The sequence below is a fragment of the Coturnix japonica genome, chromosome 2 (assembly GCF_001577835.2).
Source record: "Coturnix japonica isolate 7356 chromosome 2, Coturnix japonica 2.1, whole genome shotgun sequence".
In the NCBI taxonomy this organism is placed as follows: domain Eukaryota; kingdom Metazoa; phylum Chordata; class Aves; order Galliformes; family Phasianidae; genus Coturnix; species Coturnix japonica.
Window position 1 is genome coordinate 80465804 of NC_029517.1, and position 63820 is coordinate 80529623.

Sequence of the window (63820 nt, forward strand, 5' to 3'; positions counted from 1 at the left end):
AAGTGCAGCAGCTCCCAACATCATCCCTCACACTAATCATGTCTTTGTTTCTCAATACAGCGCTCAGAGCCATAGGAAGCCCCTTGGTAGGGTGTTTATGGATGCTAATTAAGCGAGGGTGTGATTGTTTGGGTTTTTTTTAACCTATATGGACATTATTTGGTAAATATTTGGCTCAGCTCCCCCTCCCACCAACACATCATTTTTCCATTGACCACTGATTTGCTCCTCTCAAACAAGGCTGCAGCTTTTGAACCATCCCATATTTATTGACCGTATCACTTCATTTCTGGATGCCTTCCTCAAGACTTTGCATGAATGCTGCACATCACCGCTCCGCATTCACTGATGCTAATGATGCTAACTAAGCACTGCTCTGGAAATACATCAATCAGAGAACTGCCCTAACAATAGCATTTTTAAACCTAGTTTTACCTGAAGCCAAAAACCTCTGCCTCTGTGCAACCAAAAGATCCCTCTTTATGTTGCTTTCAAAGGCAGCAGGGAAACTTCTGGTTAAGAGAAAGAAAGCAACAACTTAGCTACCAAGCCTGTCTCTACTTGAACAAACAGCCTGCATGGAAAAAGCACTACAAAGCTCTCCTCTAAGCACCTCCTGAATCCCATCCTATTGTATATCGTTCTTTACCACTAACTAGCTCTATGGCCATGCACACCAGAATATGCACACACTGATCCTAGAAGCTTCTCCTGAGAGATTTAAGAGTTGAGGCTCCTTGCTTCTCCAGTATTCTCACTCAAAAGCAAGCTAATGCTGACTCTGAATCGCTACTGCTCTGGAGTCTGGCTGTAGCACAAAGTAACTCAAGCAATTGTTCTTAGTGGGAGAAGCTGGAGGTCAGCTTCTGGCCACTAGAATAAAATGGGGCTGCTGCAAAGTGGAAGGAAAATGCTGAATCCACTGGCATCTAGGTAATAAAAGGTATTAGACAAAGAACAACAAAGCACAAACATGCTGTGACTGGAAAAATACAGTTCACCTCATTGAAAAGCCACTGCTTCAGGCAAATATTGTACTACTAAACTTTACAATTTGTGAATATTGCAGTTCATATCCTAATTGAATCCTTAATACACTCTTAAAAGGAAATAACCCAACTATTATCTGCCATCATTAGTCCTCGCTGTACCAGATCTTCCTCCTGTCTCAGTTTTTTCTATCTTCTCATGGTCAATCACCATTTCTGCACCATCAACTTCCATCCCAAGGTACTTCTTCACCATTCTTCATCTAGGAATGAGCTAGGAAGTTTCCTTGTGAGCATGCCCCAGCAAAATCCTTCAATAACCTTTGGTAAGTAGAGTCTAATCAGCATCTACTGAGCACCTGCAAACCTTATTTTCCAGAACCATCTCTCTTGATCAAAACACAGCACACTTCTAGAGGCACAGCAAAATATGCAGCCTTTCCAAAGACCACTCCACAAACAAACCACAAGTTACTGCTCCAACACCATCACTAAGTCTCAAAGAAATGACTACCAATAACCTACTGTTCACTTACAATGCCAAAAATGATTCTTATAAGAATAAATGGCTACCACTTAAACACATTATTTCCTGACTACATTCTCAGAAACAATACAAAGATTTGTTTTCCCTCTTCCCCATCCTCAAGCTACTAAAGGCAGAATCTTGCATAAAAAAAGTCATCCAAAAGATTGCCCATTTGCCAAAGTTATAGTAAAGTAACAAGCCTTTCTTCCAAGTCACTTACTCTCTTCCTTATTTATTTATTTATTTGGCATCACAGAATTGCAGTTGGAAGTTGGGTTGGAAAGAAACTCAAGAGATCATCCATTCCAACCCCCTGCTAAAGCAGGTAGCCTACAACAGGTCACACAGGTAGGAGTCCAGGCTGGTCTTGAGTATCTCCACAGGAGACTTCGCAACCTCTCTGGACAACCTGTTCCAGTGCTCGGTCACCCTTACTATAAAGAAGTTCTGCATGTCAGTACTGAACTTCCTACATTCAAGTCTTAGGCCATGACTCCTTGTCCTATCATTATACACCACTGAGAAGAGCCTGGCCTCATACAATTGCCTCCCTTTAGATGTTTATTAACATTAATACTTGTTTTAGCGAATCTCTTACCACTTTTCTTGACAAACCAATTTCTCAGTTTCCATCTACGTATATATATGTTTATTTATTTATTTTTAACCAGTAAACCAAAAGAGGTGATGTTCAAATCTGATCACATACACAGATAATTGTTACAACTGTCCCCAGCACTGCTCTGGTAGCATCAAATAGCTCTTACTTAAATAATTTCTGATGATGGTTAAAGAGTTAATACAGCAGTGTGGATACAGCCACTCCATTTCACAGAACAAGGGAGTTTAATAATATGGCCATTAGCCATTTCATGCCACAACTGCCCTGAGCACATTTATTTTATTAGTATTTTAAGCATATACAAGTATTTATCTTGATAGTGATTTTTCATGGAAGCATATTCAGTTTCATTATCACATGCAAACTAACATCAACCAAAGGCACTTAAGCATGACAAAATCCATGCGTTACCTTTCAGCGCGATTGCTGTAAAAAGAACTACATTAGCAAAAAGTGAACACTAACCTTCTCAATATTTATTTGGTGTTTTCTTAATCTTTCCAAATCTGTTGGAATCGCCACTTTAATGAACTTCTGAATGGCAGGTTCAATGCGACGGAGCTTAACTTTTTCATCATCTTCAGACATCCTAAAAGTGCCTTTTAAGGTAGGCAATACTTGCTACTTGTCCAGGATACCTTTACCAAGGTAAAACTCCCTAAAAGAGAGAGAGGGGGAAAAAAATTGCAGGCTTACAAGAATAATTTTGAATAATAACAAGATAATTTTGTAATTATAGTACTGTATAAACAGAGGTTATTCAAATGAGACTTTCTTTCTTTACATTCTTTTCTTAACAAAAAAAAAAAAAAAAGAGATTGAATTAATGGTGGACATGTATGAGAAAGTTTTGTCATGACTGTGTCAAAGAAGATGTGCTGACTTAGTTGTCTTAAATTGCTTGCACTGCAAAAGCACCTTCAGCAGAAGGCTTTCCCTGATTTTACTCTTCCAGTAACCAAATTAATTTAAAATATTTGACTTAGCATAATCCTCCTGTTCACAGATAAGGCTTAGAAGAATATAACAGGTTAAAAAAATCATTTTTCAGGCAGCCAAGCATATTAATATTATTAAAAGTATACATTATTTTTCTCATGTCTAACCATAGACAGTGGGCAGTCCCTGCCTTCATACTTACACTGGAGGGATAACACCTATAAATTCCCTTAACCTTCAAAGGAGCCAAGTGGTGTCTTCCACCAAGGCAGGGGAAAAGATAAAACAACTTCAGGTAAAGAAAAGCTGAGTTACAGAATCACAGAATGACCCGGGTTGGAAGGGACCTCAAGGATCATGTAGTTCCAACCCCCCTGCCTGGCAGGGCCACCAAACATACACATTTACTAGATCAGGTTGCCCAGGGCCCCGTCCAACCTGGCCTTGAACACCTCCAAGGACGGGGCATCCACAACCTCTCTGGGTTTCCACAGAAGAGCCTCAGACTCATCACATTTTCCCAATACAACTCCAAATAAAACAATTTTGAGGTTTTCTGGTGTTGTGGGGGGAAAATACAAGAAGACTCTCCCCATTCATATATCCCACCCAATAAGGAAGTTGAGGAGCTGAACAAGTAAAGGGAAGCCAACCTGTAAGACTTCACTGCAGAATTACCACTGGAACACCTTTTCCTGTTTCAGAACTGCAGAAGAAAACTATTTCATCAGTTAATTTTGCAAGCATTACTAAATCATCCCCACTTCAAACTGCACAGAGATATGCCACCAAAGAGCCTTACAAATCCCCTTCTAACTCCATGCATTCAATATTAATAGTTCTTTGTCCAAATCTTCAAATAAACATGCAGCGTGCAGCCTCACTTCTTTCAGGAAGAGAAAAGAACTTTAAATCCTTGCGTGTTGATTCACTGTTCCCATCATTCTAAAACCAGTGGGCCTGCTCCCTGACCTCTCTGAAAGAGCTACTTGTATCTCACGGCTGAACTCCAGCTTGAGCTTAGCCTGGATTCTTCTTGCCATGAACAAAAGATAAAAAGCATTATACCCCAAACCACAGTACTTCCACTTTGGATACACATTTAATTTCCTGGCAGCTTATAAGCTAATCCACTAGTTTATGAGCTAGAATTAATTAAAACTTGGATCCTTAAAGAAATTCAGTATCCAAGTCGTGCTTTTCTTTTATACAGAATCATGTTGAAGAAGGGATGACACAAATTCTTTGAACTTCCTGCACAGTGTGAGCTAGTGGAAAACCACAGCTCATTCTGTATCAGAACAGCTGAGACCAAGTAAAATTCATCTTGATTTGGTACCTTTATTAATCACAGAATCACAGAATTATCAAGGTTGGAAAAGACCTAGAAGATCATCCAGTCCAACCATCACCAATACTTCCCAGTTAAATCACATCCCTCAACACAACAAAATACTCTAAATACCTTTACTAAATAACTACTAAACTGGAACTAAAAGTAAAACTATCATAAAAGAATACCATTAACTTGGTGTCTGCACCTAATACGAAAATCACCTATGTCTCTTACTATTCAAGATACCCTAATGTCTTCAAAATTATTAAAGTGTACCCTATACAGAGGACTAGCCCATGGCCTCTTGCTTGAATATACTTCTCACAGAGTAATAGAGCCTGAGATGTCCCACTGATCTGATCTTTACTAAATAAATGCCTATATAAAGCACACAAAATCTTTACACAGCAACTCATTTCCTCTTTCAAACAGGAAAGGTCCAAGCATCACACACTACCTTGTCTCGCCGTTTAGATTAGATAATGTAAGGGGTAAAAAGATTTTCACGTATACAACTCTCAACAACAAAACTATCAATTTAATTCTGACAGCCACCCAGAACTTCCCCTATGGCAGTGCACAGAAATCACAGTCACACAGTTGCAGTCAATATGAAGTAAAATTCTTACAGTGTACAGTAACGTATCAAATCTTTCAGTAAATGCCGTTGCATGGAACAAACGTTAAGCTGCTGAGCGTCCTTTATTTCTCAGCAAAATGTGCAGGCCCCAGAACTTGGCTGAGATCTGCTGTTAGTGAGGAATGTGCTCCTGTGGTGGGCTACAACCACCACACGCTTTGGCTCTGAACTTCATCTTTACCTGCTACCTGTGAAAGTGACCTGAGGCTGAAACAAAGCATTGCTACTTGTCCCAAAGCACTGACAAAGTGACACAAAAGCACATAAATGCTAATGGGACTGGGTGCTGAATGCAGGAGGTCTCCTGTGGAGCCACCAGAATTGGTGGCTGTAGCCAACAGCCTGCAGATCCCAGTGGGTCACAACCCTGTGGATCACCCAGCAAAGCAAACACCATCCAGGCAGGGCAGTGGGTGTACGACTGCATTTGGGGGACCCCAGCAAAAGCTGGGCACTCTGCATGGCTGACTGGCCAGGTGCAGGAGCACCCCACAGCACACACACCTATTCATCCACGCAGAATCACAGAATTATCAAGGTTGGAAAAGACCTAGAAGATCCTGTAGTCCAACCATTACCAATACTTCCAGGCTAAATCATATTCCTCAGCTCCACATCCAAACGTTTCTTGAACACTCCCATGGTCGGTGACTCCACCACCTCCCTGGGCAGTGCATTCCAATGCCTGACTACCCTTTCCAAGAAGTAATACTTCCTAATGTCCAGCCTGAATCTCCCCTGACACAGCTTAAAACCATTCCCTCTAGTTCTATCACTGATTACACGAGAGAAGAGGCCAACCCCCAGCTCACTACAACCCCCATTCAGGAAGTTATAGAGAGCTATAAGGTCTCCCCTGAGCCTCCTCTTCTCCAGGCTGAAAGACAACACACAGACACCAAAGGCACGAGACCAACGTACAAACACGTCAGCAGTTCTGGAGCAAAGCTGAACCGGAAAAGCGAGTTCCTCGCGGTCTAACAGCTACAATACGTGACCACAACACATTGCAACTCGCAATTAGAGCCCTACTTCTGACTTGTCTCTATCCCTGGAGTACAGTTGCAACAGGTGACCACGGCCCGTGCTTCCTGCACCCTGCTTACACAGGCAGCAAGGTGGGGGAGAGAAAACTGTTTCCAAGAGAAGGATTACATCCTACATTAAGGCCGAGGGTGGACGACTCCGATTCCTTTCTCCCACGCCGTTAATAAAACCTCGGGGAAGCAGCGCTCACACACACACCGCACTGCGCCGCTCTCCCGGGGGAGGGGAAGGACGCGCCGCCCGAGCGGGACGAGCCGCGGGGCCGCGCCGAGGGACGGTGTCCGACTCGAGGCCTCCAGCCGCGGCTGGGGAGCGGAGCGGCTCACACCCCCACCCCGCCTTCTCCCAGTCCCGCGGCGGGCTCCTACCGTACGGAGGATCCGCACTCAGGCCCCGGCCCGGCCTTCCCCTCGCTTCTGAGGGGAGCGAAGCGAAACCGAAAGCAGCCGGACTGCCATCGCCGGAACCCGGCGGCCTCTCCGGCCCCCTTCCTTCCTTCCGTCCTTCCTTCCTCCCTCCCCCTCGGTGCTCCCGCCGTCCCCTCGCCGCGACCCCTCACCATGTGGCGGCTGTGCCCGCGATGCCGGTAGGCAGCCGCAGCGCCGCGCTCCCCCTCGGTAGTGCGTGGCCGGGCCCCGCCTGACGTACACACACAAACACATTCACGAGCGTGTGACCAGATTCTGGCTCCGCACAGCACCACCCAAAACTCAAACCTCGTGTCTCAGAGCGTTGTCCGGACGCTCTATGAACTCCAGCCCTTGGGGCTGTGCCCACCGCCCTGTGGTGCAGACCCTGTCCCTGACCCCCATCCGCCCCTCCCCTGGCACAGCTCCATGCCGTTCCCTCGGGCCCTGTCGGTGTCACACAGAGCAGAGCTCAGCGCTGCCCCTCCGCTCCCTGTGAGGAGCCGAGTTTAAGTTGATCTTTACGTTCTGAACAAGATTTATGTTACCTGTCCATCTGTCATTCAATATCCTTTGGACAAGTTCTGACATAGTTTAGAGAAAGTCATTCTGTTTACACTGCATGTATATTTTAAAAATGGCGAAGATCATTTGATAGCGTCACCAGTTTGGTACACAGAATCACAGAATGACCCAGGTTGGAAGGGACCTCAAGGATCATGTAGTTCCAACCCCCCTGCCTGGCAGGGCCACCAATCATACACATTTACTAGACCAGGTTGCCCAGGGCCCCATCCAACCTGGTCTTGAACACCTCCAAGGACGGGGCATCCACAACCTCCCTGGGCAGCCTGTTCCAGGGCCTAACCACTCTACTAGTGAAGANACCTCCCTGGGCAGCCTGTTCCAGGGCCTAACCACTCTACTAGTGAAGAACTTCCCCCTAACATCCAACCTAAATCTTCCCTCTTTTAACTTAAAACCATTTCCCCGTGTCCTGCTATTGTCAGCCCTTTCGAAGAGTTTACTCCTCTCCTGGGAGTAAGTTCCCTTCAGGTATTGAAAGGTACGGGTACTCCAGAAGAAACATGGTGCAGCCATTAAATGCACATAATGAAATGCTGCTGAATACACTTCGAGGGAAAATATTTGATTAAATACCTTGTATATTCGTTTAGTTCATAAAGGTAACAGTGTTGATTTCATAGATTTCATCTAAGTTAGAACAGTATGCTATTTTCATATATACAGCATAGACTACATAGTCTGTGTTGGTCATTGTAAGTGCATTAAAAACTGATTCAACTGGGAGCTTTCAAGAGAAGTGACTGTAAATGAAGTATTATCATATGGATGTCTTTTGGGGAAGCTTTTTCTTGGCAACTCTTAGCAATGACTTAGACAAAAATACAGAGTTACAAAGTTACGAGTCTGCTGCTGTAAATAGTAATAACAGTGAGTAATGCTAATGTCATTTGTAATATTTTTCTTGAGACGGTCCAGCTGAGGGCTGACATTCAAAATAAGGCCTCAGAGCCACCCTTGGAATCTGAAGGAGAGTAACTGGCATGAGGCAGCACTGACAGGAGCCTGGGCGTTATGGTACATAATGGGACATGAACTCCCAGAATAAAACCTTTGCTAATACTCCGAAACAAACCTAGAGGAACATCAAATGCAATTGGTTTTGGGTTGTTTTTTTTTTCCAAAGATACACTGTAGCTTAAGGATACAAAGTGGAAGTTCTGATGCAAAATATTTAGGCAGATATTCTGTGCAATCTGATGTGGTGATATAATGACTACAGAATTATACTCTGCCTTTCTGTCCTTAAATGCCTTGGCTCCAGAAGAAGACCAAGAAGTCTATGTACGTGTCAGCAAAAGAAGGAATAGGATATCAAGGTTGTTTCCAAAAAGAAAGATATCTTTGTTGCTTGAGTTCAGACAGGCTTTGTCTTGAAGAGCTCCTGGCACATCTCATTGTGCTCACAAGGTTCAAACCTGACTGTCCAGTTTTGCTACCGTTGTTAATGTAATCTCCCAGACAACCAAGCAGTGACTTCCAAGAATTCTGTATTTCTTCAAGGGAAAGAAATGACAATGCAAAATGCTATGGCAATCATATAAATATCATCAAAGGAACAAGAGTTCCACCTTCAGGTCTGGGAAAATACTACCTCTGATGGCAAAAGGTACCTCAGAAAAATTGTCAAATGCAGATGGAGGTGGACTTGCTGAATTACATGCAGACTCAGGCTTGTATTGCATGTCTGTGGTCAGTATTGAAGGGCCTCTTGTAGATCTGATGACTGTGTATTCTTGTTCAGTTATCAGAGAAGCTGTTCTGTATCATCAATGAAGAAAAATTATCATGAAGACTCCTAGGAGAGTAGAGAACTGCTGCACATCCAGCTGAGGAAGAGCTTCCACGAATATATTCTTAGTCCTCTAATATATGAATTGAGAGGCAGGAACCAGATAAGCTAGATTCATTTAATATGGATTATTCACTTTGTCTTCCTGCTCTCTGCTCAGCAATCTTTCCTTTATGTGCAGTCTCTGAGATAACTCTGGGGATGGCATTTCAGTGAGCATTACTCAATAAACACAGAACTTCCCAGATACTTGCATTATGTTCCCAAAGATAGATATTTTTCCAGTAGAGCATTTCAACATTCTGTTGCCTTTTTAATGCATTGTTATTACAGATACACTGTTTTCTCTATCAAAAGACTTGTGCTGGCAAGAGCTGGTAATAAAGCTTCCATTGTGTCATGGAAAACAGTCTTTACTGTGTTCCAGCCAACATTGCTCTCTCCCACAGTCTTTAAGGAACTCAACATGGTTCAAATTGAGATCTCCTTCTAACATACGTCCCTGACAAAACCAGACTTTTTCATCAATTCTTGATGTATTTTGAGGCATATGTGGCAGCATTTTCTGAAACTGTTTTCGTGATCTAAATAAAAGCTACTGTTAACAAAAGCTGTGCTATAGTTTTAGGATTGGTGGAAATGCATTTTAGTATAATTTGCTTCAAAACCAGCTCATATTTGATCAAGAATCACCTGTATGATACTACAGGAAGAAGGGCTCCCAGATGATAATGAAACAGAAGTGGTTTACTGTACATTAACATATTCATCAAAACAATTACACTGAATTGAGTGTAAAAGGAAGAGAGAAATCTATTAGCACAAAGCATGTGGAGAGAAACATTTCCTCCCAGCTCACATGGGTTATTTTTGTCTTTTCCAGATTATTGGCAAGTCTCATGGTGATTTCCATCTAGAGTTTACAGCGGCTGCCCCAGAAACAGTCACCCAGGAAAGTCTGTGGCTACAGAAACTACCCACAACACCTGGACCACAGCAGAATTTCCCTGATGACAAAAGCATTGCTTGCTGCTAAGAGGTGAGAGCTCACACCTAGGGCACTCCTGGAACACACATGTACAGTGCTTTGCCTGGGGAGCCTGAAAAGGCAGAGCTCCTCCTGTGCTTCCCAGCAGTCCACCAACTGGCGTAGCCAAAAGGGATATATTTTCCAAACAAGTACTACTCGTTTTATGTCTGGAAGCTGCCACATTGCTGCAATTTAATGAAGACTCATCTTTTTTTTTTTTTTTTTTCCCAACACATTCTCATTGCCACTGGATCTGCAGAAGTATTCTCACCCTTAAAACTATCCATCATCTTTCAGTATGTACCTTAGCAGCAATATGTCAAATATTCTCAGTTTCATATGGAAGGTCACATAAGCAGCTTTACTTGACTGCAGGAGCAGGTTGAACCAATTTGACTAAAAAGTGCTTAGCAGGACTGTGTTTTGCGCCCATTTGTCTGTTGTTATAGGGCTGACAGTACCAGCTCAAGCCAAATCCCTACAAGTCACCCTAACCTAAAAAGGAGTTTCCACACAAAGCGCTTTTAGCAAGTGAAGTAAATGTTCATTTTTTTGTTTTCATATAAGGCCTTAGAAATTCTACATTATATCTTAGTGCCTTTCAAATCAGTGGTAGAATTTAGCAGGGTGAGGATTTCATTCTTTGTCCAGATTACAACATTTCTGAATGCAAGAAGGTATAAACTGTAGTCGGCGGAAAAGAAAGAAAAAAAAGAAAGGTGGTGAATCAGCTGAGCAAATATTCATTTTTACAATTTATCCACCATACTTACTAGTAAACATTTATTCTGTAAAACTATTCAGGCTTGAGAGAGGCATTCAGAATGTCTTTTAACTGCAGACCAGAGGTGTCATATCGTGGGTTTGCATTCATAAACAGATTCAATTAAAAGGCTTTAGAAGCACTTTTAATTGTTCTTTCTTTGCTAGGAAAATAACTCTGATCCTGCTGCTTTTCTAACACATGCAGATCATGAACAATGGTCTGGTCAATAAAAATTCCAGGGTATTTTAGGAATAATTTAAAAAGTAGAAAATCCAATTTTTCACGAACTGACTTGATGTTATGACTACTTCTAATACCTCTGGAGTTGTCTCTGCCTTCTTTGCTTCATCTCCCCTTACCAGATAATCAGAAGGACAGTACATTGTTTAGCTCTGCCAAGAAGGTTGTTCCTGCCCAGAGAAGAGGTGAATAGGAGTTTAGCCCGGCTAGTTTATATTATGGGACACTTCATAGAATCATAGAATGGCCTGGGTTGAAAAGGACCACAATGATCATGTAGTTTCAACCCCCTGCTGTGTGCAGGGTCACCAACCACCAGATCAGGCTTCCCAGAGCCACATCCAGCCTGGCCTTGAATGCCTCCAGGGATGGGGCATCCACAACCTCCTTGGGCAACCTGTTCCAGCGCGTCACCACCCTATGAGTGAAAAATTTCCTCCTAATATCTAATATAAACCTCCCCTGTCTCAGTTTAAAAACATTCTCCCTTATCCTAACACTATCAACCCACATAAGCTGTCCATCCCCCTCCTGTTTATGATCATCTTAACGCCTGGCAAATTCTCTTGAACACATTTCCTGGAAATTCTTTTTTTTTCTGGAGATAAAAAGTTTATTAGATTGTTTGTTTTTTTTTTAATTTAAAATCCGTGTCAGCCTTCAAGTAGAAGCTTAAGTTAATCAGGAATTTCCCAGTCTGTATAATGACCTACTGATCTTTGTACAAGGGTCTTGTATGCCATCTAGGGTTGTATTGTCTCCAGCAGTGCTCACAAGTTCATAATGAGCAGAAAGAAAGAATAAGGCAATCATTCCTCCTTAACATTCTCTTAGTCTTTCATTTTTTATTTTTACTTTTTACATTTTGGGTATCCTGAACCAGATATGCTTTGTTTCCCCATTAACTCCAGTAGATGTTTGTTCCATGTGTTCACCCCGTCTCCCAAGCAAATGAAATAGAGTTCTTTGAGCCACAAGGCTCTTTGACAAGGATTTTCACACATTTGCTGCCCTCTGCGTTACAAGCCTGGCTCTTTCTAGCAGATGATTCCAGTCCACCCTCTCCATGCTATTCAGTATCACGTATATCTCATTTCTGGCCTTAGCTGTCATCTTGGGAGTCTGAAATGTCCTGGCTTTTTCAACCACTCCTTCTGGACACATTAGTGTACACATTTTATCATCCTTTTTGGTTTATTTCTCTGAGACTTTCCTTTTTTATTTTATTTATTTATGTTAGATGAGGGGAACAGAGCTGCACACTGTATTTATTCTGTGTGCATAAGACAGTTTTATTCTTGCAATACAATCTTGCAGCTGTATTTTTTGTTTTGTTATCTGTTGTTTTCCCAATAGTTCCTATCATTTGATACATTTCTCCTTTTTTTATTTGGTTTTTAACTGTGTCTAAAAAGTATTCCTGGAAGTCTCTGCTGTAACCCCAAGGTGTTACTTGGCCAGCTCAATGGCTGTCTACATAGCTTAAGAACTGTCCATACGGGTGCACTGAAAATGATTGAAAGCAGCATAATAAATAGTGAAATTCTACAAAGAAGTCTTTTCACTCACAAGAAAGAAGTTCACACTAGGAAGAGACAGGGTGAGTCAGAAGTGAAGAGAAGGAATGTCAAGTTAATACAACATCTCCTACTAAAGTGTAACCATCATTTCTAATATGTGGCAAGTGGCATCCAATTTTAAATGTAACTGAAACATTATCTTAATAAGTCATAAAATGTGATTTATCAAATCAGAGCCCTCTTTGGTCCTGCAATGCTTTATTTCTGTCTTGCACATCTTGTACTATCCATCAGTTTCTTTCTCTCTAGGGAACCCCATATGACCTGGATCTTTACAGTGATGCTTGCTGGTATTATCTTGAAAAGTGTAAGTTGCTCATGGCAGAAGTCAGACCCTTTTCTCTGAAAGACACAGAACGAGAAGTTAGTCACTTACAATTAATTCCATCAATGTCTTCTCCTTCTTGGTAGGTCTAAACCACAAGTTGAAATGCTGACATAATATAAATGGCCTAGCTTCAGACATCAAACGTGTTTCTTTCTACCTCCCTAGGTTGTTCTGCTGCAGAGGTGCTCATCAGCATTTCTTGAAATGAAGAATGTTTTAGTGTCAGAGGTGCAAAGGTGAAGGATATCAAATCCATTGCAAAGTTATCATTTCAGTAGCTACCTCACAGGGAGTGTCTTTTATACACTGAAACTGTGAAGTTTTCAAGTACTGCAACCATAGAGTGTAGATGCTGCACAAACAAATATACATGATCCAAAGAGACTTAGCTCCCCACTAAGGGTGTTTTGTCAGTTGTTTTTTAATTTTTCTTTAATGTTTGAATATTGCTCTATTTACTTTTAATAAAACAGCAACATTGTGAAGCCCTGAATTTCAGTCTCACTGAGACTGAACTCAGAGAAAGAAAGAAAGCCTCTAAAGCCTATTTTAGTTTGAAACGTAATTGAAAGTTTGTATTTCTTGATGAGTACTTTGGGAGACATGTTCAGCTAGCTATGTGGAGAATTAGCCATGCAAGTGCCATTACTGCTAATGCTACTACTAATTTCCTGCACATTGCACTGAATATTTACATTTTGTGTAGTATTTAGGTGCTGATTTCTTACTGTTACACTCATCTGTCAAACAACAAAAAAAACCCCAAACATAAACTTGTGGGGAAAAAAATTTTTAGTTAAAGATGTTTATTTTTAAAATATTGTTATTATAATTTGAATTGAACCCTGAAGTATGACTAAAATTGCTTCATTTCTCACCTCAGAAATAGTAATTGGATTAATGTTCTGTGTGATACTGTGAACAGAGATATTTGCTTTGTGTGCAAAAGCTTAAGAGGGGCATTAAGAGGGGCATTAGCTTAATGCTTGGTTGGTGTAGTATGGGTTATTTTAGCAATTTTAAATCCGGGTGGCAAATCTGCCCACAGGATGGATTTCAATCATTTATGAGTGGTCATCTTCTACAACAGTCACAGATGGGTGAATCACTGGGCAAAAACTCTTCAATTGGTGTGTGGCTGTGTTGGGCGACTTTGCATAGCAATAGCATCATTTAACTAATCCTATCAGATCTCATCTTCAGTGTGTCTAACTGCTTTATCTTGAGGGTCACCTCTTGAGTTGGACAGCAGTACCAAAGTGAGTAGGATGGAGGCGATGAATACAAAACAGCTCTTAGAAGCCTCAGGCCTCAAAAAAAAACCTGAGGCAATATTTCTGTGGTTCCAAGTGCAAAGTCTACAGTCCAACTTCCTTTTACAGGTAGTTTCTTAGATCTCTTAGGTATTCTTCGAAGTAGGAATTTTTAATGCAGCTGTTTTTCTTAGACTTTTATTATTAATTTTACTTCTTCATGACTAATTTCTGACTTGTCCAGTCTCTGGCTGTGTCTGCTCTTCAATAGCAATACTTGTCACAGTTCTCCTAAGTGATACAGTGAAGTGGTGGAGGAGGGAGGATCCAGTATCTCAGGGAATCACCTTCTTGTCCTTTCCAGTTCCAGTACATATGAGTCATTCTCAAAGCTCTTTACCTTTTCCACTGTCCAAATGCCCTATGTCTGTGATGCTCTCTGGCAGAACTAGAAGCCCGATAGCAGTGCTAAAAACACTCATAATAACATGTAGCAATTATATCAGTACTCTCAGGAGAAGAAGAGATGTTAAAGATGGACATTCACAGACACCAATAGCTGAAGCAAAGGACACTCAAATGATGCTGGTAACCACTGTGCCAATGTTGTATTTAAGTCACCAAAATGCTGAGGTATCACAGAATCATTAAGGTTGGAAGAGACCAGTAAGATTATCTAATCCAACCATGCTGGTGTGTGCTGCATGAAGTGCAGAAATGTGTTATACATCTAAAGCTATTGTTCTGACAGAACTTAATTCCAGTCTCTGCCATGAATGGTGTGTGGCCGTGTTGGACAACTTTGAATGGCTTAGGTTGGAGGGACCTTAAAGATGATCTAGTCCTCAGATGATCACCTCCCTACCATGGGCTGACCTCTGCCAGCTCAGCTGCCTAGGGCCCCTATCCAATGTGGCCTTGAGCACCTCCAGAGGTGGGGCACCACAGCACCACCCTCTGAGTGAAAAATTTCTTCCTCACATCTAATTTGAATTTCTCCCCTTGGTGTTTTAAAGCCATTACCTGTTGTCCTATCACTATCAGACTGTAAAAAGTCAGTCCTTCTCCTGCTTTTAAGCTCCCTTTAAGTACTGGAAGGCTGCAATGAGGTCTCTCCAGAGCCTTCTCTTCTCCAAGCTAAACAAGCCCATTTTTAGTGATGAAGAGCGGCAGTAAGAGCTCATTCAGAAAAACTGATGTGAAAATGTGCGCATATGTGACACATATGGCAATTATGAATATACCAGAGGTTACCAACCATGTGCTTTTACACCTCTGTCGTATGAGAGAAAATGGAAGCAGTGTTTGAATAAAAAGAACACTGGGATTTAATCCATTTCCTCCCACTGCACAAACATCTGTATTGGCAGTATTTAGCAAAATTACAATACGTTGTCCAAGATCCATGTTTAGCAGCAATGGCTGGAGAACCCTGCGACAGTGTGCTGATTGATATGTATTTATATTTTAAATTTAATCTTATTTTTTGACACAGGCATTGTAGCTGTGATCTGTGACCCAGCTGTATTATCTTAGAGATGGGGACGATTTTGGAAACATTGACTGAAGGGCGACTTGTGTGCATAGGAAGAAGGGGAATTTTTTATCACCTAATACTGAAATTGCCCTGACGTGCCTTGAATGGAGTATTTTTACCACAGGCTTCCGGGCTGCAAATGTAAATGGCACAGCCCAAACGTTTAGCTTAGAAGGGGAGTTTTAATGACGAATGGAGTGTGCAAGGCTGGGGAGAACTGTAGAGCCCAGAAAGTCAAGCAGACCAAAGCAAGATGATGAGGGCAATGAACACAGCAAGAAGAAGAAGAAAAAAGAAGCTAATTTCTCATATGTTCCTAAGTTGTTCTGAAAGTAATGCTTCCTATTTATTTCCATGTGAACTACCACAGATACAAAGAGCACAGTAACACCATTTAATAGTGCAAATTCTCAGCTACAAAACACTCTTCTTCTACACAGTCACTACCATTAGCTATTCATTTTCGCCTGTGATAAACAAGAACCTGTATGCTGTGGTAATAAACATCTGCACAACAGAGATGACCCGCTGCTTCACTTTCTTTGGCCACTCACTGCCTCACTGTGTTGACATCCACTGTTTGGTCTCCATAAATGTTCATCCAAGTGTCAATTAATGTCAATGGAGGAATTCAGTTCCACACTTAGGCTTCATACATGCTTCCACATCAGATGCCATTGTGTCAGACTGTCCCTCTGCTGCCATCTGTCACACAGCAATAACATGTAATGGGATATCGGTGGGAAGGTTTAACTTCTACTGCCAAACCACCAACATCCACCTCTGATGTCATGGGTCCATGTAAGAAAACAGGATGCACTGTTTTCAGACCAGCCCTAGTACAAGTTGATGCCAACAGTATGAAGTATAATACCTATCATTGCATCCAGAGCATTTCAGGTGTCTAAATAAGAAGAGCTCAGAAGGGAGAAACCATATGAGTGAGGGCTGTGGTGGGAAGCTGTGCATGCTGCAAGTTGAGGGAAGGCCGGCTTCTAAAATATGGCTGCCTCAGAGCAGGGCTACCTGGAGGCCTGGTGCCAGGGTTTGTGCTTCAGCCTTTACTTCAGTAGGAGATTTCTAATTTCCCCAGCTATTATGGGACATCAGTGAGATTTTCTTCCTTAAATCTCAGCTATCCCATCAGATTTGGTTGAAATCAGCCCATGGGTTCAAAAGTGCTCAGTAGTGGACTGAGGGACAGAAAGATAGTGCAACATTGAAAGCTTTGTTTGCTGAGAAAACTGTGCCAAAGGTGATATTAAATCACAGAATCATAGAATGGCTTGTGTTGGAAGGGACCTCCAAGATCTAGTTCCAACTCCCAATAGTGCTATGGGGACTCATGTCACTGGGGGCTCAAGTAGAAAATTGGAAGAGGAAAAGGTGTTCTTTGGATTTATCAAGGCAAATTCCTAAGGTGAAGAAGGACATATTCATATAACTAACGATGTATCATAATACTACCACATAAAGGGGGAAAATAACTCTCCTCGGGCACAGAACATTCTTGGCTCTTTTATTTCCTAACTTTCCTAAATGTGTGACTACAGGTAAATAACTTTTCTAACATTTTATATGTGTGCGTGTGAAATGCATGTATCAAGCACAGCGACTGCTGAAGTGTGAATTTATTTTTAAATAGAACTGACTCCTTGTATTAGTACAGGCAACTTGAGAGTAGAAGCATTTCTGTATTATCATCATCTATCTCTTGAGGAAGAGACAGATATTTTTACCTTGACAATTGTGGCAGCAAGGTGGAGGCAGTTCTACAGTAATCTGAATATATTTCAGGTGTGCAGTTCATTTTTGTACCTAATGAATAACTGCATGCCCGAGTGGGTGGCTGGAAAATAAGAACCTCTTGGATTAGATGGAGAAGGTGAAATGTGTTACATTTCTGCACATAATGTATCTGCTAATATTCCAATACATACGATAAAGTCAGTGTTTAATTCCATTTTCAATGCACGTGATGGCAATCTGTTTTCTTCGAACACTGATTCCGGGGAAAAAAAATAAAAAATCCCTATATTTTAAAAACCAATATAGCTGTTTCAATGAATTAAGCCAGATATCAAATTATTTTCCAGTCACATTTCTCCTGTGGTCTCTGTGGGTCTGTAGGCAGAGATGTATAATCAGTCCAGGGTGAAATAGAAATTGGTGCAGGATGAAGGGACTCACAATGCAGCCACTTACTGACAGGGGGGCATAGGATTTCTTCTGCTCCAAGTGGCTTCTAACACCTTTGGTCTGCAGCTGCCCCACATGGTACTAAAGGCAAGCTACCAAATGCTTTGCTCACACGCAAAACTAGCAACAGATAATAATAAAACAACTAGGAGCACTGAGGCAAATAAAGGAGCGTGATACCGAGAGAGTGCAGCAGAAATGGCTTAGCAGCTGACAAGAATCTGGGACATGAGCCATGAGGAGTAACTTCAGTCTCATTCAGTGCAGAGATCTGCAGAGACTTCTTTCCTTAACCCTTTTTCCCCGTGGACAAGAAAATTGAATCCTTTAAAATCAACATTTTGCATTGCTAGAAGCTGTGCAGGAGGAAAAGAAACATCTCTTGGAAATCATGTGTACAATTCACAAATCTATTTGGCACTGACTTAGTTGTTTTATATTTCTCTTTCTTTTTTTTCCCCCTAGATAATTTTGATGCAAAATACAGAGCAGGATACCTGTAAATCACTTCTGAGGAGGACTATGGCCCCAGAGCTCATAGCATTTCCTGACTACATACGGTTTCAGAACAGTTTAATTCAGTGTATGTCTACATTTCCACTGCATGTCCCTCAAATGGTAAGATCATCTCATTCAGCAATAATTAATTGTTTCATATTAATATTTTAAAAAATAATAATAAATCCAGAGAATTGCAATATTCTTTTCATTTGTAAAAAAAAGGCAACATTTTTAGTGAGGAAAAAGAGAGTATGACAATTAATTCAAGAGGCTGTTCATTTAAATAGCCTCTAAATGAAACATTTGAATTGTGTGAATAAATCTACATTCTGACGTTTGATATCTGAAGCATAGCTTGACACATCTTGGGCATGCTTGGGAGATAGATCCAGTTTTAAGTTTAAATTTCTGCAGTGAGTGAATCCTGGGAAAGAGACAGAGCAGAGGGAAACCAGAGATAGTGTTCCTTGGCTTTCAAGTCCCATGTGAGAAATTAATGGCATAGTAGCCTTAATAAATATTGCTGGTATCAGTGTGTGGTCCCTCTTACCAAGATAAACTCTCTCCAAAATAAACATACACATAGTTCTGAAATAAGTTTAAACATATTGCAATATGAATCTTAAATGTGTTTCTGTAGGGTAGTAGAACCCATGGTGAGGTAAAGGGGAGAGAAGAATTACAATATAAAGCAAGGTTAGTGCCTGGGAAAAAATGTGTATGACAGAGACCAACAGCCCTACTGAAGGCCTTCATGTTTTCATGTTGGCTTAGAGCATGCACTTTCTTATGTCATAGTTGCCTTGGTCACTGCAGAAATGTGCAAAATAGCTAAATTCTAATCCCAGGGGGGGAATGGTGATTTTTAAGCAGAGCTAGATTTAACGTTTTTCAAGACTACAGCTCATTCTTCTTTTATCTCAGACCTAGCCATGATCATACGGAAGTGTTACCTAAGAGAGGGCCTGGTAAACTGATATTTGTAGATGAATCTGACTTATTTTGAATTTTTAGAGACGTGTGTGGGAAGGAGAAGGAAGATCTCTACATCATCCTTGCTTCCTATGATTGATACCCAGCTGCTACCATCTTTGAATCCTGATTTATGTTTTCAAGGTTGCCCATGAAAAAAAAAGAAAAAAAAAAAGAGACAGAAACTTGATTTTAAAATGACATGCCTGTCACGGTGAGGTTGCTCTTGAAATAAATTGCAAGTTCAGTGTATATTAGCATAAACCTCAGAATTTTCCCAGATATTCTGGAAAGGCAGGAACAAGAAATGGGTGCCTGGGGCCTGTCTTAGGCATCTGTTTGCCATATGTTTTTACTAAGAAAATGATATAAAATGTTAGAAAATCTGCAGAAGGTGGCACCAAACTAAAAATAGCACTTCCTGCATGGAGACTGGGCAGCTGGGGCTTCCTGGGCTCACAATGGAGTATAGCTAATGCCTTTGAGACACTGGTACTGTCCTCACAAAAGCCATATCTCATTCATGGATCTCCACTGGTCCAAGAATATGGAGAAAGACTACAGGCAGGCACAGGATAAAACAGAGACATCAACAAGTTAACAGTTAGAGATGTATGAGTGGAAGGTGTGAGGCAGGAAGAGAAACACAAGCTGAATGACACTTGGTGCAGAGTAGCTTGAGGAACCCCTAGGAAACAAAAACGTCAGTGCTGACTTATACAGATGCTGCCAGTGAGATAAAGATAAAATCTGTGTGCTCTTCTGGTTGGGGAACCACCATCTGAAAGAGCACAAGGAAAAGGTGAGAGGCTTCTGTGGAAATAAAATATAGACCAACAGACAGGAAACACTGCAGGAATCAGAATGTAAATGTATGCATATCTGCATATAAAACCTATACACAAACCTACTAAACCTATTCAAATCTACTAGACCTTTGTTCTTCAGAACACTAAACAATACAACACTAACTAATATTACCATGACTAGTGATATTTTTGTTCAGCTCTTCCTTTTGAGCTGGTAAAGCTGGAGTAACTCTGTCAAAGCTAATGGAGACAACAGTCAACACCATCCAGAAGATCAGATCTTTCCTGTTTGCACCCAACTTTTATCAAGATGGTGCATAAAAAGATAACTGTTGGTGGATGAAAGTACAGTAACTAATTGGGGATATGATGCAATAGCAGAATGTGTGTTGCATAAAATATAATTTTAGCTTTTTGCTTGTTTGTTTGCTTTTTCACACTGTTAGTTAGCCTGTCTTTTATTTCCCACGGTAGAATGGTTTTCAGTCCTCACCTCAAGATTGAGAAGGAACATGATACCTGTGCTTATGAGCTGTTTGACTGCATGCTGCTTGTGACATAGTTACTCTGCTCCACAGTTTTTTATTGGAGTTTGGATACAGAATTAGAACATTATTACTAATGATTAATGAACAGAACTTAGTCTCAATTATGCATCAATAGGCATGTTTGTATCTGAGAACTCAGATGAAAACAGACATTCTCAACACAGTCATGCCAATAGGAAAAGTCAGCCAGATTTTTAAATGAGACATGAGCTGGGGCTCTTCAGCCTGGAAAAGAGCAGCCTCTGAAGTGACCTGATAATGGCCTTTCAGTATCTACAAGAAAGAAGGGGGCAAACTCTTTAGGATGAGCTATGTTGATAGAACAAGGGAAAATGGTCTCAAGCTCAAAGAGATTAGATTTAGGTTGGATGTAAGGAAAAAATCTTCTACAGTGAGGGTGATGAGGCAATGGAACAGGTTGCCGAGTGGTGTGGTTGATGCCCCATCCCTGAAGACTTTCAAGGCAGGGCCTGATAAGGCCTTAGGCAACCTTATGTAGCTGTACATGTTCCTGTTCATTGCGGGGGAGCTGGTCTAGATGACCTTCAGAGCTCCTTTCCAACTCTTAAGGATTCTATGATTCTATCATTTTACAAATATGGTGATTCTCAACATGTGTAGAGAATTTGAATATAATTTCATAAATTTATTTTTGCACGTTGTGTCATATTCTGAATTTTGTCTTTGTAGCTGTCAAATTTAGAAACTCAGAAGTGTCTTTACCAAATCTGGCTTATCATAGAATCACAGAATGACCTGGGTTGGAAGGGACCTCAAGGATCATGAAGTTCCTACCCCCCTGCCTGGCAGAATGGCTTATACTTGTAGGTTGATCTATAAATTCTTAAAAAAATACAGTTCTCTCTCATTCAGAGCCAGAAAAAAGAATTCTCTGGCAATTTAGGCTGATCTTGTGCATAAAGATCATGAAAACTCATCCCTGAGCTAAGCCCCACAACTTCAGACTCACTGGAGCTGGCCTGGAGTCCTGGTGTGCCAGGTCCAGGTTAGGTTCTTTTATCCCACCAAGGTTTGCACCGCCCTGCAGTGGCTGGGACAAAACTGGCTACACAAGAATTTGTGATGGCCTATTGAGTTTTTGCTCTGAAGGCAGTTTTTAGTATTGTAGGATAGATGTTAATAAAAGGAAAAGAAGAAGATTAAAAAAGGGTTTTATTTTCAAAACCCGTGCTTCCTGAAATTTTATTTATCATTATTAATCGCATCTGAAGCATACAATGCTATGCTCATTGACTCCTAAGTGAGAATTCTCATTATGCGTCCAGATTTAGCATGTGACTAAGAGGTCTATATTTTCCAGGTTCATCTTTCTATTCTTTCCTGATGCTTGGAGTAAGTTGGCAATTCAAAGGCCCTTTCCATGATATTTGTTTCCCACTAGGCTGCTTGATCTGTACATGTGTAATTGTGACTGACTCTTCATCACAGTCTTCATTCTTGATGCCAGGCTTTCTGTTCCATCTACAACATTTTGTTGGGGAAGCTTATCCTCCTGCTTGATTCTGAAATCAGAAGAGAAGTAATATTGAACCCATCTGTCTTTTCTGAGCCTTTCTTCAAAACTGTGATGATACCTGTTTGTAGTAACGGAGACATTTGGTGTAGCATTTTTTTTTTCACTGTAGTTTGTTTCTTGTTCCTTCTAGCTGTGATGCCCACTGAGCTTTTCATATTGCTGTGTTCAGCAAAATGTTTTCTACATTTGCAGCTTACTGCCATTATCCTTTCTTTGCATTCTTTGTATTTTGATTGATGGCATTTGACTAACATTTCTGCATCTTCTGTGTTTCACACGTTCTTTCTTCCCCAGCATGAATTCTTTCCTACTTGTAGATTTGTGGCACTTTATTTTTTTTATTTATTTTATTTTTTTATATACCCAGTAGAATGTTCTTGAACAATTTCCAGTTCCTATTAATATTTCCCACATTAAATTGATGTTCCTGGCTTCTTACGGCAACAGGGTTTTTTTTTATGCTTGGACAAATTGTCCCTTTCTGTTTCTAACTGGTATCACATTCAGTGTGCATGAGGTAAATGCAAGTGTGTCATGATTGCTGGTAGCCAAATAAGGCAGGTCTGCACTGCTTGAGTGAGGTCCGGTGACTAACGTGTCTGCAATAAAAAGTATTATTTATTGTTTCTAGAAATGCTATAAAAATGGGGTGGCATCCTCTCTAGCAGTGGTCTCCAAAGCAGGGTGTGCTCACTCCAGGAAACACACAAGATGATCCATGGGGGTGCAGGAAGAAACTGTCAGAATTTCAGTAGCTCTTGGGTATGTTTTATAAGTAAGTGAAAATGCATATATTGGGGGTGCATGTTCAAAGGCTTTTTACTGACGTGTTGCACGATCCAAAAGGTTTGGAGATGCCTGCTAAGTGTATTTTTAGGCTCTATATGCTTCATTCCCACTTTGTCTTGACCACTGGCAGGCAGGACACTGGGGCAGATTGACTCTCACTAGGAACTAGCACACGAGTCCTTACGTGGTTGTGATGCACAAAATATAACCTGCTTTGGTGACTGATAACTGTCTGCAGCTTTCTAACCATGCACAGACATTGATTAAAGAATGTGCTCCTCCTCCCCATTCTATCCTTATGGCATTGCAGTCTTCTAAATGCTCAGGTCATATGAATCATTCTTCAATTAATGAGTATAGAAGTATAGATAACAAAACTTCTATGATCTATTTTTTTTTAACCACCTGTGCAGACTGCAAACACAATACATTTACTGCAGCATCCTTTGCTTTATACATTATGCCATGCTGGACAGAAAACCACAGACTTGGATAGGTTGGATTGACAGCTCTTCATAGCAGATGGGGCTGAAATCTGAGATCCGAAGCAGTGGCCCACCTCCCAGAGTTCTTACGGTTTAGAGGTTTCTAAGTCTAAAATTATTGCCTACATTAATATAATACTATTTTCTAGGCTGTTAATTTAGGGCAGCCTGCTAGAAATGCTGCCCATTGCAGCCTCACATGTCTGTCTTCAAGCACGGAATGGGCAGCTGCTTTTGGAAGAATTACTTTCTAGATCATCTTAGATCTACAAACGTGATAGGTTTTGCAGCCCTGGTTGAGTCTGATCAGAGCTGACATCCTTGTGCCTCTGTGAGAGCTGTGGGAAGGATGTGCTAAATATGTCAGGTTAGAGTCTCCCCAAGCAATTTGACAAGTTAGGCTGAGTGCACCATTTTGGACAAGTGTGCTGACTCATGACATAAGAGAGGAAGGATATTTATTTTTAAGGAGTAGGCTAGTATGGTGGGATCCAGACTCACTTCTCAACTCTTCCCAAGTTCCCATGTGACAGAAAACCACTGAATACCTCTGTGCGTAGACATTCTCTTCATACAGCACTTATAACACTGTTTTCCGTTGTGCTGCTTCATCAATTTTAAATGCCTTTGGGAGAGGGAGTGTCTCTAGTTATATGTGTAAAGAGGACCTGGCGCAACAGGCCCCTTATTTCCACAGGGAAATCATCAGGCTACTCTCATGCAAACGCTGCATGGCAGTAACGGTCATAGGGATACCTGGTGATCTTTTCCTCCCAGCCGACGTTTAGGGGTATGCTGCAGTTCTAAAAATTATCCTGACAACAAATGGGAAAATTAGTGTGCACGATAAGTGCTGTTAACCAGTAAAGAGAGGGCTGGAAGAACAGGTTAGTTTTAAACCAAACAAGGTTCTTGCTTTGTTCCACCTCCCATCCCCAAAGTCACTGCTGCTGGCCTGAGGCAGGAACACACTGCAGGGGGAAGCAGCAGATACCCAGAGTGACTCCTGGCAGAAGATTTGCTCTATACCAGCTAGGAATGCTTGTGAAGCTGCAGTCCAAATGGCTAGAATCATAGAATCAAGCCATGGAGTCATAGAATCACAGAAGGACCCTCAAAGCCCACCCATCCCCACCCCATGCCATGGGCAGGGCTGCCCCCTGCAGCTTAGCTGCCCAGGGCCCCATCCAACCTGGCCTTGAGCACCTCCAGGGATGGAGCACCACAGCTTCTCTGGGCAGCTGTGCCAGCGCCTCACCGCCCTCTGAATAATTAATTTCTTATATTAATTTCCCCTATTTTAGTTTAAAGCCATCTTCCCCTTGTCCTATCACTATCTGTCCATATAAAAAGTCAGTCTCCTCCTTTACAATTCCCTTCAGATACTGGAAAGCCACAATGTGGTCTCCCTGGAGCCTTCTCTTCTACAGGGGATGTGATTCTCTGAGTAGTGGATCCTGGCTCTCATTCCAAAAGGCTATACTGCGTCAGCTTGCCTTGCTGCTGGAAATGCTTTCCCTTGTGCTTCTCTCAATAGATCAGTTTAAAACACAGCATCCATAGCTATGAAAAACTTGAACCCTGATTTATTCCCCAGCTCCTTATTTTCAAAGAGACAGCTATCCACAGGACCTTCCTTTAAAAATGAGATGAAAAGCAGATGTATGTGCTGAGCATTGCAGAGCCCTGGATGACAGGAGGGAAACTTCATGCAAGCTCAGGGGGGAATTTCTTGACTGTTGCCTAGTTCACAAAAGTTATGAAAAACACTGTTATGAGTTTGATGACGTTTTTTGAAATTAAAGGGGATAGGGAACAAAATGAAACCATGAAAACAATTGCAAAAGCTGGAGGGCTCTGGGTTCAAATTTCTCCCAAGTGTGTGTTATGTTTTTAAAACAGAGCCTTTTAGTCAATGGCAGCAGCGTGTGTTTTCATAAATTGTGCAAGCTGGCACAGTTTGGTCTTTCCTCAAAGAGAAAGAGGCATAGTGTAGCCTTGAGAGCCAAAAGCTTTTTTCAGTAAAGGCCTTCTTACTTGTTCCTGTAAGCTCATCCTGCCAGTTGTTGGAATATGAGATTTCTTACAGCAGTCTTCATTTCTGAATTAGGGCAATAGTGGCATATTATTTTCTCTAACCTGGTTTTATTTTGATTTCTTTTTGCTGAGAGAGTGGTCTGGGATTTATTCTCAAGTCAGCCTCAGAATGGGAATTTTGAGTTTGCTCAGTGATATTCCATTGACTAAGCAGCCATATAGGTTTCTCAGAAAGTCTGTGGACCATCCATTGGATGGTCACAGCCAGAGGGTTGTTGTCAGCATCTCTGTGTAGAAGAGGAAAATGATGATAAGTGTTGTTCCCTGGGGGTTAGTCTTGGAACTCATGTTCTTCAATATCTTTATCAATAACACAGTGGGATTGACTGTACCTTCAGCAGCTTTGCATGTGACACCAAGCTGAGTAGTGTAGTTGACACAATAAAAGGAAGGGATGTCGTCCAGAGGGACCTGGACAGGTTTGAAAAGTGGGCCCAAATGAATCATATGAGGTTCATCAATGCCAAGTGCAAGGTGTGGTGTGTGCTTGGGTTGAGACAGTCCCAGATATGTGTAAAGGCTGGGAGAGGGACTCATTGAGCAGCCCTGTGGGGAAGGACTTGGGATTCCTGGTAGACAGTAAGCTGAGCATGATCCAGCTGTGTGCTCTTACAGTCCAGAAGGCAAAATGTATCCTGAGCTGCATAAAAAGAATGGGTGGCCAGCATGTAGTACTGTACTCTTTTAAGTCCCCATCTGGAGTACTGCATTCAGGCCTGGAGCCCTCAGCACAAGAAGGATAAGGAGCTGCTGGAGCAAGTCCAGATGAAGGCCATTAAGATGGTGAAGGAGTTGGAGCACCTCTCCTATGAAGAAAGGCTTAGAGAGCTGGAACTGTTAGGCCTGAGGAAGCCCTCATTGTGGCCTTGCAGTACTTGAAGGGAGCTTATAAACAGGAGGGAGACTGACTTTTTACATGGGCAGATATTGATAGGACAAGGTGAAATGGTTTTAAACTAAAACAGGGGAAATTAAGGTTAGATGTGAGGAAGAAATTAATTACTCAGAGGTTGGTGAGGCACTGGCACAGCTGCCCAGAGAAGCTGTGGTGCCCCATCCCTGGAGGTGCTCAAGGCCAGGTTGGATGGGGCCCTGGGCAGCTGAGCTGCAGGGGGGCAGCCCAGCCCATGGCACGGGGTGGGGATGTGTGGGCTTTTAAGTCTCTTCCAGCCCACACTGTTCCATGATTCTAAGATTCGTTGCTAACACAAAGTTTTCTCTAGGCTTGTGAGTTAAGTCAAGGCCTTAACTCAAGTGGATGACTATGGTATACAACTAGTATTCTCCACATAGTAAACTGAATGTCTGTGAATGTTCACAATCTGCTTGAATTAAAATGAATGATCTTGAATGATCACAGTGTAGGTGGGCAGAAGGCTTGTTCTCCACTTGAAGCAAGGTTTGGCATCTGCCTTTAGAAGTATCTGGCAACACGCTTATGTGTGAATGTGCAGCTGTGCATTGGTGCCTCTATTTGCTGCTTCTGCACACACTGGTACAGAAACCAAGTGGTTGTACTGAAACCTGGATTCATTTGAAGTGTAAGAGCTTGAGCTTAGCAGAAATGCACTGCAGTTGTTTCTTATCTGGATAGGTGCAAATGAGCAGATGTAAACAGCAGAGACTGGTAAATCAGGTAAGGCATTAAGTCAGACTTGAGGACATGAGGAAGCACTGTAAATGTACTGAGGAAGTCAATCAAAAGGTAAGGTATAATGAAAAATGGATAAAAGAGGGAAAATTATATGGGACTGTACTGAAAACAGTTGAAGTTGCCAACCCCAATTAGTGTTTGTGAAATCCCTGGCTGTTGCCATGGGAATAAATGTACTACTACAAATGCAGCATTCTGGCTTCTTCACAGGATCAAGCGTAGTTGGAAAGGAGCAAATCCCTGTGTAAACGTCAATATCGTCAATTAATTAGGAAACACAGCAAGATAAATAATGAGGCCCCAAGAAAGGTAAATTAATTTCTGTTTTCTTTCTGATAGGTTCAAAAGTTTACCCCGGTTTCAAACTATTTCTGCAATTCACTTTGTTTCTACTGCAGCATCTTATCGCAGGGAGGAACCTCAGGCCATAACGCGGGTCCTTGTGGAGAGAGATTTAGTAAAATTGCATTATTTTAATATGTGTTTCAACTGCTTAAACACAGTTCTTGCTTGAAATTTCACTTAGCTTATTTATTTATTTGTTGAGATAAAATTCCACATAAACAATCCCAGAGTTCTGTTGTTCTCTTAAGAAAAAAAAGGTTAAACAATTGAAAATATTAAACAATGCAAAAACTAAAAAATAAAAAATAAAAAGGGCATTTCCAACAGTCTTGTCTCTTCATGACTTTGGAATCTTGTACTTGGTGTTAGAGTAGATCCATTATACACATGTAGGTCTGTTGAGATACACATAGTGTTGCATTACAGCTGGATTCCCACACTTCTTCATAAGGAAACTCTTGCTTTTCTGAGTTCAAGTCAACAATCTCATCCAGTTTTCACAGCCACGTCACAACTTCCCATATTCGAATGTCTTCTGTAACCCAGTGCAGCCAAAACATCCCATATTGTGAATATAAAAGTAAGGGTGTCTTAGAAAAGAAAACCAAAGAAATGATGCTAAAAGTGTTTCCATAGAGTGAATGAGTTTCCTTAGCTCACATCTGACAAACTGCTGCATTTGCAGTTCTCACAAATGTAGGTCAGGGGTACAGTTCTAAAATACGTCATTAACTGTTACGAGTCTGATTAATTGACTCTGCATTTACTCAATTACTGCATCAATAGTTTGGCATTTTCAGAAGTTAATCTTTTTTTATTAATTACTAATTATTGTTTAATCCATATCTTGTAATGTTCCTGATGATCAGCTCCATTCATTTAATAAAGAACAGCTGAGTAGCTCCTTTCCAAATACTACCTAGCTTGCATCACAGCTTCTAAACTTGAAGTTTTGAAGTCTCGTGGATGGCAGGGCACCCACGCATGCACACAGGGCAGCCAAGATCAGTTGGAACACATGGACTGTTCTGACTTTTGTAATGCTTGCTTTTGTTGTGTTTGTATAAAATTACCCCAGGAAAAAAGAAAACACAACAGCAATCAGAATCATAGCACTCACTGGCCACTAGCTCAGCCAGCTGAGGTTTTTACTCCCAGCCCCGAGTGAAATGCTGCCTGCCCTTGGGCATGACAGTCTATATACCACTCCTTTCTCTTGAGTTCTTTCTGCTTTTTGTGTTTGGATGGAGCTTCCCTGGGTGGGTGCTGTAGGTGCAAATTGGGGTAGCTACCAAGCAGGGTCCTGATCTCTGCTGTGGCCTCTAGGTGTTGCTGTAATACAAATAATTAATCAAACAACGTTTCACGGCACCCATAGTGGGAGTTGCCAATTTTTGTCAGACATGCTTAATTATGTACAATCAAATCTCTTTCTCTCCCCTCTCTGCATCATAACTGAAATTTGAGCTCTGTATATTGGACATATGAACCTGAACGTGAGAAGGAAAGCTGTAGAAGGAGATCTGGCTCGCCTCTAATTATAGTCACTCATTTTGGGATGCCTTGTGGCCTCCTGTCTAAGGATGGTCTCTACTAGATGAGGCTCCTGACTCAGCCCAAGCTCCTGGGTCATTGTGTTGCTTTGTGGGGACGTAGCTACTGACACAGTGATTTAAGAATACAAGCACATGAAGCACACATAGGGATATGAGTGCAGGTGATCTAGATTAGGGTTGAGATCTAGGGACACAACTTACGGTCCCTGCAGTAACTACAACCTGAAATACAAGCAAGCTGTATCTTTGTCTTGTAGGATTAGAATTCATGCCCTGGGTAGGGTTTCTCACTATATCTGTGTGTTTTACCTAGCAGGACTATTATGCAAAACTCCTTGACATACCAACTAGGTATTTTAAGAACTGTAGTTTAATCCTTAAAATAAGCCATTAAAAAAAGAAAAAAAAAGAAAAAGAAAGAAAAACGATTTGGAAGAGTTTGCACAACCCTCTGCTTTGCCACATTTCCAAAGAAGGAGCTGCCAATCTTGCAGCCTACCACAGCTCATCACTTGGTGCCTCCTCCATCTGAGCAAGTCCTGCAAGAGCCTGGCCAAGGGGCAGGTGTCTCTCAGTACAGCTTAGAAAATGGATTTGTAGTTAAACAGTTTTGTTTGCTGGGGGATAAGTCATCCCTCCTGCAAAGCAAGGGCAGGGGAAAGGAGGAGAGCTGTCTGCACACAGGCATTGCTGCATGTGCCCACTGGGGCCTGGTGCTACTAGGGCAGGGGGCGAGATCAGAGCTCAGTTCATTTTCTAGCCAGACACAAGTGCTGTGGGATGGTTACAGCCGAGCCCTTCCTCCCTTGGGGCTGTCATCATCTGCAAGTTAATTACAACTTTTTGCTGACATGGAGAAGTGCAGTGAGGAGAGGGAGGTCTCTACAACAGGGCCTCTGTGACAGCCATGGTCAGGAGCTAATCGAGGCTGGGTAACCAGGCGCTGCAGGTCTCACTGTATTTATATGGAAGCTCTTTTAACCTAAGGACTAGCTATTAAATTGCCAGTGTTCTTAAGCATGCTTCACCAATTTTTCCACTCTTAAGACTCAAGTACACAATTTTTTAATGTTTTATAAATGATAAAAAATTCACATCAGATTTTAACAGAATTAAGCATACTTATTCAACACACATGGGGCCTCTGAAAAAAAACGTTATTCAATTTAATAATTTTAATTTACATTGTATATGTACAAGAGCGTTTCTTTCAACCCACAGGTTAACACCACAGAAAGAAAAAGGAAAACAAGGAAAAAGAAGAAAGTACTGCAGTTAGCGGAGTGAAGAAACTCTTGAAACACTGTTGTCTGAAACAAAAGCAAGGCACTCTCCCTTAACACCTGATATATTCCTGATTTCTGCCTAGACAAAGGCATGTTCACACTGAGAGAGCTGTGAGGAAGGTAGGAGATTTATTCTGCATTTATTCTTCTTTCACCATCGTGACCTGTCACTGGCTGCACTCTACGATGGGTCTGTGCACTGGAGTTGAAATGAAGGACGGTTCGGTAGGTGACAGGAATGGGAGAGTATCACAGTTAAGACTATCCATGGAAGACTGAAGCACACCGGCTACATGAAATCTCACGTGGGGCTCTGGACCTGCTCCCTCCGTTCACATCCCACTGAATAAATAAACCTCGCTCAACAAAAAGCGATTTCACTGTACTGTGCTGAAAACTCAGTGGAAGGGCCCGCTCACAAGGAGTGTCCGCGGCCCCTTCACTGGTGCTCAGCGCCCGGCAGGCTCTGTCCCTAGGCAGAAGTGATTTCCCAAGGGACCTTGTGTCTGACACAAGGAGACAAAGGTAAACATACTTTCTGATTCGGCTTCTGTATGTTTTTGTATGCGCACATGTGTGTGAGTGTGTGTATATATATATATGTATATATATATATATATTTAGTATATACAAAAGCAAGTTCAGTCAAAATATATTTGTCTTGCTGGTCAGGCTTGTTACAGCAACCTACAAGAAACATTAGCTTCTCTGATATTTAATTATGCTATTATGTTTGCACATAAGCTTAAAAGTCAATACAAAAAGCAATACTTTTCCAAATATTATCTGCAGGTAAACCGGAAATATTAACTATAGTGATTAGAAGTCTGTTTCCCTATTGACACTACTATAAATCTTGATATAAGAATAATTTTTTCATAAAAGCACATCCAAACATAGTAAGTGATAAAATACCAGATTACTATTTGAAAACCATACAGTGACTCGATATCTGGGTTATCCTTTGCAGCAATTAGGCAATTCATTTGGCATCTGTTTGATTGTATAATTTAATTTCCATATAAACAGCATAGTTTAAAAAAAGACAAAAGCTAGAATGTTTAAAGCTAACAAAAGATACAGTGACATCAGGTTGACATTCAAAAATTTCCTTAGCAAAATGACCAACAAAATTTTGACTTAATACAGTGCATATAAAGTTTTTCTTTTTTTTTTTTTTTAGAACTAAAATTTTTAAATATTATTTGAATTTAGCAAAACATGAGCAAGATTTTAATATCAAAGTGCTAAACAGTACTGCCTTAGAAGTCACTGCAAATGAACTGTAAAATAGCTCTGCTTGTGATCTGACAGATATTTTATATACAAATGGTTAATAAAAAGACACGCGCACGCTCACGCACACATACACACAAATATAGGTATATACATATATATATATACACATTATATATATGTATATAGTTTTCCAACTGGTGTATCTGAGTCAGTGTGAACACCCCATTTCCTTATCGTGTGTAACAGGGCTCCTACGAGCTGGCAGTCATTGCAATAAATACAGGCAAAGCCAATACAATATACCATGCATACAAACGTTTATACAAATAAAGACACTATGCAACAAATTATTTCATATTAATATGGCATCAACAGTATAAACATACAAAAAGGAGTACGAACACGGAATGTTTAAACGCAGCTCACTATATCCTTCCTAGCACTTACATTCATACTATTTTACAAGACTCGCTTGTTCTTGAAACCCATCGTGCGTCTGTTTACTAACCAGGTACTTCTGTTAAAGTCTAAAGGCAAACTATCCCTGATGCTGACCCTGTGCGCTCCAGCTACTACTTCCTCGCATTTCCTTGTCTAGGGAACAACTGAGCCGCGGTCGTTCCCGTGTCTCCCACAGACATTTGTCAGTAAGTCACGCTACACGGAGTCAAGTTTGGAAAACTCTGTCACGTAAGTTAGTGCACGTCAATTTCTCACTTGGTTTCTTCCTTTTATTTTCATATTAAAATAAATTAGTTAATAAACAAGACTTAGTAAGACAGCACTTTAAAAAATTGCACTTGAACATGGGAGCTAACAGCCATCGTCATTTTGCTATATTGGATTTCAATGAAATGTTCAATTGAATGTACTTTGTTAAAAAAAGTGAGATTTTTGTTTTGATTGTGCTGATGTATGTGCCCTTGATGCAGGAAGTATGCTAAAGGTATCCTCACAAAACACATACTGCCCTGGCAAACAACTATTTGCTGTTCTTGTTTTCAAACACACAGCTTCTACCACTGTATTCCTCATGTCCCATGAGGTGTTAAACAACAGGTTTGAAACAGTCGTGTTAACCTTTTACTGCTGCTGGGATAGCATTGTCCAAAAGTGCCATATTAGCCGTTTAAAAAACCCAAGTCACGCATACACACACACACACACAAAGAAAATCCCAACAAAAAAAAAAAAAAACAAAAAAAACCCAACAAAGAACACAACCCCAAAACAGTAAGCCAGTAAGTTTTAGGCCTCATGTTGTAAGGACAAAGCGCCAGAAAAGACCTCATTTTAGAGCTGGAGCTGCTTTTCTGTTAAGTGAGGGCAGAAATGTTAGCGGTAAGTCACGATCCATTTGCCTGCTCTGGTGGGCATTTGCCTTTCAGGAGGGTGGCTGGACTCAGAAGGGCAAGGTGTCCAGAAACAGCCTGTCGATAATGGAAGGGGCTGGCACCAAATCCTCCAGTTTCAGGTAAAAGATGCGCTGCAGTCCCAGTGTGCAGAGAGAGCGCAAGTCAGCAAGAACACCCAGTACCTTAGGCTCTGCGGACTCGAGCGGCTGTCCTTTGTTTTGGCAACTGAAAGTTAAGTGATCTTTCAAACTGCTTGTGATCTTGTTGCATAGCTCTTCCACTTTCTTTGGTTCTTTTAAGCCATGTCGTTCTGCAAAGTGAGGGCACGAGAGAAAGAACACACACATGTCAGCATCCCTACTTGAAGTGGAGAGGACTCATTTGCTTCACCTTAACTATGTGCTCTGGTAATCGAAGCAAGAGATGCTTCAAAAAGTGTATGATTTCTTTGAACAGTTTGGGTTATATGATGTCAGTTAACCTTTTCGTCACACAAAATAAGAGACAATAAGCCCCTGTTTGTTTTTAGCTGCTAAAATGGGTAACAGAGATGCTCAATCATGACTGAAATTCTAGTACAATGCATCCGAGTCTCCTGTGTATCTCATATAATTTCTGTGATAGGAGACAGAATTAATTGGGTGATTTTCCAGCAAAACTATCACAGGAGGTGTTTTGGAGATTTCTGTGCTTCCCCACCAGTTGTGAATGCTCAATAACTATGGCAACCATTATTTATTCAGTGAATTCAAGTGGCGATCGATATCCTTAGCCAGCTTCATCAGCACCAAGCCCAGAATTCCACCAGGAATTTGCAAACACTCTTATAAGAAACTAAAAGCAACTTGCCATCCTTTGTTATTTTGATCAGCTACTGCTTCTTTAAAGGGCTCAAAATAAAAACAGCCTGGAAGTTAACTATTTTGCTTTGAGTAAACGGTGCCTGAAATGAAAATGCTGCTGTGTTATCCATCACAAAAAATCTCAACATTCCTACAAGCAAGAGTAGCCACGGCTTGTCCCCATTTGAATAGCCTTTTAAAATTCTCCAGTGCTTCTAAACATATCCCCAGTTCTTTCAAGCTTAGGTGCAATGAATCAGATTTGTGATTCATTCAAAGCTGGCTCTTTTATTAGTACACGAGAGAGATAATTTCATGTTGTTTGCTATCAAGCTCTAGTGGATGAATTAATTTAACATTTCAGAAGAATAATCTCAAATAATTTTGTGGCCTTTTGATTTTTCCTTTGACTTGGAAATTCACAAATAAGTAAAAAGTGGCTTCACAACAAAGTGCTCACCATTTACACACAAAACAGTATTAGACTGGATAGAGTAGTCTAAGATAACAGAGGTTAAATTAATTTTAACCAGCTACAGATGGAAAAAGCAGCGATGGTATGGGATGAATGGTGAGGGATCATGGCATTTCTTCTGTTTGATACATCTGAAGCTGTCTGCCTGCCCCATTCCTCTCCCTCACTCCTGGCAGCCACGGGCTGTGTTGTGCCTGTGTCCCCAAGTCCTGCTCTGTCCTCTTTACTCCAGGAGGAGGTGGCAGTAGATATTTTCTCTGTCCACCCCCCTAATGAACACTGGAAAGAGCACAGTTTTCTTTACTTCCAGAAGCAAGCACAGCACTGCCTTGCCCTGACGTGTGCATACACACTAGTCATGCCTCCCCTCACTGACGTTTTTGGCTAGATGCTCTTGACAAACCAATAAAACAGATGGAATTCAATGAAGGCAGTCAGAAATGGAAAGGTCTGATTTTCCAGTGATTTTCATCCCTTTTACACTGCTTCAACTTTACTGACTTACGCAGAGCTATCTCCTCAAAAATACTACTTTGGGATCACAACCAGGAGGCACGCACATACATCTCTGGCCAGAAGGTGAAGCAATGAAGTACCATCACCCTGCTCTGCTGCTTCACAGCAACACCCATCCAAACAGCAGCATCTGCTTCAGACATCTTTTTCACCTTGAAGGAATTAAAAAACTTGGGTATCCTAAGTGCTTTGTTTACATTAAAACATGAGGAGTCAATGAATATTTAAAGCCCTTCCAGTAAATGTTGAGTAGTGTAATTATGTAAACGTTAACTACACAGGTCACTAGGAGTAAATACTTAGGCGGATTCTGCCATTAAAAATCTTGGGAGATAAATATTTGATACAGTTTTGAAAAGCTGTAGGTTGTTGTTGGTTTGTTGTTTTTTTTATACCCCTAGCCCACTGAGGATCTGCAGGACATTAAGTCAATCTTGCGGGCTTTGAAAAGTTTCCATCTTTTAGTCGGTTCTGATGTTGTTTCCTGGCTATGTAAGTGAAGATATCTTTATAGATCTACAGAGCTGAAATACTAGAATGGATCCAACTCTGACTTCAGAACAGCAGAACATATTTTCAAACCAGTGCCTCAGTAGGTGTGTATGTTGCCATAGAGGAAGGAAAATGAACTCTGGGTTTTGAGCACACAGCAATGTTATTAACATCTCAAGTAAGAAGTAAACAGTCTCTGTCTTACACTGACAAGTTCAGAAGGTTTCATGAACAAATTACGTCTTTGACGTCCAGCCATGAAGCATGCCAATGCAAAATACAGTATGTGTACAGACTGTAATATCAGCAGACTTATTTTAAATAACAAAATCAAGGAAATTCAGAAGTAAGACATGCTACAACCTCCATTTGCTCTTTGCTCCTACAAGAAGAAAGCAGTCCCCAACAAACAAGATTGACCTCCCCTACATGAACTACCCACATATGAGTGTTTCACGTTTGCTCTGTCTCTACAGATGTAGTTTCTCACAACTGGGACTGCTTCACTGATAGAAGGGGTTTGCAGACTCCAATTCTTAAGGCATCCCTTCAGGGCCCGTAAAGTCAAAGCCATCTATTTGGAAGCCTCTCTGCTAATAATGGGCATTTTGCCTTAGCATTGCCATTGCAAGCTGATCATTACCTCTCTCAGGTAGACTTGCGGAGTCTTGGGTCTAAGTAAGTCACAGCAAAGATTTAAGTTTAATAGTTAGGGTTCAAATAGCAGGAAACAAGTTTTCTTGCCTTTTCTACCCAGCCAGTAGCTTTAGGACAAAGAAAGACCCACAGTCTTTAATTAACCTGGAGGTTGCAAAATGAGGCACCTGTGGTAAGCAGGTGCCCTGTCTCTGAAGTCAGCGGTCTCCTAATCATCTGTGGTATTCCACAGGATGTTCTTATCCACATATAACTGATAAGGTCAAGATTTATCCCAAGAAAGACAGCTAGTCAAAACCAATAGATTTTCTCTAACTGATTGAGGAGGTGTGTAAATATTATTGTATTCAGACTTTCTTATAAGGACAATTAAAAAGGCATGGATAAAGTGAATATAGGATTTCACAGCCTCGTGGTTTAGGCTACCATTGATTTTTGCAAGAAAAACAGTGATTTATGGCAAAGATGCTCTCCGTAAGCCTGTCAAAATGATTCATTGGAAGTCTTGCCTTTTAAGCTCTGCAAACTTAGCAGCTCATTCTGGCAAAGTGAACATGGCAAGTTTCTTACACCTTTCTCCTTTTCCCACACACAATTTCCGGGAATCTTGATGTGATTCTGTGCTATAATCACACTGTTCAGCAAAAACTTGATAGGAAGAGAGTCAAAGAGCAGGAAAAGCAGTCACCAGTTGTGCCAGTCCTTTCCCTGTTCTCTGTCTTAGGGCAGATGACACCAGGGCTAGGCGGATTCTGTGCTACCTTTATGAAAAACACTCTCAAAAAGAACAAGTGTTTTGAAGATCTCGAGTAGCTGAGAGACCCTTAGGCTCTGCGCTCTGTGTCAGGGCAGGTCAGTTTTAGCTTTAATTAATTCTGAGGTGTCAGAAACAGTCCTGTCAGATATGCAGCAGATTAATGGTACAGACTTAAAATAGGCCTCTTGATTGTCTCGGTTTCAATACAATTATCTGATTTTCTCTTCCCCCTTCACAATCCTCTTCCCCTTCTCTAACTCAAAGAAACACCAGGCTCTGTTGCCTACAGCTTTCTGATTGCCTTACACATGCTTGGCTGCACAGCAAGGCAGCAACTTGACAGACCCAGGAGCATCCTTTCCCATTGCAGCCTGGCCCACATGCACCCTGCTTAACTTTCAGGCTCTTCACAAAGGTCCCAGGCTACAGGCACTGACTTCTAAGTTCCTTCTACCATCAGTGCAAAGACAAAGGTATTGGAAAATGCTTTGGAGTTGAGGTGGGTGAACTACCTTTAAGAGGTGGCCTGTATTCTTCTGGGAAAAGAACCTGAAGTTAGGTGAGCTGAATGACCACAGAGGACACCACAGTGTGCTCCCTCCTTTAGGAAAACCACAACGCAAGTCACCAGGAGCTACAGGGGGAAAGAATTCTTGCCTCATCAAAAGAGTGGGAGAGGAGAAGGAAGAGTGAGCGCTTCACTTCAGATGCTGACAGTATTTCCCTCATCAAAATGGAGAGGGGAAGACAGACAATGCAATCTGGAGGGTTTATTTTTTTTATAAGCGGCTCTCCTACACTCCTCCAGTCTGCCACCTGCTCGTATATAGACCCAGCACAAGAAGCACCCACTCTGGAGAATCCTGGCAACGGGACTGAGGGTATCTGCTGCTGAAGAGGAGGTGAGCCTCTCCCCCTGTGCAAAGTCAGACAGATCCATATGCAGAATGGAACTGCAGCAGCCAGACCCTTTTTGGCCAGCCCAGAGTCATTACTATTTGTTGGTATGACTGATGATGCTAAAAACTCTGTTTGTAAACTGCAAGGGAGAGCTCAGCAGCAGGAAGACAAATATAAACTCACCATTAATTGAAACCTCACAATATCCTTCAGTGTTTTAGTACCAGTCTAACAAAGCAGTGAGAGTGTGAATAAGCCTAGTATATACAGTGGCTCTGAACTGGCCTGTGAAATACTTAAATTAAAACATATGCCAAAAGAGCTTGGCTAAATTAAGGCGAGAATACTCTGTGCTCAGCAGCATCCCACTGAGAGTGTCAAGTGGGCAAAACAATAATATTTGGATGTGGACAGAGAAAGGAAGAGGGAGAGAGGAAAAGAGAATCGACAAGAGAGAGAAAGAAAACACAAGCAGTTTTAGAGCGAGCACATATTTGAGACTAAGAGTGAGCTCTTCAGATGAACTTCACTGTAATCTCAATCCTTCTATTTTGACACTGGTAGAACAGCATTATTAGTGACCATTCAGGAAGTTAAGAGGGTATTTTAAACAATAGTCTGAGCTCATATCTGGCCTATTCTGCAGATCTTCACCATCAACACAGTGTGAGAATTAGAGAAAGCCCAGCATAAAGAGGTTGTACAGGAACACTTGTGATCTACACAACCTACTGATCTAACAGATGTCATCATCATGAAACTAAGGACAGAGCCTTTCTTTCCATATTGGCACTCTTCTTTAGCTCATTTTATCCTACATCCCAACAGAACAAGTGACCCAAAAGAATAGGACAGAACCCATTTTTTGCTACCATGTGGATCTGGGGTCTTCTAATTACTTTCTTCTGATGCTCAGAGCACTGCTGATGTGCTTTGGAGGAAGTTGTGTCCAACCCTTCTTAACCAACTGAAGGAAGTAAAAAAGGAGAAGAGAGACAGAGAGAGGAAGATCCTAAAGGAGTACCTTAACGAAAAAAAGATGTGCTATGACATTGGGGAATTTTAACTGTTTGCAAGCCACTCACAATAAACCAAATGACGTTCTTTCATTCCAGGTGCTCTTTCAAGCTAGCCTCCTATCTGAAAGAACTTGAAAATTCAGAAGCACTCTGAGGTGGTACTTTTCTTTCTGTGGGACTCACTGGAAATTCCCAGGAAACATGAAATAAACAGGGAAAGCACAAATATCTATGGATTTGCTAATGGATGCAAATTTACAACATCTTTTCCTGTTTATCTTATGCTATGCATACCACCATTTTTACTCAAAGTAAACAGAGAATACTGTGATATTCAATAGGTCTCCTGCTGTCTATTCAAGATTACTGAACAGAATAAATGTTCACATATGCCAATAACCATGCATCATATACTGTGACCTGCAGCTGCAGTTGAGATAGGGCATTGGTATAGGACCTCCAGGCAGGTCAGCAGGGTTTGTTACAAGGCTTTGGAACTACTGTGGTTGTTACTGAGGAGTTGATTTCATATCCCAAAATGAAAGACCTTGGGACATTGGGAACAGTGGGATGTTTTTTACTCCCCAACACAATGTGTTACGTTTATCCCCTTCTCCTTTAAAGGGAGGGAGATGTTTGTTGTTCCCGTCACCCTCATAGAATGGCAAACACATGAAAGCAAGCAGTGGCTTTTCTTACTTTCCTCCTTCACCAACACTTTCAATGACTACAAGAGGTTTTGTTTCCTAAGAGCACATCCTTGTTTGGTCTATGGAGAGCACTCATGAAATCAAGCAGAACAAACAGGTCATCATTCTCAGGAGTATACTCTGTACTAGGAGCATAGAGAATTTTAGATTTGCTGCTACCTAAGGTGCTGTGCAGTATTTAAACCAGCTATGACTGTGACACATCCAGAGTTTGTTCATTTTCTCTTTTTTGGCTGAGCATTCAAGCCATGAAAAAAAAAGATAAATGTAAAATAACAACTGATGCAACTTGTGTAATAATGAAGAAAAATGTTGCTCAAGCCAACATATTGCTGTGCAGCACTTCTAATAAAAGCAAACAACTAAATTGACAAAACTGCAAATGGCCTCAACACAAAAGACAGTGACACTCAGTAGTTGGATATCCTATATTCCTGTAAAAAGGTCATTCTATCTTGCTCTAATCCAGAAGAAGGATTTGAACCAGGGTTTACTCCAACAATTCAGTACAGGAAAGAAGCGTCTCCTCTGTAGCATGAACAATGGCACTATAACATCCACCTGAATCTAAGCCAAGACTTTAAAAAGACACTTAAAAATGTGATTTTTTTTTTTTAATCTGATTTTCAAAATTCATCTTCATTGCTCTTCCTTTTTTGGTAGGACTACCTGAAAACCAGCATCTGACTTGTCATACTCAAAATGTTGAGAGAACACAGGATGCCATTTCTCATGGGCAAATCTCAAGGCTTTCCTGATTATGAATATTACAGATATCCTACTGCTGAGAAATTCTCAAAAGAATCGCCACCTCAGCATTTAGTGATTAGCCACAGCGACCTGATTTCCTCTTTCATTTTCCATTTTTTAATATCATTTGCCTTTACACAGTACCATCCATTTTCAGGTGGCCAGATTTCTGACCGAGTCCCTGAGTGCCCTTAGAGATCTGAAACCTGTGAATATAAATCACTAAGCGCAGGAGCCTTGGTCTAATTTAGAATGAATGGAGGGGTAGTCTCTTCTGAGAGCAAATCAGCAGAGGTATTCTGGCATTGTGACATAAAAGAATAAACAGAAAACTAGATGAATTTTAAGCACCTTCTCATACAGGGGAGATAATCACAGAATCACAGAATCATAGGGATTGGAAGGGACATCTGGATCATCTCATCCAATCCCTTGCTAAAATAGGTTCCCTACAGTAGGGTGTACAAGAAAAAAATGGCAAATACAGAAAACCTTAAAGATGTCAGGGACAGAAATGCTCTCCTACTAAAAGCAAGAATTATTTCTACTTGTTTAGAAACTTTGAGAAGAACAGCACAAGACAGCAAACTACTGAAAGGGCTGTTAGCAATGAAAGGAAGGATTGTGGGGCTTTATCAATTTAAGCATATTTCTGTTAAATGCTGTCTGGTGATCTGAGCCAGCCACTGGACAACCTGGACTCTTTAAAGACAACCAAATAGTGTCTGACTCAACAAAAAGCAGACTTTTATCAAAGTTCAGTTGTATCAAAGAAAGGAGAATCTGGACTTTAACATACCCTTTGCAAACTGCTGAAAGTTAATCAAATGTAAATTAATTAAAACCTGAGAATACTTCTGGCAATAAGCAAAGCATTAGTGCTACAACAAGTATGAGCAAACCCCTCTCTCAAACAAGAGGGGAGGGTACCACCTGAACTCTGAAGCCAAAAATTTAGCCCTACAAATGTTAGTGGGAATTGGTCAATGTACAGATTTTTGCATTAGCCACTGAGCATTTTATTTCAGTGTTTCCCAAGCACCAACTCATCCAAAGAAAGACTGCAGCTGATTTAGATGAGGCTGCCACCTGCAAACCCATAGTTTCCTAAAACACAAGAGGAAATCAACACCCTTCCACCAGAGCTCCTAGCATCCCCAGGCGGCCTCAGCTCAAGGCATGCTGAGGTGCTGGCTCATGCTGTCATGTGAACCTGCAACGCCTTTCTGTTAGCACCTTTTCTGAAACAAGGGTCAGCCTTTCAGCTGCTCTGAGTTGCTGTGGCTCATCAGACACCCTCACTCCTAGCACGCCTTGCCCCTCCTGCCTCTCCAACCACGCCTCCTAAACTATCAAAAGCCCGAAGTATGCAGTGCGTGCTTCAAGGGACTCTGTCGATTCAGGGATGAGAAAGTGATACTCCATAACATTATGCTCCCCAGTTTTGTACTTCCTAGCCAGATCTGGCAGGTTCTTTCTTTAGTTTCTGGCTGTTCACCCCACCAGGCAGAAGGGGAGATCTGGTCACATACCTTGGCACACCCAAAAGCTTTTGTAAAGCTGCAGATGAGATCTTTTTCCTAACTTTTCTCTCTCAACAAATGAGAACACAGAATGCCTACGGTACCTTGGCTCCCAAAAGCAGCGCTCTTTCAGCCACTGTTCTATACTAGCCGTCTAGCTTCTAGCTCTCAAGCCACCCTGATGTTAGTATTCCCATGCAGAAGACTTGTTTTCTAGGAATTCAGCAAGGATTTCAAGAGATTTTTGTAGGAGCTACTCAGTTTGCCTGGAAGCAGTTTGATTTTTAGAGACAATTCCAAGAAAACAATGAAAACAAGAAGAAACAGAGTTAGAGTTTAATAGATATATCCGATGGTCTACTGCTACAGCCTACAATTTCAGGGAGGTCATTACAACACGTAACACTTGCAATTACTTTATCCGGGATATCGCTAAGTTCACTAAAATTGCTTGAATCTATGCTAAAGCAAAGCACTAGAGACTGAAGCATAATAGTAACAAAGGAACGCTTACCTGTAATCATAGTTAGAGCTGATAAACTTGCTAAGGCTGGGATATCAAGGTTAAGGCTCTTTAAGTTTAAGGAAAAGTCTTTAATAGAGTCGAGCCACTCCCCAAATCCACGAAGGCACTGAAGTCTATGAAGCACAAGTCCATTGCAGAATACAAACTTATCCTCAGCGGTATCAGACCTCAAATAAAAATAATTGAAAAAATTAGAGACGCATCTTCAACTTTACAGCAAAATGCATAACCAGTATTGAAGTGTCTGTCATTTAAAATCCAAGGCATATTATCCTGAGACATATGTGGGCATTCACGTTTGACAATATGCTTCTCCCTTGGGGCAAAAGTACAACAAACAAGCTTCTATGATTGCTTACTTCATAGAGTTATAAGCCCGAGGTTAGCTGTAGCATGTGGTGTAGACTGTCTAATTAGTTAAGATTTTGGTCCTGCCCAAAGGCATAAACAGAGAAGACATTTTACATTAAATACTGTATGTTTGAATTGCAGTAATACTACGTGCGTGCATTTTGAAATGCAAAACTAATAAAAGCTGAGGAGAGATGGGGTTCTGCAACTCTCAGCACTTATTTAGTCTGATCTGTGTTTTTCATACTGTAAAAATTAGCAGAGAAAAAAACAATGGAAAATGCACGCGATAATGCACAATAAACACAACATAATAGGCTGTTTCATGCGAGAACCTATTGCAAAACTGATGTTAATGCCAAGTTTTCTCTCCTCCCACCCCCCATTGCCAGTATCCCTGTTAAGAGCTACATGCAAAGGTCATTTTCAACCTAAAGAAGCAAGGGCATAATTCAAATCACCGACGTGGAATTCCTCCAGACACTGAAAGTGTCATTGGTGAAACATCTTAACTGGTGCCAGGCTGACAGATAGCACCTCGCTCTGTTGAATGATTTGGTATTAAGGAGAAAAATAATCTGAGCAAGGTTTTAAACCTCCTTCATCCCTTTCAAAAACAGACTACAGAGATGTGCACGCAAAAGAAGCTTCTACACTAAAAGTGCTTTTCTACAGTTTATGCTGATGAGTCTGAAGTGAAGTTGTTCCAACTGAACCCAAGGATCAATTTTGATTACTACTGAAGAAGAGGATGTGGTATATCAAATAAAAAGAAGCGCATTAGTGAGAGCTATGCTTCCCTTTTAAATCACTGCCTTGTGTTTTTTTTCTGCAACATAAAACAAATTGTACATCATCTCCCGTGGATGCAGACATTGTTGAAGTTTTCTGTCATCTTGTTTGTTTGTTTGTTTGTTTGTTGCAATTGACAGCATTCCAAGGTATCGCTGTATTTGTTCCTAAGAACGTGCAGATGGGGGATTTTTCACATCAGCTGAAGAGGAAATGAAATAAATAGTTACCTGATGGAGAGTCTTAGTACAAACAGCTCCAAAAAAGCTGATTCTATGAGTAATGTCTGATCTTCTTTTGGGAGGTTGGTAAATCCTGGAATTTTTTCTGCCCAGCCTCTGGATATGTCAATGGAGGCAGTCAGAAGATTATAGAACTGTTGGACATGTTCTGCATCTGTGCCTGCAGCAGCCTGATCAGTGGAACAGTACTGAAAGAAAAGCCACAGAAAGCAACATTACAACATGACATGCATTTCAGGGCATCCTGAGGAGCATATGGTGCTACCTGCCTAACAGTGCTTCCTTCTGCAGCAGCGCTGGAGCAGGCATCCAAGACACAATGAGCAGGTCTCCATCTATCTACCTGCTTAGCTACCTGGAGGCATTTTGCTATTCAGATGTATATTGCAAAGACATTTCCACAGTTAGAGAAATTGTTTGAAATTTGCAACTAATACGCAGTATTTATCACATTTTGCAAGTAGCTCCGTGCTGTTAGCAAACAGAAACAGCAGTCTGGTGGGGAGGATAATTCCAACCACAATAAAGGAGGAACACTATTTAGCTTAATGCAATTAAATAATTTTCCCATTGATGAATTTGTCTCAGTACGTCCAAAATGCAGATTTCTTCCCCAGCCTCTCAAATTGCATTTTATCAGACAGTGATAGAGACACGCAAGATAAATCATCTTTTATCTGACACATGCAGCATGGCTTCATTTGAATACAGAATTGGTTGAAAGTAAACCAGCTGCCCTATATCACCTCTTATCCTGCATAGAGAAGCATTTCAGGCTCAGGAGAACCTATTATCCCACTAATTCAGCCATAACTCTTCCAGACGACCACTCGGCAGCCCCAGCTTGCAGAACTTCCCCACGACCCTCTGGCAGCTCCCTCCCTGCTCTCTCTCACTTCCTCAGCACTGGATCCTTGCCACTCCCAGGGCACTGCTCTTTTTGAGAGAAAATGTAATAGGAGCTTTGGCAGCTTACTCTGATGCCGTGCTTGCAAATAACGGCAACCTGCCCATCAGGCATCATGTAGGGTATTTCTGAAAGGGATTCTGTATGAGCCCTGCCTCTGAGACTCAGCCAGGGAAAGGATAGGGTGATCTCCATTAGTGCACACCCATTGGAAACTACTTTCCACACACAGTTAGACCTGATTCCATCAGCCTAAAGGTATTCCTAGCAGCCCAAGCCAAAGGGGAAGCAGAAGGACCCACATCTCCTCTCCAATGAGCATGGTGAGAGCCTGGAGAGATCATACTACAGGCATACCCCTTTGGCTGCACATATCACCCAATATCCCCTCTGCACAGGACAGAGAGGGGGAACAGCAAGCAGATCCTCTTGGGTAGGCACCCTGTTCCCTGCCTGTCCTAGTTGGAGCTGGTTGCTGTTGGCAGGAAGAGAATGAATGAAGGATAGAGCTTCACAGTCAGATTGAACCACAGCAAAGACATGAGAAGTCCTAGAAACCTCTGGCCCTATCTGGGCTGTAGGTGCTCACGTGGAGACAAGTTCTGCCACAGTCACTTTGAAGGAGGACAGAGATGCAAGAGGGGGGATAAAATAAACAGAAGATGGGAAACAGCGGTAGAAAATTTGTACACTGCAAGAAGTTCATCTGTTCAGTCCTCCAACTGAAAGAAGCTGATCAGGATGCTCAAGCAGTACAAAATACTACTTCTGGCACAGGACTGCAGCACAATGCACTGGGGAACAGTTAGTCGGTAGAAAAAGATGGTATGTAGAGACTTTGCATCCCCTGGTAATGAAGCTAAGATAGTGAGTGTGAGGTGGTGGGCTTGTCCACCTCGTGGTCTTCAACTCTTCAAACTCTAGGAGATTTGCCCTGTTGTGCAGGAGCTGAGGTGACTCCTTTCTATGTGAGAAAATAGCAAATATGGGCTGATGGAAATTCCTGCCTTGCCTACAGGTAGTGTTAAGGCAAGACACGTTCTTGACCTTCCAATCAATGAAAAAGAGGGAAAAGAAAAAGGATACTACCCTAAATTCACCCGAAATATAACACATTGCAAGTTGGTGTAATGATATCAGGTATTAACTTCTTCTCAGTCATTATAAAGCATTCCCTTAGCAAAAGTAAGACAGAGTTTTAATATTGTCCAACAAAGCCTGAGTGCTGCCTTATGTCACATAACTGAATGCTACAGTACTGTCTACCCCACATGGGTCACTAAATTAAATTGAATGCACAAAATTAATTAATTAATCAATTAATTACCCCTTATATGTTATTACAGTTCAGCCCTTGAGAGCATTTTTAGAAGAAAGGTAAAAGTGTAAGGAATTATGTAGGTTTGAACTGCTATAATATGCCACTGCTTGCTACACAGAGTTAGCACCTACAGAGAATAGCTGAAATAAAATACTATTTACTTCCAATGGTCTTAATGAGTATTAAGAAGGCATAAGAAAAATGTATGCTTCAGTTTTACACATGAAAAACCTTTTTCCTTTTTTTTTTTTTTTCCCTCATGATTATTTCATTGAGGAGAATCATAGGATGGGTTGGGTTGGAAGGGACCTCAGAGATTATCCACTTGCAACCCCCCTGTCACAGGGATATCCCAGAAAGGGATTGCTCTGCCCTATGCCGTGCTTGCTGCTCTGCTAGGAATTAAACGACACCAACTGGCTCAAGGGGGAAATGTGTGCGTAGCAAGTAACATTAATTTATATGGTATATCTAAAAGGCCGATAGTTTGATAGCATGAACCAACCGGACCCTTTGCCTACTTTTATCAGACCTCCATGGACTGCTGAAGCTACAAAAGTCTAACAACAATGGTGTTGCATATTTACAATAAGACAGCTAGAAGCTAGGCTTGTTTCTCCGTGCATCTACCCTTCCTGTGTCAGAAGCAGAGACATTTGGTACATTTTTTAGCTGGGGGTTGGGGTGGGATTATTGGCTGAATGCCCCTCCAAAAAATAAACACTTCCATTTAAGTCGGTGGCTGCTTTGCCTGAAGGAGGACGGCAAGGTACCGGGCCTGCTTCTCATCTCACTTACTGAGAAGTCTAATCCCGTGGAATTGTACCAGTGAAACAGGTGTGAGACCTGACCACGGCCCTTGGCCTTTAAAAAGTTCATAAACCAAATTCTGTTCCTAGCAATTGCTTTTTGAAACCAAGTACCTAAATATACCATTGCTGTGGGCTGGTAAGTTAAAACCAGTGCTGAAATGAGAAGTAGCCATGTTCTCAACATAACTGGTTCCACTGTGTTTTGTTTTAAAATTCATGGATGGTGTGATTTCATTTTGTTTTTTGGTGCAGATGGTTGCATTTGTACGGAGGGAAGAGGTACACGTTCCTCTCCGAAACTCTTATCTGCATTTTTGAAACAGTCAAGACGTTGCAAACATGAAGACCATGCTAAACATTAAGGTCGTGACTACGGAAGCGTTAGGATTGACTCCAAGCCAGGCTTCCAGATCCACCCATTTGTGGTGCATGGCAGGGTCACGGCCGAGCAGAGCGTGCCGCAAGCCTGTCTTTACAGGTACACGGTCCTTCACATTAGTTTTGAGTGTTACAGCGGGATTCCTGCTTGTTTCTGTTAGTTAATCTCAGTGTCTACTCAGTAGTCCTATCTGATTTCCCTCAACTTTTTAAAGAAGTATAAGGTTTATGGAAAGCATGTGAATCCATTGCTTTCATTTAGCTTATTTTTTGTATTTTCAGTACTGCTGAGCATAACAGATCAGTATATATTTTAATGCTAAGAAAAAAGTAGGTATTAGCACGCCCTAACAGACAACCATACATAATCTATAAGCTACCGAAACAAAATTAATCTGCTGCCAATCCTATGCTTTCTGTAACGACCAACAGGATTGTTCGGCAGTGAGACCTATGTACAGTCTCCATTAGAACAGGAATAGTTGCCGCAGTATAAAGAAGAAAGCCACATTAAAAAAAAAAAAAATTAAAAAAAAAATTAATTTAGTTATTATTATCCAGGATGCAAAATAATGTTGCTTCTATAGGTAAATATGTAAGATTGGATAATGCTCTCATGGACTGAACTGACATGCTCATTGTAACGTTACGGAACCCAGATGATTCCTGTCCAAGAGCACAGCTGGTCGTGGACCTTGGCGTTTACAGAAGTACCCCGAGATTCTCTGGGTAAGTTAAAATACATGTAAATGTAGGCAATGTGTTCTCCCCCAAAGGCTGTCAGGCACTAAACAACTCATTCATGAAAACAATCTGTAAAACTGCTAGATTGTATACATACTGACTAGCTCAAAGAAAAGAACTTAAAGCATGCCTGTAATTGATAGATTATATATGTAATATATACAAATTAAAAAGTAATTATAAATTACACATGTAAGCATATGCTAAGCTAGAAGAATACATTTTCATATAATTACAACAAAACATATTCTAGCTTTAAATATTACTTAGCAACAAGTGATAAATGGACAATGTGAATATTGTCTGAGTACAGCTGTATTTTTCACAGTCTGAGATTTAATCGTATTTCATTAAGTGGAAGGAATTTGAATCTTGTTTTTCCGCAGCTATATTTTTTTTTTCTTTTCATATATTCAGCCTTCCTCCTCAGAATGCATTTTACAAGCTACTTCTATGCTATATTTTAATAACTACAGAGCAGTTTTATAAGCTTTCAAAATATATCCTATCAATATTTAAATGGTGTACACTACACATTAAAGAACCAGGGTAGGGAAATATACAATAGCTGGTGAAGCTTTGCTGATACAATCTTTTAGAATTTTGATTTATATGTTTGTTTCCTGAATGTGAATTTTACTTAAGAAAAACTCCTGCTGGGTTACCCGAAGCTGGGCTCTGTAGTCATTTAAATCATGGCAAATTTCCTGTGATCTCAATGTAAAAGGACCTATCCACTGAGTGTTATTTCACACAACACTCATAGCTGCACACTATCAAAGTTCTGTTAGATTTTAGCATGAAGAACTTGAAAATTAAGCTGATACCAGATATATGCCTGCTCCCGAGTTTGGCAGATTAATCAGTTGTATTATAATCACAGCCCTTTGCAAGACGACTGCTCTACCGATCCACACAATTTGCTTTCACCCTCTCAAATATACACAGTAGATAACCTTGAATATAAGACCCTCGCAGTGGACAGCTGCCAACTGAGCACTGGCATACCTCCTTCCTTCCCCACCATTACCCACCCACCCAAAAGGCACGGCCGGCTGGACAAACTTCTGCTCTCACCCCAATTTCACATTTCTTTTCATTTCAGCCAACCAGCTAGGAATGCAGCTCATGACTCATTTCCATGAAGAAAACAAACAAAGAAAAGCAAGACATACTCGTGAATAGTCGAGCTCCCTGGGCGTGGAGTCGGTTAAAGCTCGTACAAGGGCGTTCATCATGCTGATGGGAGGAGAAGGCGGGGAGGGCTGCGAAGGTTCCTGCTGCAGGGGGCTCTTTGGTTTGGAAGGCAGCCGACCTCTTCTCCCTTTCAGGCTGTCCGTGCGGACAACTGCACAGAAAAGAAGGGGATCGGTGGTGAGGACGCGGTAAAATGACAGAGCAGCATGAGCACCTGCTTCCCCCGTGATGGCCAGCCCAGCAAAAATAAGAGCATTCTCCAATTTCAGCGCACACTGTTGATGCCTTTGATTGAGAAGAAACACAAATGGTACCAAAACTGCTTAAAACCATGACCGTAAGCAGCAGAATAACTGCTTCCTTGGAGCCCAGCTGTGCTCCTAGCGCTCGTGCTTTGTATGCAGCATGCCTATGTGTCCCTATATTCACACACACAGCCCTACTGCTGAATGAAAACAGAGTGTGAAACACAAATGTCACCTGCTATATGGCAGGGCTGTTCTTTCACAGTAACTTCAGCTTTCTCAAAGCAGTCAAAAAATATGGTCACACTACATAGGCTGCATTTCCCATGTTAGTATTTGCAATAGGAATGCTCACACAGTATTACTCACATACTTAAATATTTGCAGAACTGGGACTAATGAGTTGATCCAGTTTCCATTTAAATTAATTGCAAATTTACAATCAGCTCATGGCCACGAGACAAGATCCTATGCAAAAAAGGCACCCAAGACGACGAAACGCCGACGCTGCGAGATAACGTGTGGAAGCCAACTGCATTCAAGCCAATGGCATTCAAAGTTCATAAAGGACACATTTGGGCCAGAGTCAAATTATCACCTCGTGACCTTGAAGTCCTTGAACTCTGGGCTCCCAGGAAGTCTACACATGATAAACCCACTCAACTGGGTGACAGGAAAAAAACATGATCAACGTGTTATTGCACAGATGCGTGAATTTGGGGGGGTGGGGGCAGCTAGGAATCTAAAGTTGCCAAGTCCATAGTAAAGACATCTGTGTCCACACTCACACACATACACACACACACACACACATGTGCTCATGAAACGTACCACTCCAGCATTTAGGATAAGAATAGCAGTAGCCCTCACCTTCTTTCACCATGCCGACGCTGAGACACTTCTGAAAGCGGCAGTACTGACATCTGTTACGGCGTCTCTTGTCCACCGGACAGCTCTTGTTTGCCAGACAAACATATTTTGCATTTTTCTGAACTGTCCTCTGAGAAAAGGCAACAGAAAAACAGCAAACCAAGAGTTTTGGTGAGCAACTCGGAACCTGACAACATGTATTTTAATTACAACATGAAAAGCGACAGTGCAATTCGTATAATTAGATAAAATTAATTTCCTAACACACTAGCCTGCAGGAAAAACAATTTTATTAGTGTTAGCTACTGACAATGAAAATCATCGAGGATTGTTCTGAAGCAAGTCTCCGGAGACAGGCAACTTTGAATGATAAAATCATATCTGAAATTACCAGGTCATCGCATCTACCTTTGGGGATTAGATTATCTCCGCTTTTAATATCCCTTTGGGAACAATTTTCTACTTGGTTCATTCCCTTGATTATTGCTGACCTTATTAAAATAAAATCAAAACGATCTGCGATGCACTTCTCCTGCTATCGCTATTGTTAAGCCAATGCCACACACAACTGCTTTGGTTGGCCATCAAAATCAGTGTGGAGAAAAGCAGAAACAGCAGAACTCCTCCAGATACGTTTGGTTAAATATTCTGGAAAAGCTGACCTGAGTTTTGGGGGAAAAAAATGGACTGAGTTCTACTATAGCCATACATGTGTAATTAAAGCTTCAAATGGCTTACATATAACTGTATGTTAACTATACAGTGCATTAAGAATTGGTAAAAACCTGGTGAGCCTTGCAAGCATGTAACAGGGGTTGTCACAAAAAGTATATGTTATTATAATATGTTAGGATATTTATATATTGTTTTTGTACTTATAGTCGAAGACGGCTTAGCACTGAAAGATATTAATAGGAAAGACATCAGAAGAGGATCAAATTCATCAGTTCAGCGTTCGGCATTAAATCTTTCACTGCAATTAAATTATCGGGGAAATGCTATTTTAACATTTCTTTTTCAAGCAGCAGCTGCAATGGACTAAATACGAGGGACACAACAAATGCTGCTTGTTGCACTTTAGAACCAAGAGAAGAAGGGTGCAGGACAAGCTGTGGATCCTGCCCCCGGTGAGGGACATGCTATGGATTTCCACAGGGGCAGGATCAGGCCCACAGGAGCTGCCATTTCCAGGTTATTTGTGCTCCATTTTATAATTATTTTTAAACAACAAGCGAGTTGCAGGGGAGTTGTGTATTTTAGCACATTGCCAAAGGGTTATTACCAAGTAATAGTAGCAGTTCTGTGCATGGCAACAACAGCAGAATGAAGTGAGCCCTCCCCTCCAACTATTTTGGGACTATTTCTGTTCCCATCGTAGTTAGGATATCTTTTGCCAGAACAAGGGCAGAACTCCTATCTGTGCTGAAAGAAATACACTGAATTGGTCCCAGATTTCACAGGCTTATAGTATCACAGAGTGGTTTGGGTTGGAAGGGACTTCAAAGCCTCCCCAGCCTCACCCCCTGCTATGGGCAGGGCTGCCCCACGACAGCTCAGGCTGCCCAGAGCCCCATCCAACCTGGCCTTGAATTTATCAACTTTTTTAAAGCTTACTGCTCAAAACCACTCCCCCAAAAGTCTACCCCGAGTGCTTCGTTGGTGTCATTTCTAAGAAAATAATAATAATACCGAAACCTGAAGTAATGTTTTTCCCAAATCTACAAACAGAAGGAAATCCAGTCTTAAAAATGTCAGCACATGGTTTTTGTCTGCCTCAGAGCAGATTACTGCTGTCAGCAGTGCTTCAAAGCTACAGTGCTGGGATACCTGCACCAAGAGCAGCACTGAGGCAACGACCAAACACAACGTTTCCTGAGGTTTCCTCCTCATGCCAGTGCTGCTCTGGCTTTCTGAGCCACTTCTACCACTACCAATGATGGGTCCAGAGCTCAGTGCCCAGGGGCGGCAGGCAGGGAGGGGAGCGGGGTGTCTCACCTTGAAGAAGCCCTTGCAGCCCTCGCAGGTCCGCACACCGTAGTGCTGGCAGGCAGCGTTGTCCCCGCAGACGGCACACGTGCCCTCCCCGGACGAGGAACTCCTGCTGGGCGGGGAGGGCAGCCCACCACCACCACCACCGCTGGCCTCGCCCATGAGGCCAGAGGCAGCTGCGTTGAGGCCGAGCGGTGAGAAGGCTAAGGTGGCCGGCCGCTTGGGCAGGGGCAGCCCGTAGGAGTGGCTCTCCATGGGCGCTTGGCCGGCCGGTGATCTGTCGGAGCCCAGTGGCAGGTTCAGGGAGGCCGGGTCGTAGCACATGTGGGGTCCCGCCGGCGGCGTGTGGGGAGGAGAGTGCTTGAAGTGGAAGAGGGGGAAGCGCGGAGGCGCAGTCTTCATGGGGGCGGCCTCCATCAGGTGGCCAGGGGGCAGGCAGGTCTGCGTGGGAGGCAGCGGGGGCTCATCCCACAGGCTCTGGTGTGGAGGAAAGCCAGGCGTGGTGGGTGTGGAGGGAGGTGACTGCTTGAAGTACATGGAGGTGCTGGGCATGCTCTCATCCACTGAGGGGGGCAGCGAGGGCTGGTAGGTAGAGAGACGAGCATCTTCCATCTTGATAAGGGGCCTCTGGCCGGAGGAGGCAGATTGCATTTGGTAGAGGCAGGAAGGCTTGAGCTCGTAGCTGCCAGAGTAACCCTCCATGAAGGTGCTGAAGCTGGGGAGGGAGGTGGTGGCGGTGGCGGTGATCTCGGTGCCGCTCAGCTCCATGCTCAGCTTGCCATAGTCCGGGTTCATGATCTCCGAGCTGTACTCCGAGCCATACGCGTAGGTCTGAGCTGCATAACTCGAACCGGGCGGCGAAGGGCTATACTGCGCTTGCACACAGGGCATATCTGCAGGGGCAAAGGGGAACGTTAAAGCCAGCCCTGCGGCCCACAGCCCCACTCACTACTTCCTTCCCAACAACGAGCTGCCCGCACTTCCCGGAGCTCCGTTAGAGCCTCCTGCTCTCACCTGGAGGTGAGAAGCATAAATCAGCCCCGAGCCGCTGCCCTTCAGCAAGAAACGTGCATCGGGGGTCTGGTATTGGGGAGCAACTCCAATCTATAGCGGTGTCAGTGGGAGAAGGATCCATCTCCGGCTGCCCCAGATCTGCTGCTCCATATCCATAGGTGTCAATGAGAATTAGATAAGCAGAACGGGAACGGTTTATGGTTCTCAATCTATCCCCGTATACGTGCGAGTGTGCCATAAAATCTTCACGAAGGGTAAACTAGATTACCAAATGCATAATATTAAAATTGATACTTATTACCAAAGGGACAACATCGGCAGCGGGTGTCAGAGCACAAACCTACCCCTGAATTTGCAAAAATGTACCAGAAAAAAGGATAGGGGTATTTCTGTTCTGATAAGATAACACAATTGACTTTATCCATCAGCCGTAAAAGTTAACGTGGCTGAGAGCTGGGATGCTTTCAGCAACGCAGCGCACTGCTGCAAAGACTTTGTCCTTTTCCATTTCCCACTGATGCACTGCCGCCTTTGTTGCTGGCAGGAAATTGTGGCCACAGCCCACGTGAGGTTCACCTGACCGCAGGCTGCTGCCCCGTATCTGTAACCCAAACCCGAGCTCTGCAGCCGGGGGTACAGTGCACCCATCTGTGCCGTTTCCCCTGTGAAGGAGAAGAGGAACGCCGGGGAACGTCCATCCGAATGAAGTTTATCCCCTCTCAATTGTGGTCATTTGTATTTTGTAAGCAGCTGATAAACAACAAAGCCACACTGAAAATAATGGGGTTGGCTTTAGTATTTTAAGAAAGCCCTTTGCTAACGATGCTTAGACACCCATTTGAGTGTACCATGCAAGAACCCAACCAATAGGTGCCAAACCAACTCATAGCTTTGCCATGCAGGTAAATGGGAACCAAACTGGGATCTCACTGTACCATCACACAGTGCTCCCATCTTTTTTTTGCTTTTCGAGGAAACATTAAAAAGTGGCAGAAACCCACCCCAAAAAACGTTTTCTGATATATTGCTGCTTTTAGAAAGCAAGCAGGCAGCAGGACAGCGCTCTCCCAAGCCTCACCTCCCAGCCCTGCCTATCTCCCACCATTCCTTTTCTTCCTATGGTTATCTGCGCCCACGCCAAGTCCCGCCGCTATCACCGGTTCGGCTCCAAGTGTAAATACAAAGGGAGAGCGATGCCTTCCCCGCACCTCCAAGCACTGGGGCAGATGCTGCCCCTCGGGGCCGCGCCGACGTGCAGCCCGGTAGAGGTAAAAGGGCTTTTAGCAGCTCCCAGCAGGCGCGGTGGCTGAGGGAAGGGACTGGTGTGGGTGGGGGGTGTTTCTGGGCACGCCAGAATTACGGCCTGCGTTCTGCTCGGGGCAGACTAAGAAAGCCCAAGTCTAAAATAAGTCCGACCTGGGGACGGCAAAACAGACCCCTACACAAAGGTCCGCTGCGGCTACGCGGCTCCTCCTACCCCGCTGCTGCCAGCGCCTCCGCCTCGCTGACCCCAACCCGACCCTTCCTCTCGGGGCACCGACACTAATGACCCCGCGGAAGATTCGCGGTTGTCCCTTCTTCCCCCAACGCTATCACTTAAAGCCCCAACGCCGCAACGCGCGGGAGGTGCCGTGCCACCAAGCACCAAGCGGGAGATCGGGGCTGCAGCGCCCGTCACCGCGACCGCTGCTTTCCCATCCGGAGCCCCGCTGGTTCCCCCCCTCCCGGTCCTCGCCCACCCCTCATAGCTCGGGGCGACCTCGCACCTCCGTCCCCGCTCCCCCCCCGGCTCACCTGGCGGGTACCTTGCGCGCTGAATGGTGGGGCTGGCGGGGCGGGCGGCTGCGGGCGGCGGCGGGGTCGGCGCCGGCTGGGAGCTCTCCGCGGAGGCGGCGGCGGGGGATGGCCGCGGCGGGGGGCGCGCTTCCGACCCGGGGGGCGCTGCGATGGGGAGAGAAGGCTCGGTCAGCGACCGACGGGGCTCTCCCGGGCCAGGAGTGGCGGGGAGGGCCGGGCACCTCCGCGCTCACCTGCCGGGAGGAGCCCGCGGCCGCCCCTCCATCCTTCCCTCCTTCCTTCCCTCCCTCCGTTCCGGGCATCCCCGGAGTTTCTCTGTTGGGAGGGGTGGGGGGGAGCTGCGAGATTCCTCGGTCGGCAGCACACCGCCCCCCAATCCCCGATCCCGGTCCCAGAGGACCCCTCCTTTCCCCGGTTACCCGGAGACGCGGCAGCGCTGCCCGGCACGCGGCTCCCTCCGGGCTGCGGCCGCCGGAGCCGGGAGCGCAGCGGCGCGGGGCCGTAAATCAGGAGGCAATGAGCGGCCGCGTCAAAGCCCTTTTCTTCCTCCGTGCACTTTACATCGGGCCCCCGAGTGACGGCCCTCCCCGCCCTGTAACACGAGGAGCAAAGCGTGAAACACTCCATTGTAACTGCGACTTCTTCGGCCGAGTTTCGAAACCTTCGTTTACCCGGGAGGGACCGCGCGGGGGGAAATGCTCCGTTCAATTAAAAGTTCCGAGCTCCGTTTCCAGCTCCCCGTTTCCCCCGGGGGGTTCGGGGCCACCCCCCGGCGGAGGCTCCGCTGTGCCGCAACCCACGGCCGGAGCGCTCCCGGCCCCGGCGCACGGCGGTCTCCACGGAGGAGGAAGAAAGCGGGCGAAGAATGTCACCGAGCGGAGCGGCTTGGAGAAAAGTTGGCGGCTCGCTCCCAAAGTTTTTGCTCTCTTTCCTTTTTTTTTGTTGTCGTCGTTTTTTTTTTTTTCCCCTCGAGAAAGCAATGAGGAGATCCAGCACCGAGCCCCTATGCACAACGCCGCGTTTCTCCGCTCTTTCCCTGGGAAATTTCCTCGCAGTGCAACGCGGCGCCTCGAAACCCAGCGCTGCGGGTCTGCGCCTCACCGGCACCGCCGTCCCGAGCACCGCACCGCCACCGCGCTCCCTCGCGGCTCCGGCCCGGGGGCACCGCACGGCCGCGGCGATGCTCCGTGCGCGGTCCCCGTGGGGCGCAGCTCCGCGCCAGGAGGCGAAGTCACACCGCTGCCATCCATCCATCCATCCATCCATCCATCCATCCATCCATCCATCCATCCATCCATCCATCCATCCATCCATCCATCCATCCAGTCCCTCTCAGGCGGCGGCATCATTTCCATGACAACACCCGGCGGATAAAGCCCGTCTCCCTCCGCCGCCCCCCGCCCGGGGCACGGCTCTCTCAGCCAGAGGCGGCATCCCGGGAGCGCACGCACCGAGAGGCGAAAGTTGTCCCTCCGCTCTCCCGGCTCCGAGCGCGGCGCAGCAACTTTCCCCGCCCGCCCCGTACGTACTCGGCTGCTGTGGGGGTTCCGTCTTTACATCCAGGCGCCCCGCTCCCTCTCAGGCGCTGTCCAGCGGCCGTGGGCACGGCGGGGTTGCCGCGGCGGCTGCGGCTCCGCACCGCTCGCTCCCCGGGCATGGAGGGCCCCTCCGGAGCCCCGCGAGCCGCTGCCGGCCGGGAGCCGCGCTTCGTCCCCGCGGCGGCTGCGAGCGCCCGCGGTGCGGCGTGCGGCGGTGCCGGGAGAGAGAGGACGGCGGCGGCTGCGTCCGCGCTGCTCTCCGCTGCCTCGCTCGGAACGTCATTTATGTGAGAGCGGCCCTAGCGGCCTCTCCATAGAGCGGCTGGAATGCGAAACGTCAATAGTGACGCCATGGGAGCCTGACGCTACTGACCCCCCCCCTCCCCCTTCGCCGCACGGTGCGCGCTGAGTGCCGAGCGGTGCCGAGCCGCGCTGAGTGCCGAGTCCGAACCCAACCGAACCCAAGCGAGCCCAGCACCGCGCTGCAGGCGGCCGATCCGCAGCCAGGAGGGCTCGGAACCGGCTGCCTCGGGAGCCTCTTTGAGGCTGATTAAACACCGTGACGATGCTGATGAATATGATTAGCGCTGTTATTATTATTATTATTGTTATTATTATTGTTGTTGTGATGCTTATTATTCAATGACAGGGGCGGCCGCGCCGTGCTGCTGTTCGCAGAGGGGCCGGGAAGCTGCGCTGCCCCACGGGCTGCACCGCCGGCACCGCCACCCCGGGAGCCTCTGCTCCGCTTTGGCTTTTCTTTTCTTCTTCTTTCTTTTTCCGTCCCTCTGCTTGTTTGGGGTGGTTTTCCTCTTTCTTCTTTTTCTTTTTTCTCCCCACTTTTGTCTTATTTTTCCTTTCTTTTTTATTCCCCTTATTTTTTATTTCCTATATCTTCCCCCCCCCCTTTTTTTTTCTCTTCTATTTCTCCTGTTCCTATTTTTTCTTTTTCCTTTCAACTTTTTTCTCCCTTTTTCCCCTCCTTTCCCCCTCCCCCCCTTTTTTTTTTTCTCCCTTTTTCTCTCTTTCCCCCTCCTCCTTTTTCCTTTTCTCTCTCTTCCCCCCTTTCTCTTTTTTTCCCCTTTTCTCTCTTTCCCCCTTTCTTTTTTCCCCTTTTTCTTCTATTTCCCTCCCTTTGGTCTCTCTCCCCCCCCTTTTCTTTTTTCCCTCTTTTTTTTCTTTTTCCCCCCTTTTCTTTCTTTTTCTCCCTTTTATAACACACGTTCTTTATTGTTTCCCCCCGTCTCTTCACCCCGTGGCCTCCCTCCCGTGACTTGCAAGGCGCCTTGTCCCCCCCCCGACTCCTTGCAGGCCGGTATTGGGCGGGGCCGCTCCTCCTGTCCGTGTATCTGTCCGTGTGTCTATGTGTCCCCCCCGTGTCTCTCATCGTGCCTCTCTCTGTGTCCTCCTGCACCCCCGAGCGTCCCCGTGTGCCTGCACACCGCGGCGCAGCACGTGCCGGTTTACCGGCGGCTTTACACCGTTGTCTCTCCGCACCGCTCCAGCGGAGGAGGTCCCTTGTCCTGTGCCCGCCCCGTGCCCTCCGCACCGCTCCCCTGGCCCGACCCCTCGGGGCCTCCCCCGCCGCTCCCCCCCCCCCCCCCCCCCCCCCCGGGGATGCCGTCGGGCTCCCCGCTCTGCGGCGCTTCCCCTGCGGCCTCCGCCGTCCCCCGGCGGGTCCAATGAGCGGCCGTACGTCACGTCGGCACGCCGGCCTCGCTCAGCCGCGGCCAATCCACGCACAGGACGCGGCGGGTCCCGCTCGGAGGGGCGTGTCCCGGCGCGCTGACGCACGGCGCCCGCGTCATTGACGCAAGCGGCGCTGCTAAATTTAGCCGCTGGCCCCGCGCATCCCGCGGTTGTGGGCGGGGCCTGGAGCCCATTGAGCGGCGGTGGCGGCAGCGCAGAGTGGGGCGGGCGGGCGCTATTTTTGGCCCCCCGGTTTGCGGGCCGGCCAAACCAAATATAGGCGCGGGAGGGTAAAAATAGCGCCCGGCGGGGACATTGTCACGGGGCCGCGCCCCCGCCCGCAGCCGGCTGCCTCCGCCTCACTAAGGGGGGCCGGCAGTGAGGGAGGGTGCGTGGGAGGGGGGTTCCCCCCTGTCTCTCTCCTCCACCCCCCCCTTGTTCCTTGTTCCTCCGTCCGGGACGCGCGTGGAAGCGGCGTGTTTCCGCCGCGGGGATGCCCCGCTGGGCGGCGGCGGGGATACCCCTGCGTGACGCAGCGGAGCGCGGCGGGGCGGCGGCGGTGACCTCACGGCGGCGGCTCGGGGCCTCCCCCCGGCGGCTGAGTAAGCGCCGGGAGGAGCGAGGAGGCCGAGCCGGGGGGATCCCCTTTGATGGCGCTCCGGATCCCCCCTCCGGCTGCTCCCCTCCGCCCCGCTCCCACCCGAGTTGCGCGTCCCCGAGGCGTCTCCCACGGCGTGCAAATAGCGTCATCCGGGGAGGCTAAAAAAACAGCCGATCCACCCCAAAGCGACGACGAGAGAGCTTGAAAATAATCCGCCCGGCGCTATTTCGGGCGGCTGTGCGCGGGGAGATGGATGTGAGGGAACGGAGGCGAGCGGCCGCCGAGCTGTGCGTGGGGATGAGCGCTTCCTGAGCGGAGCGGGGCCCGCCGCCCAGCGGGGATCGAGTGAAGCAGAGGTCAGGGACCGAGCAGTGCGTGCTATGGAACGAGACGGAAGGAAATCCTTCGTGCGAGGAGCTCCCGGCCGAGGGATGAGGAGTAGGCGGAGAGAAATCCTAAGGGCTGCGGAAAGAGCGGCCCGGATGGACTGAGGGCTTTCCTCACGGTGCTCTCTCGTATGTTTGGTCATAAGCGCAAATAACTTGGTGACGAACTCCTGGTTGGAGCTTGCAGAAACCAGCCGTTCCTCAGCTTGGATGCTGCTTTCTAGGAAAGCCCCAGCAGAGGATATGGGCTTGCACAGAACACAATGTGACTTCCCTCTGTCTGGGGCAGAGGGGTGAGGGTGGAGATCCTAAAGTGACTTGGGTTGGAAGGGACCTCAAAGATCATTAGTTCCAACCTCCCAGCTGTGAGCAGGGCTGCCAACTGCTAAATCAGGCACTAGATAGGTTGCCCAGGGCACCATCCAACTTGGTCTTGAACGCCTCCAGGGATGGAGAGAGCCAAACCACATCTCCAGCTCCCAGAACCCTCTGTGATCACTGTGTTGTGCTGGGTGGCATCTCACTCGTCCCTTTGAAGTAGTGAAAGCACTTTCAGGCTGGTGCTTCAGGCTGTCTGCTGGAGCACACGAGTTCTGTGCATCCATTCCTGCTCCAAGATGTCTCTCACGTATTCTACCATTAAACACCTAGAGTGTGAAAATACTGTCGTGGCCTTACATGAAATTGCATCCCTTCTGTTGACCACGATTTCTTTTATAACAGATTGTTTTCCACTCCATGCTTTCCTAGAGTGCCAATAACATAATGCTTAGGTCATTCTAAGTCAGAGCAAATTTTTACATGGGCAGGTAGTAATAGGACAAGGGGGAACAGCTTTAAACTAAAAGAGATTTAGATTAGACCTAAAGACTTAAAGAAGAGAGTAGTACTCGGATGATGGTGAGGCTCAGGCTGCCCAGAACACCTGTAGATCCCCATCCATGGAGGTGTTCAAGGCTGGGATGGGGTCTTGGTCTGGTGGAAGGTATCTCAGTCTGTGGCAGGGGGTTAAAAGTGAATGGCCTTGAAGGTGCCTCATCCTTGGAGACACTCAAGGTCAGGCTGGACAGGGCTTTGAACAACCTGATGTAGCTATAGGCGTCCCTGTTCATTGCAGTTGGACCAGGTGACCTTTAAGGGTCTCTTCCAACTCAATTGATTCTATGATTCCATTTCTTTTAGGGGATACAGCATTAAAGACAACTGTACCAATTTTAACTTGGTCACCTAAGGCCTGTGTTAGGTTTAGGTCTGAGCCTGAATCCTACACCACAGAAATATGCTGGCATACAGAGAATAAATGTAGAGGGCTTTATAAATGAAAACAGGAGGTGACCCTGGTTAAAATGACCATTTGTGTCTCCCAGTGGGAAGGTGAGGTGCCTGTCTCACAGAGGTCACGGTGGTGAAGAGGGCAAGGCCTAGGGCCTAGCTCAGCCTCTGCTGTTGTGTTTGGCAGGGTGTCCCTATCTAAATTAGGCCTCGGTCTTTACTGAATTACGTCCCAGTCTAATCTAGTTTTCCATCACACATTCACGGTCAAAAGGTTCTAGTTTCTTTGGTGGTTTTTTTTTTGGTTTTTTTTTTTTTTTCTTTCTCCTCAGCTAAAGAAATGGCTGTATGGTGAGATGGTGAGTGCTCAGGTTTTCCATTTGCCGTTGGCTCCAGGCCCCACATTGGAAATCTCTGCCCCAAAGGAAGCAATTTTGAGAAGGATACAAATGATTCCAACCCAATCTTTTCTGAACGTTACAAGTATGCGCAGTATGCTTTGTTCACAATGCCTCTGTTTTCCCAGACAGAAGCTCCACCAACTGGTGGAACTGCCCTGGAATTCTGTAATACCACAGATGGGAGGCCTGAATATTCCTGGGCTGACTCAGTCTGCTCGCTTTGCCTGGCTTGCAAAGACAATAGACGATTCTTTCTCACTTGCAGACTCAAAATTAAAAGTAAAGGAGGTCACACATTGAGGGAAAGCACGACTGCCTTTCAGACGAACCCACAGACCAAACTGTGATCACATTAAATGGAGGGGGGTTGGTGGGAATGTAATTCCTCCTGCCCACGTAAGAGCTGATTAGGAATGGGAGAAGCCGAGTCCAGACGAGGTTCAGACATGCAAGCATAGCAGATTATTAAATAAGGAGATGAAGGAACATTCAGAGGGGATCTTAATGTGTGTACATTAATTATGTAGAAATGAAGGAGCTTTTAACTGGATTTGTTGTGGATGCACAAGAATCCCACTTCGCTTCGGCCTTCATTCCTTCAGGACTAGTGCGTGGGGACAGGACTAGGGGTAATGGGATGAAAGTACAGCATAGGAAGTTCTGCACGAATGTGTGGAAGAACTTCTTTACAGTGAGGGTGACGGAGCACTGGAACAGGCTGCCCAGGGAGGTGGTGGAGTCTCCTTCTCTGGAGATATTCAAGACCCACCTGGACGCCTACCTGTGTGACGTGGTGTAGGGAGCCTGCTTTGGCAGGGGGGTTGGACTCGATCACTCTAGAGGTCCCTTCCAACCCCTACAATTCTGTGACTATCTTATTTGATTGTGTTCACTCAAACGAAGGGGCAAAAGGGAGGGGAAAAAATACAACATCATTAGTGCAAAGCCGATCATCACATCAGATAACCACTGCGGCTTCTTCAGAGGACACTGCAATGATGGCACTGCTCGCTCCTCTCCCTCCTTCCAAGTCCACCTTCTCCTTCTGTCCTGCCCATTTATCTCACGGCACTATTATCACACCTGCCCATCATCAAGAGGCCTCCCCAAAAATCTCTTGTGTCATCACGGAGAGCTGAACTAAAGGAGAAGCGTTATATTACTGCTCCATCCCCCTGACCCATCCCACCACAGCACCCCATGATGCTGGGCTCAAAGCGTTTATTTCCCGTGGGTTTTTCCCGCCTGGAGGAGGGGGATTCCCCCGCCGTGCCCTCCGCCGGCCGCCGCCACCACAGCGCGGCTTCCCCCGCGTGGGCGTGTCCCCGGGAGGGCGGGCACACACAGGAGCCCACACACCACCCCGACCGGCCCCGATCCCGCCCCTCACGCCTCCCGCCGGGCTATTTATAGACCACGCCGTGCGTGTGTCACGTTCCCATTACGTACGCCTTACGCTGACGCACGGGGGCGGTGCGCTCCGTGACGTCAGCGCGTGTCCGGCCAAGCTATAAATAAACTTCCGGCGGCGGACGGCAGTGCCCGGCTCTCCCCGGGGAGCGGCCTGTGGCATCGTCATGGCGACCGCGGCCTGCTCTTCCTGCCGCCTCTAAGCCCGCCCCAGGCCCGGTAGTGAGGTCGCGGGTTGCTCTGTGTAACGGCGCCTTGATAACGGGCCGTGCGGCCTCTCCTCTGATCTGCTTACATGGGAGCTCAGGAGGCACTTTGCAATGGCTGCGTGCAGGTGGAGCCTGTAGTGAAAGCTATCAGCTATCTAGATTAACCTGCTTGAAGTCTGATGCCCCACCTGCTGAGACGCTGTGCCCTAAGTTCACTATAGCTGACAGGCTCTGGAAATCAGCATCTTTTTGTAAAGAGTGCGTCTTGCCTGGGTATCACATTCCACATATTGCTGCAGAGACTGTGCATCTATTGTGCTGTAGAAACACAGATAACATTCTGTGCTGTGCAGTAGGGTTAGCTGCAGCAGCCTTCCAGGGAGTAGGCAATGCCTTTTTGGGCCCACTTAGGTTGGCTCCCCAGCTCTCTCAGAACCACAGAATTATCAAGGTTGGAAAAGACCTAGAAGATCATCTAGTCCAACCATTACCGATACTTCCAGGCTAAATCATATTCCTCAGCACCACATCCAGACGTTTATTGAACACTCCCGTGGTCGGTGACTCCACCACCTCCCTGTGCAGTGCATTCCAATGCCTGACTACCCTTTCCAAGAAGTAATACTTCCTAATGTCCAGCCTGAACCTCCCCTGATGCAGCTTAAAACCATTCCCTCTAGTTCTATCACTGATTACACGAGAGAAGAGGCCAACCCCCAGCTCACTACAACCCCCCTTCAGGAAGTTATAGAGAGCTATAAGCTCTCCCCTGAGCTATAAGGTCTCCCCTCTCATTGCCTTTAATCACTGGTTTGCCATGTAACATTGTCTGCCATAGCTGATCTCACATAATCACAGAATTATCAAGGTTGGAAAAGACCTAGAAGATCATCTAATCCAACCATTACCAATACTTCCTGGCTAAACCATATGCACCATCTGCAGTTCATGTTAGGCCCCTAAGGACTTAAAGGTGTAGCAAGATAATTCATTCACTGGAATGGGCTGCCCAGGGAGGTGGTGGAGACACCGACCCTGGGGGTGTTCAAGGAAAGACTGGATGTTGTGTTGAGGGACATGGTTTAGTGGGAGCTATTGGTAATAGGTGAACAGTTGGACTGGATGATCTTGTAGGTCTTTTCCAACCTTGGTGATTCTATGATTTTGCCAGCAGCTGTGCTGGCTGAAGGTGCAGCTCTTCCCCCAGTGACTTGCAGCCTTTCCTCTGCCAGAGTTTAACCACAGAGTTAGAGCCCCCACAGCTCTTAAGTTAATGTTGGGTAAGTGAGCAGCTGGGTGAACTGTACTCATATTGCCTTGAGCACACTCAGGAGGGTTTGTACAGCCGCTTGCTGGCAGCAGTTTGGACTTGGTTATGTGTGGCGTATGTAGGTGATGACGTTATACAGCATTAATACACTGACTTAATAGGGTGATACTTGAAAGAAAACTTGTCTGCTACTTTTAGCATATGGGCAACTTTCTTGCAAGTTCAC

The 63820-nt window shown here is 44.5% G+C and overlaps 2 protein-coding genes across 10 annotated transcripts in view; both read right to left on the minus strand.

The window, feature by feature from the left end:
• STX17 (syntaxin 17) overlaps positions 1-6871 on the minus strand; it is a 26116-nt gene extending 19245 nt beyond the window's left edge. For 3 of the 9 annotated variants that reach the window (XM_015855103.2, XM_015855102.2, XM_015855095.2), the window contains exons 1-2: positions 6471-6582; positions 2606-2798 (exon numbers count right to left, since the gene is read on the minus strand). In XM_015855103.2, the coding sequence (XP_015710589.1) occupies positions 2606-2728 (123 nt within the window). In that variant the 5' untranslated portion in view covers positions 2729-2798; positions 6471-6582. Of the gene's footprint in view, positions 1-2605; positions 2799-3732; positions 3799-6217; positions 6384-6470; positions 6584-6661 lie in introns of those variants that run through there. The other 6 variants (XM_015855098.2, XM_015855096.2, XM_015855097.2 and 3 more) reach the window with 6 other exon arrangements.
• A 23283-nt stretch (positions 6872-30154) lies between these two features.
• On the minus strand, positions 30155-56437 carry NR4A3 (nuclear receptor subfamily 4 group A member 3). The gene is made up of 8 exons (XM_015855093.2): positions 56348-56437; positions 54816-54962; positions 52014-52900; positions 50019-50148; positions 48882-49054; positions 43533-43732; positions 42148-42326; positions 30155-33302 (listed from the first exon to the last, which is right to left on the minus strand). The coding sequence occupies exons 3-8, from the start codon at positions 52896-52898 to the stop codon at positions 33040-33042; spliced, it is 1830 nt and encodes a 609-aa protein (XP_015710579.1). The 5' UTR covers positions 52899-52900; positions 54816-54962; positions 56348-56437; the 3' UTR covers positions 30155-33039.
• Positions 56438-63820: the final 7383 nt, after the last annotated feature.

Bases quoted from the DNA above. Each gene is read 5' to 3' on its own strand.
- NR4A3 (XM_015855093.2), bottom strand. From the start codon at position 52,898: ATGCCCTGTGTGCAAGCGCAGTATAGCCCTTCGCCGCCCGGTTCGAGT. The intron at 50,149-52,013 runs GTGAGACACCCC...GCCTTTTCTCAG, and splicing joins GCTGCAAGGGCTTCTTCAAG to AGGACAGTTCAGAAAAATGC. The intron at 49,055-50,018 runs GTGAGGGCTACT...TTTTCTGTGCAG, and splicing joins CGTCGGCATGGTGAAAGAAG to TTGTCCGCACGGACAGCCTG.